At 34.6% G+C, this 59,826-nt stretch overlaps 3 protein-coding genes across 5 annotated transcripts; 1 reads left to right on the forward strand and 2 right to left on the reverse strand.

The window, feature by feature from the left end:
- Positions 1-2,548: 2,548 nt before the first annotated feature.
- Positions 2,549-4,786, reverse strand: LOC133303624 (uncharacterized). Its single transcript, XM_061503552.1, has 2 exons — positions 4,393-4,786; positions 2,549-4,032 (listed from the first exon to the last, which is right to left on the reverse strand). Exons 1-2 carry the CDS (start codon positions 4,784-4,786, stop codon positions 2,549-2,551), a joined length of 1,878 nt encoding a protein of 625 aa, XP_061359536.1.
- Positions 4,787-26,708: 21,922 nt separating this feature from the next.
- On the forward strand, positions 26,709-31,982 carry LOC133303635 (E3 ubiquitin-protein ligase At1g63170-like). Of its 2 annotated transcripts, none has more exons than XM_061503569.1 (5): positions 26,709-26,816; positions 28,112-28,979; positions 30,514-30,639; positions 30,728-31,019; positions 31,488-31,982. In XM_061503569.1, the coding sequence occupies exons 2-5, from the start codon at positions 28,306-28,308 to the stop codon at positions 31,674-31,676; spliced, it is 1,281 nt and encodes a 426-aa protein (XP_061359553.1). In that variant the 5' UTR covers positions 26,709-26,816; positions 28,112-28,305; the 3' UTR covers positions 31,677-31,982. The 2 variants fall into 2 exon arrangements, with proteins under 2 accessions (XP_061359553.1, XP_061359552.1); XM_061503568.1 differs by lacking the exon at positions 26,709-26,816 and adding an exon at positions 27,662-27,905.
- A 1,141-nt stretch (positions 31,983-33,123) lies between these two features.
- LOC133303630 (N-terminal acetyltransferase A complex auxiliary subunit NAA15-like) lies at positions 33,124-50,581 on the reverse strand. Of its 2 annotated transcripts, XM_061503559.1 has the most exons (26): positions 50,331-50,581; positions 49,441-49,519; positions 49,120-49,202; positions 48,885-49,034; positions 47,887-48,002; positions 46,763-46,868; positions 45,734-45,805; positions 45,532-45,647; positions 43,570-43,702; positions 42,820-42,897; positions 42,684-42,737; positions 42,464-42,534; positions 42,151-42,205; positions 41,984-42,079; positions 41,125-41,253; positions 38,953-39,035; positions 38,629-38,859; positions 38,009-38,141; positions 37,822-37,929; positions 36,954-37,085; positions 36,580-36,636; positions 35,912-36,009; positions 35,725-35,783; positions 35,349-35,460; positions 34,385-34,485; positions 33,124-33,865 (listed from the first exon to the last, which is right to left on the reverse strand). In XM_061503559.1, exons 1-26 carry the CDS (start codon positions 50,379-50,381, stop codon positions 33,681-33,683), a joined length of 2,688 nt encoding a protein of 895 aa, XP_061359543.1. In that variant the 5' UTR covers positions 50,382-50,581; the 3' UTR covers positions 33,124-33,680. The 2 variants fall into 2 exon arrangements, with proteins under 2 accessions (XP_061359543.1, XP_061359544.1); XM_061503560.1 differs by lacking the exons at positions 49,441-49,519; positions 50,331-50,581 and having other exon boundaries at positions 48,885-48,979; positions 49,120-49,174.
- Positions 50,582-59,826: the final 9,245 nt, after the last annotated feature.

Here is a 59,826-nt window from a genome sequence, read left to right on the forward strand (position 1 = left end):
AACTTACCGTTCTTCTGACAGCTGTCACACTTCTTGACATGTTCTTGGGAATCTGCCCCCATGGTTGGCCAGTAATAACCAGCTCCGAGGGCTTTTCTGGCCAAGGCTTTTCCACCCATGTGGTGCCCATTTATCCCTTCATGGTTCTCGGCAAGAACATACTCGGCTCCCTCCGAGTCCAAGCATTTTAGCATGGGATTATGCAGGCCCTGTCTAAATAGCTGGTCATTCACAATCGCATATTGGGTCGCATCTCGGACCAGCTTCCTGGCTTCCAGGCGATCCTCTGGCAGTATGCCTTTCTCCAAATAATCAACCAGAGGTTTTCTCCAGTCATTTACAGAGGTTACCATCATCACACAACTCGACGTTGTTATGCTTTGCTGCACCACAGTTATGTGATTCCCTGGATTTTTGGTGCTGGCTAACTTCGACAAAATATCAGCTCGGCTATTCTCCGCTCGCACGATGTGATAAACCCGGACCTCATCAAAGTCGGCCATAATTTCCTGGACCCGGCTCAGGTATTTCATCAGTAGAAGACCTTTGGCTTGGTACTTTCCTTCTATTTGCGAGGTTACCAGCTGTGAATCGCTGAACATGTCCACTTTCCTAACGTTGTGTTCTTTGGCCTGAATTAAACCAGCTATCAGGGCCTCATATTCAGCTTGATTATTGGAAGTTGGGAATCCCAGGTTCAGAGAATGCTCTATGGTCACTGCTTCTGGGCTTTCTAATATGATTCCAGCCCCACTTCCTTTAATGTTGGACGATCCATCAACGTAGACCTTCCAAGCATCCCCGTGTTCCTCATTCTCTGAGTTTTGTGGTGTTAATTCCATTATGAAGTCGGGTAAAGCTTGTGCCTTGATTGCTTTCCAACTTTCATAAAAATGTCGTATTCACTGAGTTCTATTGCCCAGGTAGCCATTCTTCCTGTCAGGTTTGGTTTGTGCAACACCTGTCGAATAGGCTGGTTAGTCCTCACAATGATTTGATGGCCCTGGAAATACGGCCACAACCTTATAGCCGTGATTAATAGGGCAAAAGCCACTTTTTTCTAGCATTTGATACCTAACATCTGCACCTTGTAATGCTCTACTGACAAAGTAAATCGGCTCCTGGCCTTCGTTTGTTTCCTTGATCAGCACAACACTTATTGCTTCCTCCCCTACTGCCAAATAAAGAATTAAAACATCTCCTGGGTTTGGCTTTGAGAGGATCGGTGGAGTTGATAAACACTTTTTTATTTTTTCAAATGCGGCTTCGCACGCCGGGTTCCATCTGTCAGTTGCTTCTTTCTTTAAAAGTTTAAAAAAAGGGAGGGCATGTTCTGCCGATTTCAGAAGGAACCGTGTTAGCGCCGCTATACGTCCGGTTAGCTGTTGCACCTCCTTTTTATTTCGAGGCACAATCATGTCAAGAACTGCCTTGCATTTATCTGGGTTTGCCTCAATTCCTCTGTGGGTTAACATGAAACCGAGAAATTTTCCAGCTGCCACCCCAAATGCGCATTTGACTGGGTTGAGACGGATGCGATACTTTCTGAGCTTTTGAAAAGTTTGCTCAAGGTCCCGGACATGATTCATCATGTCAAATGACTTCACGATCATATCATCTATATACACTTCAACATTTTTCCCCAGCTGATCTTTAAAGACCTTATTCATCATTCTCTAGTAAGTTGCCCCTGAGTTTTTAAGCCCAAATGGCATCACATTGTAGCAATAGTTGGCATTTTCAGCAATGAAGGACGTTTTTTCTTGATCAGCTGGGTACATCAGGATCTGGTTGTATCCTGAATAGGCATCCATGAAAGATAACAGACGAAATCCAGCCGAATTATCCACTAGCTGATCTATTTTGGGCATAGGATAAGAGTCCTTTGGGCAAACTTTGTTTAAATTCGTGTAATCAGTACAGATTCTCCATTTCCCATTCGGTTTTTTCACCATGACCACATTAGCTAGCCACGTTGTGTACTGTATCTCTCGAATGAAACCGGCATCCAAGAGTTCTTTAACGTGTTCCTGTAGAATTTGTTGTCTTTCAGGTCCCAGTTTCCTTTTCTTCTGCGAAACTGGCTTGGACCCCTGATGAGCTGCCAATTTGTGACAACAGAACGCGGGGTCGACGCCAGGGATTTCTGACGACTTCCATGCAAATACATTCGTGTTGCTTTTAAGAAAGTCGACCAAAATTTGCTTAATCTGGGGGTCCATGGCCTTACCAATGCGAATAAACTGACCAGGCTCTACCCCCAGCATTACATCCTCGAGCTCTCCATCAGGTTCAGGTCTCGGCATTACTTCTTCTCTCATGTCGAGTTCAACCATTTGGACCGGTTTCTTAGATTGTTGAGGAGTTAGATTTCTACTACTTTTATCCCCTGGTGAATTCGGGGTGGGCTTGAACGTCCCCCTCCATTATCTTTGATAGTACCGAAGTAACAACCTCTGGATTCCTTCTGATCTCCACAAACAGTGATTACTTCATTCTTATTGCTCACCATTTTTAACTTCTGGTGTTTTGTAGAAACCAGCATGTCTCATTGATGTATGGTTGGCCTTCCCAGGATGATGTTGTATTCTGATGGGAAGTCAGCCACTATGAACCTAACTCGTTCTGATCTGAACGCTTCTTTTGTTCCCAGGGTTAATCTGAGATCAATGTAACCTTTAGGAGGCGTATGTTCTCCGTTAAAGGCTACCAACGTCGTTCTGCAAGGTTTGAGGTCCTCTTCATCCAGGTTCATCTTCTTAAAAGTGTCCCAGAGCATGATGTCGGCGCAACTTCCTGCGTCTACGAAAATCTTCCTGACCCGGCAGTTTACCAGGGTCCCTGCGATTACCAGTCCGTCAACATGACCGGGAAGCACCCCGCGCATGTCTTCCTTCGTAAAGTATAACAGAGGTGGATCTGGCTTGGTTGAGTCTTCCTTGAATTTGGGATGATCACGAATGGAGAGTACCTCTTTCAAGTACTTTCTTCTAGCACTTACAGTATCTCCTCCACCTCCCAATGCTCCACTAATCACATTACAATCAAATTCCACTTCAGGGAATTCATCATAGTTGGGATCATTTTTCTGATTCTTATCCTGCCTGTTCTTCTTTTCAGTAGCGGGGCTTTTGCTTCGGTTCCTGTTCCCCAGCTTCCTTTTATTCTTCTTGGAACCTTGAGTTTTTATCACATACTGACGTAATCTACCGTCTCTCACAAACTTTTCCACCGCGTCTCGGAGATCCCAGCACTGATCAGTGGTGTGACCTGGCCCATCGTGAAAGGCACAGTATTTGGATTTATCTAATCCTCCTCTGTCGAATATGGGACAAGGTCTCTCCACCTTTTTCATCTCCGTCGTGGCTACTTCTCTCCAAATTTGAGAGCGCAACGCATTCAAAGGCGTATACTTATCGTACCTTCCAATGCGTTCTCTCATGTCCGAGATCCGTTGGCGCTGGTCTTTCTTCTTACTGTCAACTCGTTCTTTTCCCTTCGGGGGTGGACTCTTCCTTCTCGGGCTTGTTCTGTTGACTTCATCAGATTGCGCATTTGCAATCTCCATTTGTTCTAGTTCAAGGTATTTCTTCGAGCGAGTTCTAAACTCCTCCAATGTCTTTACTGGGTCCTTGTAGACCGACTTGGAAAGTCTGGATCCGCCGTCCAGACCTGCAACAATGAGATGAACATGGACATTCTCCTGTAATCCTGGAACCTGCAGCGCAGCATCCTTGAACCGGTTAAGTTGTTGTCGTATCTTTCCAAGAGCGAACTCGGACTTGGGATGCTTCTTGCTGGTTGCGAAATTCAGCAAGAACTTCTGTCCGAACTCCTCGAAGGATCCGATAGAATTAGCAGGCAAGGTTGAAAACCATGCCTGCGCTGCCCCTGTCAATATTACAGCGAATATTCGGGATATGAGAGGTTCATCAATTCCCCGAATATACATATCTGTGTCAAAGGCATCTATGTGCACCTGCGGATCTTGGCTTCCATCATATTTCGGTAAACGTGCCGAGTCAAAGTCCTCTGGGAAGACAGCACTTAGTATTTCAGTAGTGAATGGGTTGTTATTATACTGCCCCCTGCTGTATTTCCTCCTATATCCGCCAGGTTCTACTCGTCCTCAGATGTTTTGAATATCCTATTGATACTGAGCTCTGACCCGATCCACCTGACCGTCAGTATGTGCTTGATGAGTTCGTGCATCCTGGTCATCAGTGACCTGATGCCCCTAGTTTAGCAGGTTGCCAGGGTTTTCTGCATGAGGGACTTGGTATGATTGAGCCGGTTTTCTAGGTCCTTCTCGGCTATGGGCAGGCTGGCCTTCGATATTGGTCATTCCTGGCGCATTCCGCCGTGTTAGTCGCTGCTCCAGGTCTTGCATACCTCTGTTATTCTCTTCTCGGATAGCCCTGAAATCTTGTTGCCGTTGCAAGTTTGTGCGGGTTTCCAACGCTGCTATTTGTTCCATAATTGTGTTTAATGCGTTGTTGGCCAGCCAAGTATCCGGATCGGCCGATTGAGCGATGCGTGCAGCCAGATCGCCAGGATGCTGGGGTGGGTTGCTCCTTAATGGAGCTACATTTGCTGCATTTCCCCTATTTCGGGGTGCTGGTGTGGAAGCGGTGTCCGAAACATCGTCTTCGACCTGGACGTGATCGTAATCCACGTTGTTTCCAATCTGAGTATGAGGCTGATTTATCTCCTCAATGACTGGATCCAACGGCTGATTTTGATTTTGGGGTGCCTGCTGGCTACTGCTCCTTGTCTGGATTGCCATCCTTTGTCAGATTTGGTGGGAACTTCAGATTCAAATTCAGAAAAGAATCCCCACAGACGGCGCCAATGTTCTGTCCTTGGGACAGAGATGTCTAGCCCAGTTAGGCTAGTACTATAATGACCCTAACTGGTAAATCTTAGTTAGAGATTTAATTTAAGGATTTAAATGCCATAATTAGATTCAGTGAGCGATTTCGATTATTTTGACTGTAATTATGACTATGTTATGAATAGTGCGTTCTGCCGGAGAATTTACAGTTTTGTGAATTAACCGGTAGAGCTTAAAATGAGCAAAATAATTTTAGGAACATAATTTGAAAATTCTGATGACAAATATGAGTTCAGAACGAAAAATTGTATAGTCTGGCACTTTCCGTGAAAATCTCATGAATAGTGTTTCTACCGGGTATTTTGTACTGCTGTTTAAGCAACCGGTAGAGTCCAGAAATAAATAATTGATGAAATAAGAATAAGAAAGTCCAATATATGCCAAGCAAGTCAATATAGGCCCAAGAAAATGATAAGTTTATAAGTGTTAAGTTTCAAAAGTAAATAAAGTACAGTTAGTGATTCACAGTGCATTTCATCAAAAACGGTGCAGAAACCATACTGTGAATTATGAATATTGTTTTGTAACAGATAAAAATTTATGTAAATGATTTTAGAAAAATAAAAATATATTTGTAGCCTTGAGTTAGTTCCGGGTTAGTTTAAGTGAAAATACGCGAAAGAAAAATACCCGGGTAAAAGGCCACATGTGCTCACTTTTTAAGTCACCTTAGTCTCACTTTCAAAACAATTTCTCTCTCTTCTCTTCTTCTAAAACCCGATCTGCACTTGGGAGAGAAAGGGATAGGGTTTGTTGATTTTTTTGCTTGATTTCCTTTGAATCTTCCACCAAAATACATGACCCACTACATGAAAATGCATGGAAACCACACAATGAAGCCATTCCAACCCTCCATGTGAGCTATTGTTGAGTGTAGGAGGAGTTATTTTCCTTCCCAAAACCGTGGCACTATTCACCACTTGAAGAAGATGAAGTTTTCCATGAAGTTCTACTTGATGGAAGGCTCCTAGGTCTTGATTTGTGATATTGAGGTAACAAATCTTCACTTCCATGTTAATGTGAGGTTATATGAGTTATAAAATATATATATGCCATGGATGTGAAGGTTTGGTGGGTTAAAAATGTAATGAAGAGGAATAAGTGATAATTTGTATGTGTAAATGGAAGGATAAGCATGATTATGTATTTAATAAATTGAAGGAAAATTTTATGCCTCCTCCCCTTGATGGCTCGGCCTTGTAGAGTTTAGGGGGTTAGTGTGTAAATTCTTATTGCATTTATTGACAAGGAAAAACATGTTGTAATTTAGTGTAAAGTGATAAAGTGATATGAATGATTAATTGGAAAGAAATCTTTTGGAAACCTACCCCCCTTGAGGCTCGGCCTTGATGGTTTATAAGGCTTGAGTTCCAAAAGTTTTGTTGGAATTTAGGAGAGGTATGTTTATGTATGTAGAGTATTAAATTAAGTGAAGGAAAACAAATGGACAAGAAAGAAAACCCTTAGCCTTCCTTCTAGGATTTTTGGCCTAATAGGGTAAAAATAAATAGAGATAGAGCATGTATTAATTGGTTAAAGTGTTGAGTACAATACATGAAATTATAAGAATGATTGGTTAAAATGGGCTAGACTTGTGTATTGGCATAGTATTGACATAGTATTGGCAAAAATATAAAGAAAGTAAAGTAAACAATAAAGTGTGTGCTTATGAAATAATCATGGCATAATATCATTTTATTGATGCATTGGAAATTATTCTCTAGGTGTGCCTAGGGATTGAGAAGGATCGGATATCTCTTGAAGCGATAAAAGTAACTTGTTCCACAAGTAAGCGTATTGGTAAAGCTTCAAGAGGTAAGCTCTATATTTAAGGAGTCTTTTCCTGCTTGAGTGCTCCACCATGGTTAGTGAACTATGGTTGGACTGTATGACTGTTATTAGATGCTTTGTATAGATGCATTCATATAGAGTTATTTGATAACATGATTTGTTTTGCTCTGATATGACTTCTGTAATATGATTTCTGTAGCAATCTCTGGCCATTGATTGTATAGTACCCGAATGTCCGCTTTGGGGTCCTCCCTCGGGACTGATGGTGTACACCTCTGATATGTCTGGTTCCGCTTTGGGGTCCTCCCTCGGGAACATGTGCGTTGATTTCCGCTTGGGGTCCTCCCTTGGGAATGACGACGCACACCTCTGATATGATATGGATAAATGCTCTGTTCTGTTATGATATCTGTTATATGTTGTATTCGTATACTCTGTATCTGACTTTCGTGCAGGAGTGAGCCAGGGGTATGGAGAATTCTCTATAAACCTGGAGCTTATGGAGATTTGTAATCTCACCCCTCTTTGGGGACATATTTTCAGGTGCCCTGATTCCCGGTGAGTCCTCACTAGGCAGGGACACGACACGTGGCTAAGGCAGTTGACAGATCGGATTTTGAGTGGCTGTAGGCTACTACCTTTTGGAGTGTTTGATGTCTTTTAGTATTTCCGCATTTGATGGATCACGATATTGATCCTTTATTTTGTATATGGCCTGTATATGTTTTGTACATGTCTGTCACTTTGATGCATGTACATTTGGGTATTCAGGCACGTTATGTGATGAGGTAGTATTCAGATATGTTTACCTATTGGATTGCATGCTGTTAGATATAGTGGCACTGAGCCAAGTTATGCATGCGCCCATGGATGGGCATTTGAGTATATTTGTATAAACTGTTTATCAGGAAATGCTTCTGTGTGGGATTGGAAAATCCCCAGTTGTCCGATTTATAGAGGAAACTCTGCCCGATTTTCGTTTACGACGAATGAGAATTTAAAAATAAAAAGAAAAAAAGTTAGCTCGTATTTTCAGAAGTTAAGTCTTCCGCTGTTTTCTGTTTTATCATATGTATGTTAATTGAACCGGCTCGAGACGGGGATGTTACAAGTACGTTGGTATCGGATCTGATGTCCTCTCCAAGGTATCTATGAGAGAGATACCCTTGAGTCGGGAAGATCACTGTGCACAGAATACAATGATGGCGTTAGCCAATGGGGTGTGTGTGTGCACAGTGACAGCATAACAATTAGAGAGAGAATGTGTGTACCTTTTAGGGTTTGCCCTGGTATTTATAGAGGTTACCTGTAGATAGCTTGGATAGCTATGCTGACACATCAAGTGGGTAGCTATGCTGACACATCAAGTGGATAGTTGTGCTGACTCATCAACTTTTGGATTGCCCCTTGTTGGGCTTGTTACTTAATGGGCCCATCGTATGGGTCCATAACAGTATAGGAAGCTAATGTGAGGTTTATAAGGTCTTGAGTACGTACTCTCATCCTTTGAACTAGCTTTTGGTGTAGTGATATCAAGGTTCATAACAAAGAATAGACTAAGTAGACTATCCTGAGCTTATGGCTTTCAAAATAATGGTTTATATCAGATGCTTAGGGAAATGATGTTACGTTAATCATAATTTTATTAACAAAATCATGGTTTAGCACCATCATTATTCAATGATATGCTTACGATATCATTAAATAAACTTGGCTATGATAATTAATAACTACTTCAAAACTCAAACAATATATGTTAATAGCACGTCAACACATGATTTAATAAAAAAAAAAGTCACTCCCAATTAAATATGAGTGTGAGGTGAGGACAATCTTTATACGCAATCTTATCCTTGCAAATAATTGCAAATACGTTGTTTTCCCAATTCGAACTCATAATCTCTTAGTCAAAAAAGAATAACTTTATCACTGTTCTGGTTCGCACTCAACACATGATTTAATGATAATAAAAAGAAATTACACCTGGATCAAATTGAATTCTTCATGAAGTAAAAAGTAATTTCATATCATTAATATGAGATTTTATAACTTTGATTTACATGAAAGAACATTTAACCGAAGAGTGAGATTTATGAGAAAATATTCAAATAAATCTGTTTAATATTTCAAGAGTATAAGAATGATTTTAATTTGGTAAAAATATACTTTTTGTTCCTGAAATTTATTCTGGGTTATAATTTTATTCCAACACTATGTTTTGTTTCATTTTTATCCGAAATCTTTTCAGAACCCTTCAAATTCATCCCAATCTTTAAAATGTTAACAAGTTAAGTAAACTTGACGAAATGACAACGTGAAAACAATCTTTTCAAGTGATTAATGAAACTTCTCCTCCCTACTGATGTAGTTGGAAAATCAAATTCTAGATTATTGCTAATGGATTAGCAAAGATAGGGTTCAGTTGAATTTTATTTTTATTTTTTCATTATTTGGAGGCTAGACACATTTTAGATGCGCATATGCCTTGGTGTAATTAATAGTTTTTTTTTTTTTTTTTGAAGAAGGTGTAATTAATAGTTATATACAATGAAATGTGATTACAGCGATATGATATTTTTTTTTGGAAAAAAGGTGTGTCATTTTAAATGACACACCTTATATTCTTTTACTCTCACAAAGAGATGGAATTCACACATTTAAAACTTTTTCTACCCGTTCTCTTCCTCTTGATTTATCTCTTTCTCCCACTTAAAATGACACAATTTTGTGTCCTTCAAAATGATATACAATTTTCCCAATTTTTTTAATTAAGATTGTTATGAGACTTTGTCCTTGTAATTTTTTAATTGGGAAAAATGTAGTGATACTCTTTAAACTTTATCACCTTTTGAAGTAGCCACAATGAGTTTTCATACCAGACAACGCTCAAGCTTTTCAAAACATGTAAACGAAAGCTTCCATACATAACCTAACAAACTATTCATTGTGTGACTTATATATATACATGTGGTTTGCTAATATTTTTATTTATAAAAAAAATTCCTTCTAATTTAATTCTGTGGGATCCTAGAGAGTTGTGGTTCGTGCAGGAGTGAGCCAGGGGTATGGAGAATTCTCTATAAACCTGGAGCTTATGGAGATTTGTAATCTCACCCCTCTTTGGGGACATATTTTCAGGTGCCCAGATTCCCGGTGAGTCCTCACTAGGCAGGGACACGACACGTGGCTGAGGCAGTTGACAGATCGGATTTTGAGTGGCTGTAGGCTACTACCTTTTGGAGTGTTTGATGTCTTTTAGTATTTCCGCATTTGATGGATCACGATATTGATCCTTTATCTTGTATATGGCCTGTATATGTTTTGTACATGTCTGTCACTTTGATGCATGTACATTTGGGTATTCAGGCACGTTATGTGATGAGGTAGTATTCAGATATGTTTACCTGTTGGATTGCATGCTGTTAGATATAGTGGCACTGAGCCAAGTTATGCATGCGCCCATGGATGGGCATTTGAGTATATTTTTACAAACTGTTTATCAGGAAATGCTTCTGTGTGGGATTGGAAAATCCCCAGTTGTCCGATTTATAGAGGAAACTCTGCCTGATTTTCGTTTACGACGAATGAGAATTTAAAAATAAAAAGAAAAAAAGTTAGCTCGTATTTTCAGAAGTTAAGTCTTCCGCTGTTTTCTGTTTTATCATATGTATGTTAATTGAACCGGCTCGAGACGGGGATGTTACATTTATGGTATCAGAGCAGTTTCTCTAGGAGAGCCTGTGAAATATTGCATGAACTGTTCGGGTTGTTATATTCTTGATTTTTCTTGGAATACTATGATATGCATGTCTGATCACCGAGTGTGAGCGTAGCTAACTCATTCCTTTGTGTGAAATATGCAGAATTATGGTTCGCCCAAGAAGGACTTCTGATCCTCCTATTGACCCGACCGATCCAATATTAGCAGAATTGGCAAGACCCCGACTAAACCAGCGGGGAAATACTTCACAGCCAGATCCAATGATAATAGCCTTAACTGAGATGCAACAAAATATGGCTGCAGCTAGGCAGCGAGAGCTTGAAGTGATGATGAAAGCAAATCAAGATATGTTAGAGGCTAATAGGTTGGCCAATCAAGAAATGATGGCAGCAAGCAGAATGGCGAATATTGAAATGATGAGATTACTCTTGGTTGAGGTGAGGGCGGGTGGGCAAGGTCCACAGCCACAGCCTTTGCAACAGCCACAACCACAGCCACAGCCTGAGCCACAACCACAACAGCTTGTTCCTCCTCCTCAAAATCCCATTGTTGTGGAGGGTGAAGGAAATAATGATGTGAATGAAGAATCTAGTCACAGGGGTGGTGTGGCACAGCCAGCCACTAATAGAGAGCAAAGAGAAAGAATGCTTAATGCCTTCCGAAAACATGCACCACCAAATTATAAAGGAGGCATTGATCCTATTGCTGCAATTCAGTGGTTAGAAGAATTGGATCGCATTTTTACTGTCATGGAGTGTGATGATCAGCAAAAATTGTTGTATGCTTCTTATATGTTGCAGAATGATGCAGCTGATTGGTGGAGAAATACCCGTCTGCCCTTGGAATGTCAGGGTTATGCTATTACCTGGCCTTTATTTGAAAGGCAATTCTTGCTGAAATACTTTCCGGCTGAAGCCCGGATAAGGAAGAAGGGTGAATTTGAAGAACTAAAGCAGGGTCAGATGTCTATTGATGAATACTTGAATAAGTTCAATAAGCTGGCCAAATACTCTCATTTCCAGAGAGCTCCACCTACAGAGGATGACTTGATTTTTAAATTTCATAGAGGATTACATGATAACTTCTCTGAAAAACTTGCAGATGACTCATTTGATACTTTTGCTGCACTTGTTAAAAAGTGTAAAAATATTCAAGAATATTACAGAAGGAAGCATATGGACCAATCTGCTCCTAATTCTGGTCCTAAAAACACTTCTGGGAATTCTAAAGGAAAAGGGTTGCAGGTTAGACAGTCTGATGGTAAGTTCAAAAAGGCGGGAAATTCTAAGCCTGGAAATATTAAGCCTGCTTCTCTATGTGCTACATGTGGTAAAGTTCATGCTGGGGTTTGCAGAAAAGAGCAAAGATTGTGTTACAAATGTGGCCAACCTGGGCATTTTATTAGGGACTGCCCCTTTAATGGGGGACAGGTTTCTACTATTCAGGCCACTCCGGCTCCTATTGTGGTTGAGGAACCATCTCTACCTCTCCCACCTCCAGTTGCCCGAGTATATGCAGTGACTCAGCAAGAGGCTGAGAGGTCAGCTAGTTTGGTGCGAGGTATGATTTCTATTCGTGATGAAATGCTTAGTGTTTTGTTTGATTCTGGTGCCACGCATTCTTTTATTGCTGATTATGTAGATGAAGCATTTGGCCTGCATGTGATAAAAATGAAAACTCCTATGCGTATTGTTACGGCTGTGGGAAGAGTTTTTAATGAAGACTATGTTTGTGAAAATGTGAAATTCAAGTATGAAGGCAGGGAATATTCTGCCGACTTTATTGTCTTGCACCTTGCTTCTGTGAATTTAATTCTGGGGATGGATTGGTTGTCCAAGTACTGTGTGAAGATTGACTGCTGCAGTAAAACCATTTCTGTCTTATCTCATGATGAAGAAAGGGAGTCTCCTTATTTGTCTGTACTTCAGGTGGTAAAGGCCTTGAAGGAAGGAGATTCCGGGTATGTTTTATTGGGAGGTCTGGTTGGCGTCAACAAGGAGCCAATTTCTGTTATTCCGATTGTCTCTGAATTTGAGGATGTCTTTCCGGATGAAATTCCGCACTTTCCTCCAGAGAGGGAAATTGAATTTGCAATTGACTTATTGCCTGGTGTGGGACCTATCTCTCTTGCCCTATACCGGATGTCACCTCTGGAATTATCTGAATTGAAGAAGCAGATTGAAGACTTATCCAGAAAAATTTTTATTAGGCCGAGTGTGTCTCCTTGGGGAGCCCCGGTGATCTTTGTTAAGAAGAAGGATGGGTCTATGAGATTATGTACAGACTACCGGCAGTTGAATAAGGTTACTGTTAAGAATAAGTATCCTTTGCCGCGTATAGATGATTTGTTGGATCAGTTGCGTGGTGCGACTGTATTTTCTAAGATTGATCTTCGGTCCGGGTATCATCAGATCCGGGTAAAGCCGGATGACGTTCCGAAGACAGCTTTCAGGTCCCGATATGGGCACTATGAGTATCTGGTTATTCCTTTTGGGCTTACAAATGCACCAGTCGTTTTCATGAGTTATATGAATCGGATCTTTAAAGCCTATCTGGATCAGTTTGTGGTTGTCTTTATTGATGACATACTGATATATTCAAAGAGTAAAGAAGAGCATTCTGAGCATCTAAAGGTTGTTTTGCAGATTCTGAGAGAGCATCAGTTGTATGCTAAACCGTCAAAGTGTGAATTCTGGCTTTCTGAGATACAATTTCTGGGCCATGTCATCTCATCTGAAGGAGTGGCAGTGGACCCGAGTAAGATTGAAGCAGTATTAGAATGGGAACGTCCTAAAAATATTACAGAGATCAGGAGTTTTCTTGGTTTGGCTGGGTATTATAGGCGTTTTATTGAGGGATTCTCACGGATGGTACTACCTTTGACACGGTTAACCCGTAAGGGGAACCCATTTGTGTGGACCCAAGAATGTGAAGTGAGTTTTCAGGAGTTAAAAAGGAAGTTGACTACAGCTCCGGTATTGATATTGCCGGATCCTACCAGTAAATTTGTGGTGTATTGTGATGCTTCTAAGTTTGGGTTAGGCTGTGTTTTAATGCAGTTCCGTCAGGTGGTTGCTTATGCTTCTCGGCAGTTAAAACCGCATGAGGAGAACTATCCGACACACGATCTTGAGTTGGCAGCCGTAGTGTTCGCATTGAAAATCTGGCGACACTTTCTATACGGGGCCGATTTCATTGTCTACAGTGACCACAAAAGTTTGAAATATCTGTTTGATCAGAAAGAGATGAATATGAGGCAACGCCGATGGGTGGAATTCCTGAAGGATTATGATTTTGAATTGCAATATCACCCCGGTAAGGCCAATGTAGTAGCAGATGCTTTAAGCAGAAAGGCGCTTGGCATGGCCAATTTGATGATTTCTGAGTATAATTTGATTGAGAAATTCAGGGATCTCCGCATTCCTGTGAATACAGAGGATGGTCCGCATTTATTGACTACTACGGTAGTCCTGAACTCATTAGTTGAGCGGATTAAAGAAGCTCAATTGCTTGATGAAGAGATTCAGTCTATGAAAGAGCAGGACTTTGTGTCCACAGATAGGTTCGGTCTTAAGTTTTACAAAGATCGGATCATTGTTCCGAAGGGTCAAATGGTAGATGAGGTATTGGCTGAGGGCCATATGGGTAAGTACACTATCCATCCTGGTGCTACCAAGATGTACCAAGACTTGAAACGAAATTTCTGGTGGTCGGGAATGAAGAAAGACATTGCTCTGTTTGTGAGTAAGTGTTTGACATGTCAGAAGGTTAAGATTGAGCATCAGAGACCTTCTAGATTACTACAGCACTTGGATATTCCGGAATGGAAATGGGTCAGTATTTCTATGGATTTTGTGGTGGCATTACCGAGAACTTAGGCTGGTTTTGATTCTATCTGGGTAGTTGTTGACAGATTGACAAAGTCTGCACATTTCATACCAGTTAAAACGAGTTTCTCCACAGAGCAGTTGGCTCGGATATATGTAAGAGAGATTGTGAAACTTCATGGTGTTCCTGAAAGTATCATTAGTGATCGGGACCCTAAATTTACTTCTAGACTTTGGGATGCAGTGCAACAGGCCTTCGGTACACAGTTGAGGCTGAGCACGGCTTATCATCCCCAGACTGATGGTCAGACTGAGAGGACTATTCAGACCCTGGAGGACATGTTTAGGGCTTGTGCCTTAGAGCAGGGAAATGCATGGGATAAGTATCTTCCTTTGGTGGAATTTTCCTACAATAATAGTTATCATGCCAGTTTGGGCATGGCTCCCTATGAAGCTTTGTATGGCCGTAGGTGCAGGGCGCCTACGTGTTGGTCAGAAATTGGTGAGAGGCAGTTATTTGGGCCTGATATGGTCCAAGAGACTACCGATCAAATTATGATGATTAAGGATCGATTGAAGAAAGCACAGAGCTGCCAAAAGAGTTATTATGATGCAAAACACCGACCCCTTGAATTTTCTGAAGGGGATCATGTATTTATCCGTTTGTCTCCGACTACGGGTGTTGGGCGTGCTCTAGGAGTAAGGAAGTTGAGTCCTAGGTTCATTGGGCCTTACCAGATTATAAAGAGGGTCGGACCTGTGGTATATCAGCTTGCCTTACCTCCACATTTGTCAAATCTGCATAGTGTTTTTCACATCAGTCAGCTTCGCAAATATGTACCTGATGCATCCCACATTGTACAGCAGGACAATATCGAAGTAAGAAAGGACTTGAAATTTGTTGTGGGACCGTTGAAGGTCCTAGCACGGGATGAAAAAGTATTGAGAAACAAGACTATTCCCATGATCAAGGTGCAATGGGAAGGATTGACTCCTGAGGACGCCACTTGGGAGCGGGAGAATGAAATTCTCCAGCAGTATCCTGAGTTTGATGTCAGGTATATGTTATATTTGATATTTGATTTTGTGGGCAAAATCCTTAAAAGGTGGGGTGAATATAATGACCCTAACTGGTAAATCTTAGTTAGAGATTTAATTTAAGGATTTAAATGCCATAATTAGATTCAATGAGCGATTTCGAGTATTTTTTACTGTAATCATGACTATGTTATGAACAGTGCGTTCTGCCGAAGAATTTACAGTTTTGTGAATTAACCGGTAGAGCTTAAATGAGCAAAATAATTTTAGGAACATAATTTGATAATTCTGACGACAAATATGAGTTCAGAACGAAAAATTGTATAGTTTGGCACTTTCCGTGAAAATCTCGTGAATAGTGTTTCTACCGGGTATTTTGTACTGCTGTTTAAGCAACCGGTAGAGCCCAGAAACAAATAATTGATGAAATAAGAATAAGAAAGTCCAATATATGCCAAGCAAGTCAATATAGGCCCAAGAAAATGATAAGTTTATAAGTTTAAGTTTCATAAGTAAATGAAGTACAATTAGTGATTCACAGTGCATTTCGTCAAAAACGGTGCAAAAATCATACTGTGAATTATGAATATTGTTTTGTAAGAATTAAAAATTAATATAAATGATTTTAGAAAAATAAAAATATGTTTGTAGCATTGAGTTAGTTCCGGGTCAGTTTAAGTGAAAATACGTGAAAGAAAAACATCTGTTAAAAAGTCACATGTGGCTATAAAGCTTTGTCATTCAAGTGAATCACTATTCACACAACTAAAACTCCTTTCTCTCTCTTGCAAGCCGTGGAGTTCATCATGGAAGGGGGGGTTTAGGGCTTTATTTCTTTTCTTGATTTCTTCTTGAATATGCCACCAAATCCAATGACCCACCACATGAAATTGATTGGAAACCACTCAATGAATCCATTCCTCCTATCCATTTGAGCTATAGTTGAGTGTGTGAAGAGTTATTCCTCCTCTCATTTTCGAGTTACTATTCATTGGAGGAGAAAAAGTGAGTTTTTGATGGAGGTTGCTTTCTAGGCTTTGGGAAGTTGATTAGTGGTAAGAAACCTTTGTTTCCATGATGTTATTTTGATGGTTTGTGTCATAGAAATTGTGAGCATGTGTTGGTGTGAAATAAATTAGTTTAAAATTTGAATTGATGATGGATTGATGATGTGTTGGATATAGGAATGTGGAATAAGCATGATTATGTATTTAATAAATTGAAGGAAAATTTTATGCCTCCTCCCCTTGATGGCTCGGCCTTGTAGAGTTTAGGGGGTTAGTGTGTAAATTCTTATTGCATTTATTGACAAGGAAAAACATGTTGTAATTTAGTGTAAAGTGATAAAGTGATATGAATGATTAATTGGAAAGAAATCTTTTGGAAACCTACCCCCCTTGAGGCTCGGCCTTGATGGTTATAAGGCTTGAGTTCCAAAAGTTTTGTTGGAATTTAGGAGAGGTACGTTTATGTATGTAGAGTATTAAATTAAGTGAAGGAAAACAAATGGACAAGAAAGAAAACCCTTAGCCTTCCTTCTAGGATTTTTGGCCTAATAGGGTAAAAATAAATAGAGATAGAGCATGTATTAATTGGTTAAAGTGTTGAGTACAATACATGAAATTATAAGAATGATTGGTTAAAATGGACTAGACTTGTGTATTGGCATAGTATTGGCAAAAATATAAAGAAAGTAAAGTAAACAATAAAGTGTGTGCTTATGAAATAATCATGGCATAATATCATTTTATTGATGCATTGGAAATTATTCTCTAGGTGTGCCTAGGGATTGAGAAGGATCGGAAATCTCTTGAAGCGATAAAAGTAACTTGTTCCACAAGTAAGCGTATTGGTAAAGCTTCAAGAGGTAAGCTCTATGTTTAAGGAGTCTTTTCCTGCTTGAGTGCTCCACCATGGTTAGTGAACTATGGTTGGACTGTATGACTGTGATTTAGATGCTTTGTATAGATGCATTCATATAGAGTTATTTGATAACATGATATGTTTTGCTCTGATATGACTTCTGTAATATGATTTCTGTAACAATCTCTGGCCATTGATTGTATAGTACCCGGACGTCCGCTTTGGGGTCCTCCCTCGGGGCTGATGGTGTACGCCTCTGATATGTCTGGTTCCGCTTTGGGGTCCTCCCTCGGGAACACGTGCGTTGATTTCCGCTTGGGGTCCTCCCTTGGGAATGACGGCGCACATCTCTGATATGATATGGATATATGCTCTGTTCTGTTATGATATCTGTTATATGTTGTATTCGTATGTTTTGTATCTGACTTTCATGCAGGAGTGAGCCAGGGGTATGGAGAATTCTCTATAAACCTGGAGCTTATTGAGATTTGTAATCTCAACCCTCTTTGGGGACACATTTTCAGGTGCCCAGATTCCCGGTGAGTCCTCACTAGGCAGGGACACGACACGTGGCTGAGGCAGTTGACAGACCGGATTTTGAGTGGCTGTAGGCTACTACCTTTTTGGAGTGTTTGATGTATTTTAGTATTTTCGCATTTGATGGATCATGATATTGATCCTTTATTTTGTATATGGCATGTATATGTTTTGTACACGTCTGTCGCTTTGATGCATGTACATTTGGGTATTCAGGCACGTTATGTGATGAGGTAGTATTCAGATATGTTTACCTGTTGGATTGCATGTTGTTAGATATAGTGGCACTGAGCCAAGTTATGCATGCGCCCATGGATGGGCATTTGAGTATATTTGTATAAACTGTTTATCAGGAAATGCTTCTGTGTGGGATTGGAAAATCCCCAGTTGTCCGATTTATAGAGGAAACTCTGCCCGATTTTCGTTTACGACGAATGAGAATTTAAAAATAAAAAGAAAAAAGTTAGCTCGTATTTTCAGAAGTTAAGTCTTCCGCTGTTTTCTGTTTTATCATATGTATGTTAATTGAACCGGCTCGAGACGGGGATGTTACAGAAGTATTGGGTCAGCGGTTCAATCGGTAAATCAAAAATAATATATAATAAATATTAAATTATAAACAATATATCTAGCAAATAAAAGTGATCCAGTGAAAAGTTTTTCGATCCTCAAATAAAGAGACTCAAATTCAAATCTCGTTGCTGATAAAATATATATATTTTACACAATTTAACATAAAAACGATTCGACTACATGATCGATCTAATGCCCAGCTCCGTTTCACCATATATCATATGAGAAGATATTAATTATATATTAGCAAATAAATCAATGGCTATTATTTTGTCATGTCCTATCTCATTGTTTTTCTCTCATCTTTCATTATTATTGATTTGTTGATGAATAGTTAAGATTATCTCATATGACCCGATCGTGTTAAATTACATATGAGAGGATTCATTTCCAATTTTCTTATTTTATCAATAAATTATATATACTATCCTTAAAAAATTTAATGATCTATCATACTTTTAAGTTTTTACAAGATTACTATATTTTCTATGTTTTGTAGATATATACATATACATATATAAATCATTTTTGTATAAATTTCCTGTACAACTCTCTCTCTCTCTATATATATGATAGAGCAACATAACTTGTAAAATTGAAAAGGAAATTAATTTGATAGTAAGAAATTAACTTTATTTATTCATTTTCTTCATGTACATATAGTAACAGATAGCTCGGTTTTTTCAGTGAATAATAAAGATGAAATTCTAGCTACACGGATGTGCATGGGTCGAACCGAACTAATTTTTTTTAAAAACCGAATTGAATTGGTTTAAATGGTTCGGTTCGAAAATAGTTCGGTTCGGTTCAAAACTGATTCGGTTTGGAAGTGGTTCGGTTCAAAACTGGTTCGGGTCGACCCTATTTTGGAAAGAAAAAAAATTTAAAATTTAAAAAATAAAGTTATAAAAATCAATTTGATTCGGTTTGAAACGGTTCGGTTTGGTTCGGAAACGGTTCGGTTTGGTTCAAAATAGTTCGGTTCTTAAGCTGGTTCTAAAAACCGATTCGATTCATGAACTAGTTCTTTAAAAACCGGTTCGGTTCATGAAATGGTTTTTAAAAACCGGTTATTTTAAGGACGATTTGGTTTGGTTCATGGTTCGATTCAGTTTTTTGATTATTTTGGACACTCTTAAAATTCTATATCGTTCGTCTTTAATTTGTTACGGAACATTTGTATGTATGATTTCATTTGCGTGTTTATACATAAGTAGTGTGTGAGTATGGACTATGGACATTATATTATAAGATGATGACCAATGTAGTTGCACAATGCATGTTGATCGATCGACGATGCTGTAAGGGAGTAAGGAACTGGAACGGCCAAGTAGGTATAGGACCCAAATGCAATTCTCTCTCTGGACTTTGAAGGATCACAGCAAATCATATCAGTCAAATTAAACAATCCCTGGGGTCCACGAAACACTTGGGGCCGGGACTCATCAAAGTCACAAACGCGAAATATCACAATTCAGAATTCAGAGTTACCACTTCATGCACGACCCGTAATAAGCATATATAGCTGATTAATGTTAAATATTATCTCACTTTTGAGTACACAAAGATAACCAAACAAAACCAAAATTAATTTGATGGGTGATATATGTGCATATATACATACACACACATACATGTAAGATTAAATTTATGTGACACTTAAAAGAGCTAGCACCCGTGAGTCACCACGAGCATAATTGATAGACTTAACCTACCAGAAATAAATACTATGTTGAATCATATATGGAGTCTTTTGGAGCTTTTCACAGTTATAGAAAACTTTATAAGACGGGAAAAATAAATTTTGAAGCTAAAGTATATACTGAAAAGGTATAAGATTGAATTTAACCAAGTCATCCGGACATAACTGTTGTCTACTTTGATACATCAATCTTTTTGTTTTGCCTAATTACTACAATTTTTGACACCTACCGACATGCTTGAACTAGAAGGCAGTAGGTATTTCCTATTAAAGACAGTGGCTTAGTTTGAGAAAGATGTGGATTTGAACAGAATAAAAGGTTGTTATGTTGAGTTGCATTTGAGCAAAAATGGCATCAAACTAAGAGGCTCTAGAATTTCTCATAAGCTTAAAGATTTTCTCAAAAGCAAGATATTTTTATAGAATTTTGTATTAAGCTAATAAAAATTTTGACATATTATATTATTATTTTATATTAAATAAATAAATACATAATTTTACAAGAAACTTATGTGCCAAGGAACTATTTTATATTTAAAATTAAAAAATTTCCTCATGAACATACTATATATCAACTTCAATCTATCTTTTGCTTCAATTGCCTAGCTTAATTTATAATTAAGGTCAGATTTACCGAAAGCCAACAAGTTTTGCCTTAGAAACTAAAGTCCGTGACACCAATTCAAAAACTTATGAGTTTATGTAAGAGTTAACGGGTGATAAGGTTCGAACTCATGACTATTTGATCAAAAATTCTAATACTATTGTTTCCAAAAAAAAAAAATTAATACTATGTAAACAATTATTTCAATCCAAAAATTTAAGCTAATAAATAATGTTTACATTAATAATTTTATATTAATATCTCTAAAATCTTCGCCAGATAATTCTTTTTAAGCACATATAGATGTAATGATGCATTGTAAAATAAAATCCCTCCATAATATATTTTTTTTATCCAAACTGGGAACACTATCAGACTCATTTTGGGAATGACTCTTTCAACATTATTTTCTCCATTTTTAAGAATTCTCCATAATATTTTTAAATTAATATTATGCAGATCATGTCATTGTATGGCATGTAATATTCATGTCATTGTATGGCATGTAATATTCATGTCAACCACTTGGGATACCATGTAGTAGAAGTAGTCGACAGAAAGCCATAAAAGAAGATATATATATATATATTTGAAAATATTTCAATTGATTCATTGCTTCGTGACTAGTTCGATTCGGGGCAGGTCCATGATTAAGGCTTTAAATCTCTCCTAAAAGTAGTACTAGGGAAGATATAACACACGTTCCCACCCTCACCTGCTCAGCTTCTATGCGTCAATTGAGCTATTACCGTTTGGTAAAGTTTCAAAATGTATGCTTAGATAAAAGTATGGGTCCGTCGCTTCTCATGTGACTGCTGATGAGAAAAGTTGCAGCAAATTTTTAACACTAGGATACACGTGCGGATCCTAGGATACACGTGCGGATTCTATCAAAAACAAAAAAAAAAACCAGGATTCGGACGCGTATCCTGTGTTGCTGTAAGTTTTCCCTTCTGCAGTCACATAAGAAGTACTTTCCCCTAAAAGAATACATGCATTTTGAAACTTTAATCACTCAAATATAATGTTCGTGCTTCAAAGTTGAAACTGCTATCCCTAATAATGGTTTCAAACAGAGAAGCCAAAGATCTTTAGTGATTAGCATGAATCATAAACTTTACGATTGAGCTTAATTGGGGAATATATATGCACAATTATGGATACACTGCCAATTATATATAACGAAAAGAATTATATTAAATTATGTATTCACATAAAGTAGTACTGGTTGTTTTAAACATATGTATAAATGCTTGCTAACAGCTCCATAATGACTTAAATTCTATTGAAGACAAATCTAACTTGTTTTTTGGATTGTAACAATCGATATATTCCTTGAATTACAAAGGACAATTTAATTAATATTAATTTCATTTCAAGTCTAATATTATGGATGTTGTTACATGATTGATGTTTCACCAAGTACAAGCAATGAATCAAGCGTATACAAATTTCAATACGCCCACATGACATAATTCCTTTGTGAGTGCAAGTGGATATCGATCTTAATTAATTACAATTTAATAATATAGCCGATACTTAACTGAACAATATATGTCAGAGAGAAAGAGACTTAAACAAACCAAGTTGGTTGATGGAAGATACATTGTCTTAATAAGAACAGAGATTAATTTATTAGTTTAAATAATTTATCAAGGAGACTATGTCTTGTGGTTAGCCAATTAGGGCTAGAACAAATGTATTTTTAAACTTTTGCACATGTTTCATTTTATTTATTATTTGAGGTCAATAAAACTATTTTTTTGGGGGTCAACAGCACTTGTTTCATTGGGAGTGTTTTGAAAGTTTTGTTGTGGTTGGTAAATCGTTAGGGAATACTCACTGACGAAAACGTCAGTTTAATATATAGTCACTAGTCACTTAATTACATGTAATTAGCTCGTGATTTTGAAGCAAATTATTCGCATCATCTAATCAACAATGGGAATTGGATTATTATAGCTTCTTCTTTCGGCAAGTTCACATGGCAATTTGATTATGTCTTTATTTTTTTTTTATGTTTTTCCTGAATTTCATGACCAAATTACTGATTTTGGGTTTTATGGTTCCAGATTTTAAAACTATCTCAGTAACGGGAGGAAGGGAAATGATCCGTTTATAATTTTTTTTTACAAATTATACTAAATATGACCGGTCATACATTCTTGATTGAAGTATGACCGGTCAGACGCAATGTAATTAGTAAGAGTTTGTAAACAAAAAATTTATAAATATAACTTTCTCCGAAAGAAAAAATGAAATAGCTTTTAGCTAGGTTGCATGTGTTGAAGAGTATACTGTTATTCAAGTGTTTGAACTTTGCTGTATCCAAAGAAAAAAAAGTGTTTGAACTTTGAATCTTTTTAGTTTTTAAACTTTGTTTTATTTTTTATCTCATCTTCATAACAATTTGCAACAAATCATGTACTTTCTAGCTATATATTAATATATACATATGAGCCATAGAAAACTCCTGCTGTATCTTGGCTACAATATGTGGAGAAGGGCTTAGACGAAGATGTGAACAGTATTTCATCAACATATATAATTAAAAGTTGAACTGCTATCATTGTTTTAGTGAAAATATAAGGTCTACTTTCGATGAAACCAATGCGAAGAAGAAATTATTGGAAACAATGGAACCAAACATGCTTGAAACCAAATAGAGCTTTTGAAGCTGGAACAGTGATCAAAATGTCACGTTTTATCAAAAAATTTACCCAAATGCCACGCGAATAGTATCTTTTACCATATTGCCACGTGTCATAATTCGCTACCACTGGTAGCGAATTTCGTGGTCAATAATTTCGTGACACGTTGTCATATTGCAGACCAAATTCGCTACCAGTGGTAACGAATTATGACACGTCAGCCTTTTCCTACGAAAGTGTGCCACGTGTCAAAAAATCATTCGCGAACATAATATGTTACACAGGGTAGTGAATTACTACCTGCTTGACACATGTCATTTTTACTGACTGTGCATTCTGACGTGGCATAATTCGCTACACAGCGTAGCGAATTATCCCACGTGGCATATTCTGAAAAAATTTACTGTTGACGTGACACTCTGATAATTTTTTTGACCAGTCGTGGCAAAATGGTCACTGTTCCTTTGAAGCTTGCACACGTGATATGGATACATACTTACATTTATAATAATTATGATTCTTTTCATACATGTATATGTATATATATATATATATACCAAAGATTAAATTCATTTGCTTCAATACCTGTTATATGGGAGGAGGGCTTCGCTATATATCCTTACAGTTCAAAAAGGGGTCTTAGCTAAGTAAATTACCAAATTCGCTGGTTAAGTTGTAGACTTTGAAATGAGGTTATAATTTATATCTAATAAAAATAATCAATGATAAGATTTAAATCCATTTCGACCCAATTAATAACGTTAATGCCTAGACAGTTTACAATGATCAATGTAATAACTCATTTTTAAAGAATAGATAGGGGCCACTCTGAGATATGGTTGCTATGTTGCTACAACTACAAGTCCTGGTTAATACAAGATATGTAGCAGAAGCATCTTTGCTAGGTGAACATCACAACATATATATAAAACCAACTACTCGCAGCTAACCTATATTCAAACAGTGTTAATTAAAGCAAAATGTCCCTCTCCAACCGAGCATGTGTTTCCCATGGCTTCGACATGTGCATGACATTCACAGCATTACCCCACTGAGTCACACGTGATCCTACTTGTCCCCTTCCACATCACTGGATCGCATTGTTCTTACACCTTCACACTTGGAAATATATATATATAGGGGCAGGATATTCTTACACCGGTGTAAGAGTTAGAAGTCTTACACTCAATCTTGACCATTGATCAACTTGTATCCAATGGCTTAGTTTACTAAAAAATTAGAGCCCTTAGATATAAGTGAGATAAACGGACAAGATTGAGAGTGTAACTTATACTGGTGCAAAAATGATTCTGTCCCATATATATATATATATATATATATATATATATATATATATATATATATATATATATACTAAGTTATTTAAAAAATAATTAAATTATTTATACTAAGTTATAATAGCGTTTATTTGTTTTAATCAGTTAAAATATTTTTGGGCTGTGTGCGTTTTTAAGTTCATTGGATACCATAGTTTATAAGCTTGGAAATGTGTATTAAACTAAAATGCCGAAATGGTCCGTTTCTTCAACTATCCACTAACAGAAATGGTCTACATGGGCCTCGTTTCAGACTAGCCCGTTCGATTCATTTGAGGGATTTTCGTTTTTGGGCTTTGGCCTATCGCCCAAAATACATTATTCTTTACATTAATTTTTGTCCCTTAAATTGTAATAGTTTTCTGTTGTCATAAATTTGTAGATAAAAAGAAAACGTTATCCACAAATTGTAAATATGTTGTCTTATCAGGAACATATACTAATACCACGAGGTGTTTTCATTCGAAATGGTAATATGATACGTAAAACCTTGGTTTCGAACAAGAATGATTTGGCAGGGACATAATATATTAATTCTAGACTTGCCCGAGATTAATTTTATAATCGGTTCAAATAATTAAAGTTTGTGAAAATATCTGGAGACACTGACCTCAAAGAGGTGGCAAGGATTGGTATAAAAAAAACAATAATTTTTTTTGGAAACAAATAACCATTTCCAATAAAACAACAATAAAATTTCCAAAAAAAAATACAATAAAATTTCCAAAAAAAAAAACAATAACTTTATTTTAAAAGTGTAATTGTTTGATAAAAATATTTATAAAAAATTAACACCGAATGGTTATAAAATAACTCATTCTCCTTAAATCAAATAGAATTTATTTGACCAGATACTCGAAAAAAAAAACCTTACTTATAAGATGAAAATATATAAAAAGAAAAAACTATCGCAACACTTTTTTTATCAGTTGAAGTACCATTATTTTTTTATTTTTTGGTAATCAAGTACCATTATTTTATATTTGAAAAACTGAGGCTTCTTTTAAAATACGTGGGTGACTGAAACAATTGTCCTCTAAACCTTCAATTTAGATGATTTAGTTGGTGGATGACAGTGAGGAGGAGGTGTCAAATTTGGCTCCAATGATAATTTAAACAATAACTCTCATTGTATAAGAAAAAGTAAATAAATAGACAAAAATATAAATCTCACAAAATGAATAATAAAATTGTGAGTAGGGTTTGACAAATTTATTTTTTTTACAAACTATACTATGTCTGACCGGTGATACTCTACTCAAAAATATATTACTGATCAGACATAATGTAGTCTGTAAATATAATTTTTTTCTAAAATTATTATGAACAAATTTCAAAATTTAGAAGATCCAAAAAAAGTTAATAACAAATAGAGAAATTAAAGAAATATTTCTTAATTATATTAATCATAATGCTATAATAATAAATCAAGAATTGAGCTTCCAATATTTTTAAGAGGATAAAAAATTCATTACTATCAAATAATTTATCTATAAAAAAAGGACTACATATATTCTAAAGGAAAAATATTTATCCTTTTAAATAACACAACTTACATTCTTTCACTCTCACAAAGAGGTAGCACCATACTTTTATTTTTTTTTGTCAACTCTCTCCTCCTTTATTTATCTCTTTCTCTCTCTTAAAATGATACTATTTTATATCTTTTAAAATGACAGACACTTTTATTTCTTAGTACCAATATTCATTCCTATTACTAATATAAAAAATTCTCTTTCATATAAACAATCTAGATATTGACATCTAGATATTGATGGTGGATTCAAATCTAATAATAGGATTCGGATTTCTTATGATGTTTTAAACTTTCTCTCCTAGTTATCATATTATGCACATACCACATATTACGGTGAACAGTGATTTGTCACTCACAAGTATCTTCTTCGTAGATATCTTCAAGGATCGAACAAAAAATAAAATAAAACAACAGTGATAACTTATCAGCCGTTTGATCAAAATCTAGGAAAGGGACCCAAATCCCAATACAATGAGGTAAACACAAAGCTTCAATACCCATTAGCATCAGGTGCATTCCTACCGTAGATCAAATATTATTTCCATCAGACGGCGTGGAAGCCCCCAAGGTCAACACTACAACTCACATCTGATTTCAATATTTCATCTCTCTCTCTCTCTCTCTCTGTGGAACATTGCTGGTTTTTCTTCATTTTATTGAGGAAAAATGGAAAATTTGAAGGAAAACAAACGGCACTGAGCTTCGAACCCTTCTTTCACATCAGTTATTCAACTCAATCAGGTGCAGATTTTCTTCTTCACGCCCCTCAATTTCAAAATATCTGAAAATATCATCAGCCCTTGATTTTTCAATTGGGGTTTCATGGTATTTGTGAATTTGGGTCTTTTTTTTTTTCTTTTAATAATTTGAGGAATCCTAAGTTGTTTTAAGATTTCGTATGTGAAAAGATTTGATAATTTTTTTTTCCGGGTAAGTGGTTGCCTAAGTGAGATAGATGAAATAACTTTTTGTCTTTAATTAGGTATTTCAAATTGAGATGGTGTGTTTGAACTTAGAATTTGGAATGTCTGGGTTTCTCTTTCTCGGGGACCCTTTTTATTTTTGTCATTGTTACTTAACTGTAAGCATAGATTTAGTTCCTATCCTATTGTCATGTTCATGGGTGATGCTATTGCTAGGTTCTTTCCAGCTTATATAATTAATGTATGCTGAACTCTCGCTCTTAATTCACTGCTTCAGACATTACATTTGAGAATTTTGGTAAAATTTCACCATAATATTGTATTATGAATTATGTTGTTAATAATAGCCTCATAGGCAGCGGCGGAACCAGGAATTGACATGAGGGGGGGCAGCGAACCCAGAAAATATTATTTATGTCCGTATATGCTGCCCCCGAAAAAAAAATTTAAAGAAAGTTTTAATACATTAAAAAACAAAAGGTGTTATAGCGAACATATATACTTCGTAAATTCTTTTGGACCATGCAGCCACTCTCCCAAGAAGATTGCCAACGTTATCTCCACATGTCAGATAATGAATGGTTGTTGGGATATTCTCATCAATCCTAAGTATCCTAGTTGACTCCTCTACCTTTGAAATTGTACCTCAACCTCTACCTTCACCTTCAACTGCGAGAGAGTTGAGATATTCGGGATCAACATTTGTTCCAAGCCAAATATGAAGAACACCAACCCTGAATCTACCTTCACTCTCTTCAAAAAAAAAATTTCCTTCAAATTTTTTTTTTTGGGGGGGGGGGGGGGGGGGGGGGAAGCCGCCACCCCCAGCCCCCCTAAATCCTCCTCTGCTCATAGGAACATTATCTTCTTTCTGTAATTATTGTAAAACGATCGCAGCAGCACTCTTGTAACTGCCTCACTATCTTATTATACCATTTGTTGTGCTTTCATTAGCTGGTTTTAATGATGATGAATCTTACCAATTGTGTGACCTCATAGGAATCATAGAGAAAGTTACTTTTATTTTCTTATTTCTTTCTACTTTCAAGATATTGCTTGTGTTGAAAACAGGCTATGCACAATAATAAGACTAATGTATAAAAGTAACTGCAGGTTGTTCCTTAAACAGGAAAAAAACTTGGTCCTTTACAATATGTGGTGCAACGTGCTGTAAGGATTTTGTTGCACGTCATTCAGCATATTAGAACAGATTAATGATCAGGAAGCAAACTAGAAGTTGTAGCTTGGAAACCTTGTTTCTACCAATCTATGTATTATTGTCTTCTTGCTTTGGTTGACTAATATAGATGGATGTTAGTAATCCGGAACGAAATAGCAACACCCAAACCGATCAATATCCTTTGCTGATGGAGCAGCTGGAAACCCACAATGTTCATCAGCACATAATTGATATTACAAGGAACACTGAAGCTTTATCCAGCTCATCTCATAATGATCAACATCCTGAAATACATCTACCCCAGAATGAAGATCAACTGACTGGCAGCACAGTAGTCCCCACTCATCAAATATCTTCATTTTCTGCTTCCAGATATAATTCTAGAAATTCCTCGTCGACCAGAAGAGGTGAGGGATATGGTCATCGCAGAAGGAGCCCACTAAATTCTGGACTATGGATTTCTGTTGAGCTTCTTGTCACTTTGAGTCAGATCATAGCTTCTATTGTAGTATTGTCACTATCCAGAAATGAAAATCCCCAAGCACCATTATTTGCGTGGATTGTGGGTTATGCATCTGGTTGTGTTGCCACACTTCCTATTCTTTACTGGAGGTATCGAAACCATAATCAAAGTACTGAACAAGATACTTCTCAACCATCTCAAGGATCCTCTGGAAGCGACCCTGCAGAACCCACTTCATATACTGCCATCTCTGTTGCTCATGTTACAGATGAAGACAATAGTCAAGCTACAGAATCAGCCATGAGAAGTGCCAGAATTCCTGGAGCCTTTAGTTCTAGGTATGCTTCCCCCTCCTATTTTTTTAATAAATTAGTTATGTACTAACCTTTTGTTATGATGGTTATGACTTCTTTTTTCCCTTGCGAGTCCATTTCTAAAATAAGATGCCTGATCTTTCACTGGAATATTATCTAACATGGAAGAAGAAAAATAGAAATTTCTGTTCCATATTTCCATCACAGCATGCTATATCCACATTACAGATGGTTTCTTTCTTGTCACTTTCTTTTTTCTGTCCTTTTTCTACATTCTTAGCTCTTAGTATTTGTATATTTTTGCACAAAGAAGATGAATATTTTGGTTATTTATTGAAATTCTAAAAATTTCTAGTCTTGAAATTCTTTATATTTTTAGCATATTTTTAGTTGTTACTTTTCTTCTGAGTTAGTATAAATATTAATATTCAAAATCACAATTATGAGTTTGAGCCATATGACAGGACCAGATTTTAGAATGGATTTGGATCTTGTACACTTAGTTCATTGGGTGAAACCTTTCCTGGAGTTATTTGGTTATATATATATCATCATCATTCGGATGATAGGCGGGGCTGCTGGGTTTACAAGTAGTTGTTTTGGGGGTGGGGAGAGAAAGGGGGGAGGGGGACAGCTGTTCGGAAAAATGATGTATTGTTCTCGACTAGAGCTAGACAGAACAAATCAAAAGGTCCTTGCAGGCAGAAACAATTAATAGGGTCAGATTCTTATCCCCCTATCCAAATAGAGGGATGAAGCCATCCCATGTTCTCACTTGTTTGTTACTAGTGTATATCATTTTGGTGAATATAGTTGTAGAATTTAGGTGACAAAGTCTTTCTTAATATTGTTTACCATGAAAATATTAGTGCTTTTTTTAATCTTTTCATTTGACAGCATTGTTAATCTCATATATCTGCCAAGCTATAACTTAGAATTTTATATTTATGATGACTTGTATAACGAGCTCAAATCAGATGAACCAAACCAAGTCAAACAATTTTGGGTTGATTCTAAGATATTCACTGAATGAATTCCATTCATTAAATCTATGCACTATCCGGGGTCACTCAGTTCAGTTCAAATTTGAGCCAAAACCATATTAATAGATGAACTGCTCTACTACACCTTCTGAGCTGCTTTCAATATATGGGACCTGTGGAGAAGGGGAAATCTGTCACAATTTGCAACACCTTGTTTCCTCCGAAGTTATTGTGGGTCAAATTCAAGATAATACAAAGCCCTTAGCTCCCTACACCCCACCCCTTTTTCTGATTTCATCCACGTTTAATCAATGTATTGCCCTAAGCAGTGAAAGAAAGTTGTTACTAAGGAGAACCATTGTGTGTGCTTATTTTAAATTTTTAATATTTCAGGACTGGGGAGAAGGGGAAAGTTGTCATATATGTCAAATTGATGCACCTTATTTCCTGCGTTATTGAATGTCATATTCAAGTTTATGTAAAACTCAAAACCTTTACCCCCTGTTTGCCTGATTCTATCCATATTTAATCAATGACTAGTGCTCTAAGCTGAGAAATTTGTTCATAAATATCAGGTTTAATGGATTAGTAGACCATTTCAAGATGGCCTTGGATTGCTTCTTTGCAGTTTGGTTTGTTGTAGGCAACGTATGGATCTTTGGAGGTCACACTTCTCCTTCTGATGCTCCGAAATTGTATAGGTACTGTCACTCAAAATATGTTGCACTACTAGTATTTCACTTTCCCATGTCTTCAGACTTCCAATATTATAGGCTTCCATATCTGCAGGCTATGTATAGTGTTTCTTACCTTTAGCTGCATTGGATATGCCATGCCATTTATACTCTGTGCAACAATTTGTTGCTGCCTACCTTGCATAATTTCTGTTTTGGGCATACGGGAGGATTTTTCTCAAAACAGGGGAGCCTCAGTAGAATCTATTAATGCTCTACCAATCTACAAGTTCAGATTGAAGGAAAATGAAAATGGTGGTGTTCAGGATGTCAACACAGCTGTAGATGAAGGTGGAGTCCTGGCTGCCGGGACAGAGAAGGAACGCGTGATATCAGGAGAAGATGCTGTAAGTTTTTAGTTGGCTATATGTTTGATAGAAAAAATACTTGAGGCAATGTTAGGTTAGGGTTCAATTTGTATTGACTTATCTTTTAATATTTAGTGAATTTGCAATCATAAGGTGGCAAACCATGCAAAATGTCTGGACCTCCATACCTTTCTTTGTAGCTTTTCGTATTATGACATGGCAAACCATGCAAAATCCTTTTCTGTAACGGTGGGAAAGATGTTAAAAATAATAATTACCTAGCCAATAAAAGTGTAAATGAAAACAATTTTACATTTAAGAATCTAAAATAAGTTTTCAAAGGGATTTGATTCTAAAGCTATTTCTATAATTGATGTGCCTTCACAGCGTGGAACTTGCCTTATCTTTAAACATAGGTTTGAGTAATGCACCCCAAAAGAAAATGGTTTGAGCATATTTGAATGTAATAGCCAATTTATTTCAATAGCTTTCTTAAATTCATTGCAGGTTTGTTGCATTTGCTTGGCAAAATATGTAGATGATGATGAGCTTCGGGAGTTACCCTGCTTTCATGTCTTTCACGTAGAGTGTATTGACAAATGGTTGAAGATAAATGCTTCCTGTCCTCTTTGTAAAAATGAAGTTGGTACAAGTGGTGGAGTGTCACCTTCAGCCACTGGCTCCACTCAGCCTTAGATGAAGAATGGGTGCCAAGTCAGCCAGTCATTGATGGTATGCAAGGTGCTAGTAATTGTTTTCCCCCAAGGTTTTTGCAGTTTTCATCTGTACATCAAATGTTTGGAGTCTGCTTTCAAGAGTGATTTATGTATATCATCTGAGACACAAGAGACATGCAATATTGGCACCTTTCAAGAATGTTCTGTAAAAATAGGCTGCATGTCCCATTTTAAAATCATTCTACAGTTAGCAGTTCTCCATGTGTATATATATTACATATATAACAAAATATAATGAAAATGTTGATTTGCGTTGAATTTAAAGTTTAAAATAAGTTGTTCGGAAATATTCCCCAGATTCTTCTTGAGAAAGTTATGCCATACAATTTTTTGCTGTGATTGAAGCCATATATTGCTATTATTATTGCTTGCAATTTATATAAGAAGTAATCAGTGTGACTAATCCTAGTACCTAAATTTTCTAGTCTTTCATAGCTTTTAGGAGCTATATAACATGGATGCTAACACTCTACACGTTCCTTTCCAAACATAAGATACACTGTTGACCACATTTTAACTTTTTTGAATGATCCAAAATTTTCAATTACCTTATTTCTAATTATTTTCTGCCCTCAAATATATCGGACGGCCTTGAAACCACATTATTTTATTCAACCTAGAAAACAATTAGCCATATTTCCTTTTTCTTGATAGTTCTGCTTTTTAAAATCAAATCCCATTTTTATAACCAAATTAAAGATGAGAAGCTGAACAAGCTTCAGAACTAGATCCCATTAAACAAGTACGATCATCTTAAACTTGGAATCATATCATCTCATGTTTCTCACTAATATGAAAGTCTTGTTATAAAAGACAAAAACATAATACCAAATGAGAATGTGCACAAAATATTTTTTTCTTTTAATAAAACCTCTAGGCCTACCCATGCTGAGCTTCGGGATAGAGAACCTAGAATATAAGGACAAACTCCGGCATAGCAGGCTCCTCCCGACTTTTTTAGAATAGGGATGAGAATAAAATCGATTATACACTGTCTAATTCTTACAATTTTACAAAAATAGTGTTTCCAGACTTAAACCCATGTTAAAGTTTTTTTTTTTTTTAATTATCTCAGCTCTGAAGTTCGCCATGGAACTAAGAATACGAAAAAGAAAAAAGAAAAAAACTGTCTAAGATCAACGTGTTTAAGTTCCACTGTCATTTCTACATGTCTAGCACTTACCAAGTGAGTTAACACCGAAATAAGAAATTGCTACAAGCCTACAAAGGATAAGAGAACGTTTGAACATCAAAACGCATTTCCCATACTAAGCATTTCTAATTTTCCCTGTTTATATGGTTTTATCAATTCTCCATTTCAACATGGTCTTTATCAACTATTTTTCTTTCGAGCTGGGCCCTTATCAACTATTAGAAGGCTATAATACAACAGTACTAAACTCCAATTTCACTTTATTTTTTTATTTTTTTACTAACTTCATCCAATAAGAAAGCTGTAATTTTGGTATCCAGTATCAAAATTTTCACATAATCTAATATGTATACACGATAAATAAGCCAATAAAAATAGGAAAGGTACAACATGCTCTCCCCATATTATGTTGGCTGGATGCAGGACCAGAAACCTAAAAAATGCTGTAGCTCTCCCAACGACCAAAATGATAATCTGAGACAAAGGTGCGAATCCCTGGAGCCCCGTCCACCATCTCTCGGGAAAAAAGGGCGAACAAATAAACAAAGTCAATCCTAAAACATAAGTGAAGTAAACTTATACACATTTGCAAACTGAATACATTTCACAGTTGGGAGAGGGAGAACTCTTGCAAAGAGAATACATCGGGGTGACGAGTGTAATTTGCCACAACCCGCACCAAAACTGTGACCCTTGTTGCTGCAAACTGCAACGAGTCGTTTCTGGGGGTATCAAATGCAGTTTGATTTACCAAGCATCCAAACTGCGTAACTTGCATGTCCGTTAGCCTCATGGATATATTCAACCTAGTCAGATACTGAGATCTTTCAATGACGACTCTAGTTTGCCATTTTGACTACCCACTGCATGGTTAGGACTCTCATTTTCTGTGTTCTTACATAACTGGTTGAAGACCGAGTTGAGAGAGGCAGAGCTGCGGCTTCCCTCAAAGTAAGTAGAATAAGGGAAGTACTCTGCACAACGTACTTTCCATCCTGCAAGAGTATAGAATTAATCTTGTGATGCACCGTTGCCAAAAGTGAAATAGAAATTAGAAAAGGTAATGACAAATGAAAAGAGAACTGCACAAATTAGGTAAAGATTTTAAAAAAAATTGGCACCAAAATTTCCTGATTTGGAATAACAAAACCCTGGAGAGTTAAATGCTATTTCAAACCTAAAACCTTGAAACTCTTTTCAAAATTTGAAGAATGGTTTTAAAGGCCATTGACCCCACCCCAGAACAGAGGCAAAGATTAAAAATAACTAGAACAACGTTTTAGCAAAAAAAATTCATCTCCTTTGTCCTTGTTCACTTCAGAGCAATCAGACATTTTTTAATCTCCAAGAGGCAGAAAACTTTGGCATAGGAAAATGAACCTAAATACACACTATTCTTGGAAACCATAAGCACCACCCATGGCAAATATCACACTAGAATTACAACATGCACTCCATAAGGCCAACCAACAGAAAAATTAATCAGGCAACCCAAAAGTCTCAGTTTTACTTACTCAATGCAGCATCCTGGTCAACGAGTACCGTTCCGAGAAGCTTGTGAACTGCAATACAGTCTTTAAGTTTCCAATCCCTGATTGGTCCGAGTGCTCCATTTCTAGCAGAACAAATTATTGGAAGATTCAATATTGCCATTAGATTTGAAAGCCAGAAATGAATCTAGAAGTGAAACATAGGGATTAAGGTTTTGAAGCACATGCACTGACACAACAAACTCCAAAATTAATAGGACAATATACATACACAGACAGCTAGGTGGCACACACTTTTTTTATTTTTTGTAATTCATCACACTTATTTTAATAAAAGATTTTTAAACATAATTTTGTTTGTATTTTGTAATGTTTTTCGCTAGTCAGGGTTTAATGGGTAATACATCTTTCATTTTTGCCTCTTGCCCCTAACTTCCATTTTGGTTTTACCTCCTCGGGGATAAAGAAAAACAGTCAGCAACCTTTTTAAAAGAATTAAAATTAGAAATAAGATAAGGGACTGATCATTATAGAAACCCACTTAGCACTCTGGGGAGAAACTGCTCTTCGAATTTACGTTCGTCCCCCCAAACAGGGTGGTTATATATCATACACTCACGATCTCAACTCTATCTGAGCAAAGGGATCGCTTGTCATTGATCCCTTTGTATTCTTTCCTATTTTCTCTCTATACTGTTAATTTCTCTCTATGAAACAATCAACCTAAGCCTTCTCTATATTAATGAGGTGAGCTAACCACGGCACACCCCACCAGTAGGGTGGGATGATGAATTCCTGCAAGCTTTCTCAAGTTAGATTATGTCAAGCTGTGTCTGAGCAGTAAAGAAAATGTTTTGTTAATCCAATAGTTAACAGACATGAGTCCCGACAGCATGCACATAAAGTGTAAGAAACACATTTGAGTAATACGCAGTAATGTGCTGTGCATGCTTAATAGCATAAGGCTTAAGATGTCATAAAGCATTACGTTGGCACAACTTTATTTGCTGACCCTTCAATCAACTTGACAGCCTCAGACTTTGTGTTTGAATCCAAAATGTACAAGATTTCTGCAAAAGCCGCTCTATGCATCAAAGAATCTGCAAACACAGAAACAACAACAACAACATCAACAACACCTTTATCCCAAATTAATTGGGGTCGGTGGTAGATGAACCCACATGAAAGATACAAAACGGTTGAAAAAAAAGTTAAAAAAAAATAAAAATAAAAAAAAGTAAAAAAAGTAAAAAAGTAAAAAAAGCCAAAAATAAATAAATTCATATACCAAAATAAAAAATAAGAAATTTCATAAAGATTTTTGAAATATGAGTTGCAATGTTGATGATAACGTTCACTGTGACCTTTATGTTTTTCAAGGAAAGAGCTGTTTGCCTCGTACAAAGATTTCTCATGCAGCTGACTGCAAAAAAAAGGAATAAACAGATAAAGTTAAAATTAAATCATAATCACAAAATGAATGCAAGAATTGTAGATACCAGCCTCCGAAAAACCAGAAAGGGAAAAAGTGAAAACAACTGCATCAAGAACCTAATAGTTGGGCGCTCGGCTTCTAAGACCCTCCAAATAAGTTTCTCGTTGTCAGTGTCAGGAGCATTCATGGATCCCACTTTATGAAAGAATTTAATCTGCAACATATGGACCAAAATAAATGCCAGCATAAAGAGGTTTTCCTTTCTTCTTTCTTTTTTGTGTGTGTTTGGTGGAGGGTGAGCTTGGAGCAGTGATAAGATAACTCCTTTGTGACTAGAAGGTCATGAATTCAAGTATCGGAAATAGCCTCTTTGCAAAAATGCAAGGGTATGACTGAATACAATCAACCCTCACCCCTATTCTCGCAAAGTTGGGGAGTTTTGTGCATCGGGGTCTGCCCTTTGTGTGTTTGATGGAGGAAAGAAGAAATCACAAGAATAAAGAGGACAATAATGAGAACAAAAATTGAATAACAGAACGGGCGCAGCTGGTACCAAATCCATAGGTATAATTTCTTTTGATTACCTAATCTTCCCTATGCTTTCCAAGTAATTCATGCTATGTACAAACACATTTAAAGTTTATTATTATTGCTTAAAAAGATGGCTTGTAGGAAATGGTGGAATTGATTTGTATTATAATTTTGATATGAAAAATATTATAAAAGTAAACTTACTAATCCCTATAACATGGAATTAATTTGTTCTTCAGAAGAGTCACCATACCAAGCAACGATGAGAATCAGGGTGTTCAGCATCCAACCTCAGTAACTGCTTTACAGCCTACAACTCAAGATACAGAAAGAAAAAAAAACACATTCAACCGGCGTCACAGTCTAAAATGTTTAAGAAGAAAGAAGTGCATTACACCTCACATGATATGCAAATAAAATTATTCAAATAATCAGAGCTACAACTGGCATTAACCATTGAGTCATAAAATAGAGCTCCCCCAAACACTTGTAATGTGCTTAAAAAAGCAAGGAAGGCATCCTCTCAACTGTTTACCTAAGTACAGGACTAACCAGACAACAACACTAAAAAATGAACAAAATGATGCCAGATAAATTTACTGGGCTCCTCATTTAACATAGAAATACCTGAAAGGCAAGCAAAATCTTCTCTTTCCTTGTATATAATTCAAAAGAGAGCAAGTGTGTCTCCAATGAATCAGGTGAATTCTTCTGCAGTAACTTCAAGTATTTAGTAGCTTCCAACAGTGGATCTTCAACCTAAGTAGGGAAAAACACACAAGAAACAGGACTAAATCAGTCCTAACAATTATAATCAGTATAGTATAACAAAAAAATCACAGATGAATGTTTAAAATGAATTTGTGCAGACACATTCTGACACTAAAATTGTTATGTTTGATAAACCTGACACTTTCAAGTATAATACTGATTTTAACAGTTTGTTAAATATGACATGCAGATAATTAAACAGTGAAAGTTGGTGTTTGTTCGATATAGCATGTAAACTAGTCAATTCTATATAATTTTTATTTGAAAGAAAAATGCTAAACCATAAATAAACCACAAAGAAAAATGCTATTTTAAAAAAAAACAAAAAAAAAATTACAGAGGAACACTGAGAATATTGTTATTCAAATTTACATAATGAATCTAAACCATATCAACCCATATATACCAAAAACTATGCAAGAGGGCTTGCAACACCATCCTCCTTAATCATATTGAGCTGGGAAAAAATATGTTTTCCCTGTATTGTGTATTTCTAAAACCTTTCACTTTTGATACCTATACTCTCATCAATCTCTCACTTGTACATAAGGTTTTCAGCCAAAATCCAAAATGCCAATATGCATGGTCACAACCAGCAGAATCGCAACCTCGTTACTCATCTACTACATGAACTCAAGGAAAAAAGCATATTTTGTTCACTAAATGAATATTTAAAATACAACCAAATTAGAGTCCCAAGGGAGCTAGATGCATTAAATTTAACCTGCAACAATTTCTCCCCGTGTGGATCAGGATCGACAGGTTTTACATTCCGTTTCCCAGACTTCGATACCCCGCTGGCACTTAACTCTTCATTCTTTTCTTCTGCCTCCTAAAAGCAAAATAAAACAATTGGATGAATACCTTTCCCGCATGAAGTTCCACAGAAGATATAGAAAAGACAACAATACTTTTTTAGCTCTTGCTTCTGCCTTTCTCTGTTTTTGTCTCATTTTCTTTTTCTGAGAAGGAAGCAACTTTGACATTTCATCATCTTCCTCCGCTGTAGACTTTGGGGGAGAATCATGCAACTTAATATAACATCTGAAGCTCAAAGTGTTACAAACATGAGACATAAATACAAAATCAGAAGTAAATTGCTTTACTTGTATTACTAATATTAATTATGGCTCGGCAATTATACTGTTATACCAGTCCTTAAGGAATGCTATTTAGGTCATAAAACTATAAACCCATGCCAAACTTCAAGCATATGTCAGAAAACTCTTGGCCTCACAAGAACTGTGAGGCAGAGAAACATCAATGAAATAAAATTAAAAACAATCACAAGTTCAGTTTCCGAATACAATACCTCGTGTAAAAAATCATTTCAACACAAATTCTTAAGCTGATAGGTGAAGATCATAGTAATGATTTTATATTATATTTCTCTAACATCATGTATGAGTGAAGGGTTTTTCACTCCCATACATGTGCAGAACCCAGCTAACCAAAGCATTGCACAACACTGACAAGCATAACAACTCGTGTAGTATAGCAGTATACCAACAAAAGAAAACATGATATTCACCTAATAGCTCCAGCAGCTGCTTTATGAAAATATGCATGTGAGTGCAATTGGTCTTGAAATTTAAGCATTTCCACGTAAGTACACAAAGTCATTTTTCTTAGGCAGTATGAATGAAAATCAAATTGGTCCTCCGTAATGTCAGCATAATGTTTCTCCACTGCTAAAAATTTCTTTAGTGCCCGTCCAAGATCACCCTCGCGGAAATAGCTTTCACCAGAGGCAAGCTCATACCTTCCAAAGATAGATGATACAACATGTGTTAAGAAATTAAACCACAATATCCATAGGATAGTGCAGAATATTAAAAAATCATTATATACCGACCACATGCACTGCATGTCGTGAAGGTTGTTGTGTTGATCCCCATCTTTTGTGAACAATACAGCAGTTTTTTCAGCTAAAGCCACCTTGGTATCAAGGGAATAGATAATTAAAGCAGGGTCAGAAAAGGCAAACAAGAAAACCATAGTTGTTAGAATCATAGATGAAAATAGTGCCGCAATAGCACGCAATATCGCTATTGTAGCGGGTAACGGCCATATGCCGCAACAGAACGCACGCAACGCTACTGTTTAATGTAGCGGCAGTAGCGGTCAACAATTTGCAATAGCGGATAGCGTGGTTAGCGGGGCAATTGCACGCTACAGTGAGAAAACAATGGAAAAGGAGGAATGGAGGGTATTATGGTCTACAACTTTAATTATAAGGGTAAAATAGATTTTTAAATCTGAACCTACTTGGGCTTTATCCATTCAGCCGCTAGGTTAATTATTTAACATGCCTTTCTTCTCTATTTCATTCATATTTTACCTTTGTTCTCTCTCTTCTACATTTTCTGCCTTCAATCTCTTTTCTACGGACAAGCCTTTCTATTTTCTGCCTTCAAGCTCTCTTCGGATTGATATTTAGCAACACTGATTTCCTCACCAACGATACTTAACGGGTACTGCTATCTTTTTAATGTTTTTAATATTTTATTTATATATTACAATTTTATTTTACATGAACAATCTGAATATGATATAATCAGTATATTACAGAATATATTATTCATTATATATAATTTTATGTTTTCTGATTTCTTTATGTTTTTAATATTTTTATTATTTTATTTATAATGGGCACAGCTATGTTTTAATGTTTTTAATATTTTGTTTATATATTATAATTTTATTTTACATGAACACTCTGAATATGATATAATTAGTATATTACAGAATATATTATTCATTATATATAACTTTAAAAGGACATGGCCAGAGTATTAAGAATTGGGGTATAATATAATAGCTTTAATGTTTCTAAAGTGAATGTAGATAAGTTATCTACATTCACTGCTAAAACGACGTCGTTTTGGGTTGAAAAATTAAAAAATTATAATGAAAAAAACTATTATAACCCTGAAATAACTTATAATTACAAAAATACTTTGATTTCCGCCTCAAAACGACGTCGTTTTGGACTCAATGTAGATAAGTTATCTACATTGAATGTAGAAAAAGCGAACCCATAAAATATGAAAACTCCATATAACATTACACGTATTTGATTTATTCAGCCCAAGGCCTCCACGTTTTTCCTTTGAGTATAATATAAATTTTTTAATTTTAATTAATTTTTTTATGGACTTCGTTATAGCGGTTATACCGCTACCCGCTATACCGCTATAGCATTTTTTAGCTTGGCCGCTATCGGCCGCTACCCGCTATTTAATAACTATGGTTAGAATCATAAATTTGCAATTCAAATCTCATGATTGATACGATTCTTCAAGTCAGCAATCCGTATCATGTTATGAATCAGAGATGGCTTTGAATGGTGCGTTATATGCATAAATCGGTGGGATTCCAAATAACTGATTGCACAATTTAATGTTTCATCAATTTTTTTCTTTTCTTTTTTGGTTTGCTTTCATCAATTCTCATAAAAGAAATTGAAAAGTCAAATAAGCTTAAATTGTTAAATGAAATGGAACTAAAGAAGCGCTACTGAATGCACCATATTTGATAATTCCACTGCCTGGTTTTTATTCTTGGAAATAGGAGATTCATATAGTCACTCACTCACGTATGCATGCTATATGGTTATTCAATTACTCATTTTTATTCTTTTGAGAAAGAGGTTTCACAAAGTCACTTGCTCACTCTATATGCACCATATAAGACTATATCATTGTTCTATTTTCATTCTTCTGAAACATATAGGCTTCACAGAGTCATTTTACATGACTCATTATTACTTGTGACTTATAATTTGTTTTGTGAGAATTATGATCAAGTTCTTTTGCTAAATCCTAGTTTAAAATTATTACATTGAGCATATATCTGAAGCTATTTTTCATTGTGTCTTTGAATCTTATGATTCACGATTCAAAAATTAGATTGGTAATTCACAATTTGATTGCGATTTGATAACCTTGGAGAAAACCCCTCAAATTACAATGCACATGTGGCTCACATTCAAATATAATTATATAACAGAAAGATAAACAAAAACCTGATCAGCCTGCAGCATGCGCTTAACACATTCACTATTAACATAACGATCAGCAAGATCCATACACCTAGCTTCATCTGCAAATGCAGCAGCAGCAGCCAAATCACCACCATGCTTCAGTATCCGACTCTGTTTTACAAAGACAAAGCAACAACATTCAATTTTGCAATTGATTGAAAGCAACAGTAATTCCAAATTCAGTTTCCACTTATTTTACCCATCCGTAGTCTCCCACACACACTTGGTCCACAAGTCACTTAATCATCTAACTTGCTTTAATATTTAATAGTAACATGTTTTTACCCTTGCATAGCAAAGCTTCTTTTGGAACACTGGATAAATTTCCCCAAATTCTGACATCCTCACATTGATATGATATGTAGTTAAACATGGCTTAAACCATGGCTATCAGAAGCATACCATTCAATCAGATTTTCAAGGATGAAAGTTCAGAATGAGTTAAGCAATGTGTTCTAAACGGCAAGGCCAAAAGGCAAAAAACTAATAGAAAAATGCTATTTAGCACAAAGGTTTCACACAGAAACACAAGAAATTGGACATGCCAGTAACTTATGAGAATAGGCTCGCCAGATGTGAAATTCTCACAATAACCAATGGTTTTACATATACTCTCCGCTTGGATTTCTGCGCAAATTATTTTTGCCATAGAAATTCTTGAAGTTAATCAACCCAAACCATAGAGTTAAGTGTCACTTAATTTGTAGTGACATCCTGTTAAGTGTCACTTAATTTGTAGTGACATTCTGTTAACTAGAATGCAATGCTTTATTATATAACAGGACTACAAAGAAATGAACCAATAACGGAACAAGAAGAGAAGTATTTACACAAAGCAAACCTTGACAGAATATAAATCAATGACAGTAGGTGTGTGTTCTATAGCCTCGTCGATTTTAGAAAGAGCAATTTCATATTGGCCGCGCCTGTCATAATGCTGCAACAGTACAAAGTCTTAGTGAAAGAAAAAGGGAGCGAATATAAAAATCATTAAGTATAGCCACCAACCTGAGCCAATAAAAACAAAGTCCACAAAAGAGTTGAAGGGGGTTCTTTTTCTACCCTGCAAAAAAGGCAAACAACAGTTAGTTATATAGTACAAGAAAATAATTCTTAAGTACCATGTTAATGGCTTCTCTTTGGTGCTCTGCTCATGGTTATACCAAGGGAATCTCAATTACTGATCTGAAAAGATATTGGAAAGGTTTGTTTGGCTTGCATTTTTCTTCTCTTTCTTCATTCAAGAGTTAACCAAGAGAGTTCCAAGATGACATTTACTCAATTCATGTGCTACAACACAAAAGTTAACAAGTAATTTTACCTCCCAGGATATTGACCTGACATCCTAATTGAATGCTCTAACCCAAGAATAAGATGTTCCAAAATGTCTGCCTGGACAAAGTTTAAGAAAAAGAAAAGGAAACAATCAGAACCCACAGAATCAGTAATTCTTGCCACCATATATACATAATGGCAGACAAAGCCAATCATAAGAAATTTGAAACTCTTCCAATAGTAGAAATGTAATTGATAAAACTGACCTTCCCAGGGTGATTGTACAAAGAAGAAAGATCAGAGAACAGAGATGGAACTCCCTAGACACAACAAAAGAAATCTCAGTTAATTTCGAAACAGTTAAACTAGGCATAATACAATATGAAAAGGAATTATTTACACCTTAGTGAGAAGAGGCCTAATATAATTATCAGCTGCTTCTCGAAATTTGTCACCTTGTAGAAAATCTAGCGGTATTCTCTGGCAAAAAAAAAAAGATTCAATGAAGAATGAATTTCATTCAAAAAAAGTTGTTCACTCCAGCATTACTACTCATTTGATAAGAAATATACCAGTGGAACACCAAGATTTTGTCTATACTGTATAATATTCTAAAAATGCATTCACATTGATCTAAGAACAAGTCACCAAAACCAGGATTATTTCTTTAGCAAGCATTTTATAAAGTAGCTATAGGGAAGAAAACTCCAAAAACACTATGATCACACTTACTATACTAATGGATGTTCGATCCAAGTTTTGCCAACATATAACTCAGTGAAATCTGAATATTAGTTCAGATTGATGAAAAATTTCTACACATCATCACAATATATAGACTAAGCTAAATAATAACTTTCTAAATAAAGCTCAATCTGCAGTAACTAATAATCTACTCTAGTAAAAAATAATTTACAATAATTACAAATGCAACCAATACGGGACTGTTACAACAATTTACTATTAAGCAAGAAACAATAAAATTCCTGCCTCCTAAGAAAATGAATGGCAACAAAGGAATCTTCATACTGCAAAACCCATTTCCAGAGAAAGCAAGTACAGATAATATCACTAGTGAATCAGTGATACAAAGACAAAGGCATATACCTTTAAACTAAAAGTATGAATAACTAAAACAATAAACTGCATTACCTTAGCAGCAGAAGACCACTTATATTGCTGCCCAAGTGTTTTGTATAAGGAATCTAACCGATCTATTTGATCAGGAGAGAACTGGCCATTTTCTGAATATAACCCAACACATTTCTGGAGACCTTCATAGTATCTGAATGGTAACATGAATCATGAACTATTATTTAGCTTCCACAAAATATAGTAGAAAAAATCAGCAACATCACAGAAAAAATCAAATTCAACCAAGATAGTTTATCAAACATAAGAGAGCCAAATAAAATAGAAATCAAGGCAATTGAACCAAAATTATCCCCTCATCCATTTACATTGGTGGCTAATGAAAATAAGTCAAATAACTTCTCTAGAGAATTAGGACAGGATGCGTTTATCCTAATCTAACTTGGAGTCGAACCCACCCTTCCATCTGGAAGATATTAGTTAAACAACAAATACACAAAATGCATAGGTACTCAATAAAATTTCCAGTATCAAGCTGAGACAAATCAACATCAAAAGTAAGTGCCAATATAAATGTACTAAAACTAGAGGGCCATTTATGAAGCTCCAGAAAACAGATAACTTTGAATATAACTACTTCCGAATTAAGAGGTATAGGATATCTTGAAACAAAATATGGAGTTCCGTTTTTCAACTATTTGGGTGTCCAAATTGGTTAACTGTAGCCCCAAGAAATACTTGGTTTCAGATATCAAGCTTCAGCATGAACTAGTCAATGGACTCTAAGATAGATAAAAGTATAGCCAAACATGGACCGGAAGAAAGTATCTAATGAGCAGTATAGAACTCAAATGATCTGATATGATCTGATGCACTTATACTTGACCCATTGTCCAACCAATTAATGGCTTCATTCAAGAAGTTTTGAGTCAAACAGAATTATAGCCCATTAAACACTGCTCGCATGTTCAAAGAAGCGGCAATCTGCAATCTAACAGATTACAGCAAAATCCAAGTCCAAATGAAGTAGAAGATTTGATTGTAATTTGTTTTTGAAAAAAAAAAAAGCAACAAATTTGAAATAATTTGAGATCTAAGATTTGGGATATGTTTTGAATGATTTAATTGTAGTTAATTATCTGTATTTTCAGAAACTTACTTTATTTTTAGGAGATAATTATCATTATATTTATCTTTTGAAATTTTCCTTATTTTTAGGATTTGAGATTTTGAATTGATTTGTAATTTTCTATAAAAGGCTGCTTAAGACCCCTATTGAAGAGTTTTTGATATTTTGATAATAGAAATTCAGAACGCAGAGTTTCTCTTTTATCAAATCCACTTTCTGTAGTCAAGCCAATTTTCTAGAGAAAAGAAGAAGCCTGAATTTTATGTTTTGGAGGATATCTTGTCCACCCATAGTTGTACTTACCCCTTCTCTGTAATAAAATTTCTTTATCGATCCAAAACAAATTTAAGTAAAGAAGTCTTTCAACAAGACTATCCCAAGAAACTTTTGAATAAATTATTCCTGTAACTTTTTAAACCCAAAAGAAAAATTGACGTCGAGAAAACCTGCCATAATAAGAGAATAAATATAATTTTCAAAATAATTATAAAAGAATGTTCAATTGATTCCACAGCATAGCATAAGAACAAAAATCAATAAAGATAAAAAGTTATGACAAAACAAAAATACCTATATGTAGGTAACATGTCATCAGAAAATGGTGGTGGGGGAGTAAAAGCAACAGTAATGATAAAAGTATAAATAAGAGCAACCTTAGACAACATGCATTCATCTCACCATTTGAAACACAATGATTCATTAAAAAGAATCTTTATATATTGAACAATTTTAATGAGAACCTAGAAGTTTGCGAAAAAAACCATTTAAGGATAAAAATAAATAAATAAAAATCAACAACAAAAACGGGGGAAAAACATAAAAAAGAACAACACCTAAAAAGACTAAGCAATTGAGACAATCCAACATAAAATATAAGTGGTCATTAAGATCACCTATAATTATCAGGATTCATAGAAAGTAATGCCCGGTACAATGTTTCGCCTTCTTCTAAACGACTAAGATTCACTAAAAGTGAAACCTCTTGTTCTTTATATGCAAGCTTATCAACCTAAAAAGACATAATCAGAAACAAGTTATATTATCATGCATAATAAGTTACATTATCAAATTACCCACGTAAATAAAAATACATACAATTTTCGATTCTTTTTTGTGCAACTCCTCTAGAGCTCTCTCAAGGAATCCACATTCCTCTAACAAAGAGATCTGGACAAAAATATTTAAACCATCGCAGGGGATAATAATATCAGCATTTAAAACATCAGAAAGATTTCATATTCTTGAACATCTATAAGTAGAACTGACAGCAAAAAGATTCACATTCAACAAACTGAAACTTGACTAGAGTCATATATTTACCTAAATCTTTTAATTTTTTATTCAAATTAATGAAAAAAATTCCATTTGCTTTATAAAGACATAGTGTATACCGGCTATCATCATTTAAAAAAGCATCACATAATTACCAAAGAGAATTTCAATAACAATAACCCTACAAAGGGTCTGATCATATTCTAATTCACAGAAGTTTCAAATTTAAAATGAACTCCGCTTAGGGATCAACCTGAGAATTAATAATGAGCATTATCATTTACTCCACCCGCTGTTTGGGCTTATACAATTATCAGATGCACAAGTAAGCCATTTTCCAGGTACATAATGCCTCAAAGAAGTCACCAATAGCAAGACTCTTCCTAGACCATGACGCTTCTCAGACTTATTTTGGAACAGGCCAATTTTTGGACCATGGATTGACCCAATCAGGCAGCCAGTTCAAAAAATTCCCAGTTCAGCCATCCCATAAAACAATCACCCAGAAAAAATCACAGACCAGCTGATTGGGTTTGACAGAAAAATGGTCAACATGTCCATACGGACCAGCCAGGGAATCAAGTCACTGGATTTCCAGTCCAGGTTTTACATTATTGGATTCATGCATAGACTTCAAAGTTACAAGACCCTCTCATACAGTTTTAAAGTAAACATAAACCTGTTATACACAAAATTTTGATATATGTAAAATTAAAAAGCAAGTAGACATCACATTTTTTACTTTGTATACAAAAAGCTAATTAAGGTTAATGTTACATCAAGCACTAAAGATGTGAATAAGCATTATGCATAAAACAATAAACAGCTGCAGACACACTGGCAGAGGAAAACCTTGAATAAAAGCATTTCCCCATGCTCACACCGTTCATTTTCTGGAGGATGATCATCTTCTAAAGTCCCCTCATATGCTTCCAAAATTTCAACTGCCTTGGACGTACTGTTACACATTCTAAAGATCAGTATTACAGTATACAAAAAAAAAGATCAGTATTACAAACTACCAAAAGAACAAAATTATGGTATTAGACTTCAGTAACTAAAGGAAGTCGAGGACCTTTTGGGTAAACATACCATGCAAATTATTCCTAAAAAACAAGTATTCTCCCACCAATTCCCCAAACTAAACACAACAACTTCATTTTTATCACTTTCTTTTTGAAAGAAAATTCTCTGATCCATTAACATTTTTTATACAAAACCATATTATAGAGTATCAAAATCAATTTTTGGACTGTGGCATCGTAACAAAAATGATCATTGAGTTCCAATACCAGATTCAGAAAATAAAATAAAAAAAAATGCAAACTCATATGACACTAGTGACTAATGAGAATACCACAATTAATGTTTGTCGACAATAAAAGCTTCAATGCTTATGCATTAACTTAGCAACAAGTAACGAGCTCAAGATCATATCTCAATGGAACCCATTAGGAGAAAAAAAGAAAGAGAGATAGTATCTGTCAACGAGCTAATAGCTGACATGGCACTAGTGAGTAGTCATAGTCTCTAAGATCAGGATTTACTTGATGCTGTGGGTTTAATTTTCTCCCTCCCCTTCCCTCCCACTATCTCAGGTCCTTAGGGCCACCAATATAACCTAAAAATAAGGAAACTCTTGCAAGGAACTGCACAACTGCCAATTACATTATTTTTATAGGAAAAAAAGAATGATATTAAAATGGGGGGAAGAAAGTACAATAGGGATGAGCTGCCAATTACACTTTTTCTATAGGAAAAATAATAATAATATTAAAAAGGGGAGAAGAAAGGACAATAAGGACGAACTACCAATTACATATATTGTATCAAGGGCATCAACAATACAGAAGAAACATTGGCAAACAAAAAAATTACAGTTCTAAAACCAAAATGTAACCAATAATTCAAATAAAGGCAGTTCAAGCTGTCACCAATTGGAAAAAAGTTTAATTCAATGTAAATCGAAATCATACTTAGAGTTCAAATGATGGGCAACAGAAAAGCCAATCCAATTCATGCGATGATTTGGCTTCAGAGTCAAAAGTCGCTGTCTTGTCTCAACAAAGCCAGTTAAATCTCGCATTTGAGCCTGTGAGTGAAGAGTAAAAAGCACCATAGCATGAGTAAAACAAATTGCATCATAAAAAAATTCACTGGAGTGTATATACATATGCATGCATATTTCATGAAAATGAAAGATACACAATACAGTAGAACAGCAGAACCTTTATTAGCTCCAGTTCATGGTGAGGACAAGATGATTTTGTATGAAAATAATAGCTATACTAATCTTTACAATAACGTAGGATGTTCCTAGTAAAAGTATTGGGATGTTAGAACACCTTCAAAGTCATCTTTTCAACTTATAAAAGTACCATTTTGTTTACTCAAACTTTGATCAGGGTATTAGCAGAAATCAAATAGAAGATTATTGAACATGTGCTCAAGCTTTCTCAAACATTTTCCTAACTGGCAAGACACAAGCACACACCTAGTGAATTTTGAACTCAAGATTCAACTATCCACATGGCTCTTACATGAGGAGAAGACACATTAGACCAAGAGGATGATAGGTCCCCTAAACATCTGTGAAAGGAAACAATATCATTTGATTACATTGTTAAATAGCTCAGCCAAGGCTCTCAAATTTATCCTTTATTTTAGAGTTAGACATCAGTCATAGCAAGCATGGGATACTTGGACAACTTTCACCTCTTTGGAAGACCAAACCTACATCAAAATCTTCCTTTTCGGTCCAAAGGAAGAAAGTGCAACTGACACATGAATGATCAGTCTGATAAGCTAGAACATTAATTAAATTTTTGGGTGCAAGTATATTTAAGTACTTTTATGCACATGCCAGCATAAAAGACTAACATCTAAGTCAAATCCATACATATATTGAAAGGCTTTCTGAGTTTATATCTACTATAGAGAAGCAAATAGAGGCAAAATGCATTTAAGACGCTACCTGTAAGAGTGATAGGTCACGCAGAATTTCAATATTATCAGGATCTATTTTCAGTGCATTTCGATAGCACTTGATTGCCTCCCTGTATTCTCTGTCTGACCGATAAAGGAGACCATATACATGCCAGCAAACATGACTTTTAAGGTCATTCTGCACCAGACCAAAGATAAACGTTGGATCATCTAAATGATTGTATGATTGAAAAATGATGTAAAATCAAAGACAACACATAAACCTTTAATCCTTGACGAACAAGTTCGTATGCTTCAGACTTACGATCCATGCAATTTAATGTCAAACCCTTCATCGATAAAGTTTCTATCATCCAGAAAAGGGAACAGACACATAATTACATAAATAATAAATATGACCAAAGAAGCAAAATATGCTGCGAATGAGAATGAATAGATAGAAAAGGGAGAAGTTGTATTAAAATAATAATAATAATAATAATATTGCATTTCTTGAATGACTCACTTAAACAACTAAGAAAGGTAATGAATGTTCCCTGGCCATAAGTAAAAGCTTAAAAACGAATTACCAAAAAAAAGTATACCTCCATGGTCTGGAAATTTTTTCAAAATGGCATCAGCTGCTTTGAGGCCCTTTTTATATTGTTTGGTTTCATATGATTTCTGCAGCAATAAGAACAAGGACAAATAACCTCAGTATAAAATTTAACCCCACCTCGAAAAGAAAAAATTATTTCACTGACATAAATATCCAAAAGACAAGATAATCAAAATTAATTACATAAGCTTGTAAGCAATAAATGAACTTTTTCAACCAGAGAAAACCAAATCTCGATATCAGGGCCAAATGATTAAGTCAGGCAACCTGCGGACACACATGTTGACAAACAAACAACCATATCCACGGATAAATTTTCAGTACTCATGTAGCACTAGGGACTCAGTGCTACGCCTACAAAAAATAGAACCATATGATTTACCTAACTCCATTTATTCCACCTACTTATTTATCTTTAATGCCACATGAGTCAAAATATTTCTAATTCTAATGAGGGAGTATATACTACAATAGTTCTGAAAATTTATTCCACATCCACAGTCATTTCGATATCAGTTCAAACTTCCTCTATCCTACAGTTGCAGGGAAAAACAAAGAATCCACAGAAGCCAATAAACTAAAACTCTAAAGTACCGAATTTCCCTTCCTTTCAACTTTCTCCCAGATTTTCAGCACCGTAACTAACATCACAAAATTACAACTACAATATTTAACCGAAGATCCTTGATTTATCTTTCCACATAATCTCAGTGTAACCAAACAAACATTGAGAAGCTGCTTACATAAGAACAGAGAACAGAATCTAGGGTTTTAAGATGGGGAAGCAATCGAGAGAGCATGAAACAGTGATTAAAGTTGGATCAAGGCGGCGATAAGCAAACAGAAAACTAAATAGAAAGAGAATCGAAAGCTTACAACAATAAGCTTGAAGAGATTGGCCTCCTTAGGTGGCAAGGAAGCACCCATTGTTGTTGGTGTTGCAGAGAGAGAGAGAGAGAGAGAGAGAAACTGAGTTGAGGGTTTATGGGAATGGTAGTGAAGTGAAAGAGATTAAGAGAGCGAGAGAGAGAGGTAAGAGAATGAATGATAGGGTAGCGAAGCGAGACAAGTGTGGCGTTTTGTGAGCTGCAATTGAAAAGCAACCCTACTTACTACTGCAAAACAAAGGAAAGTAAAGTGTGTGCGCGCTTACGTGTGTCAGTTTAGTGTGTGAGTTTTCTTCTCAGCTCTGTGAACCAAACCATGAAATTACCGTTTACTTTCATTAATACCCGACTGAAAATCCAATGAAAACAACATCCACTCAATTATGATACTTGTTTTAGATTTATTTATTTATTTAATTTAATTTGAATTCATGTTATCATTTATGATATGATACAAAGTTGAAAATTTCTACGAGACTGTGGAGGAAAATATGATCAGTGGTTATGAACTTTTTTTTTTTTGGGTACTAAATCAGTTGTTATGAGCTACTGAAAACTCAGTGTGAAATTAGAAATATAGAACTCATTTAATTGCATCTATTTTTCACCTGTTTTTTTATTTTTTAATGTCACATAAATTTTATGTATTTTTAAATTTTAGTAAGAAAATATTATTTCATTGAAGAGATGGTAAAGGGAAAATTGCCTAAACCAAACATAGTACCTGAAATTTAAATTTATAATACACTTTGTTGAATACTAATGTAGATGAATACTAATGTAGATACTATTCTATGTTTAGTTATTATATATATATATAAAGTTTAGTGAGTGTACAGTGACTGGATATAAAATTTGGTCCAGTGTACTATGTTCTCCCGGGAGAACACAGTTATAGTAAATATTATAACTATATTTTTTCGAGAGAACACCATTATAATATTTAGTGCACTATGTCCTCGCGGAGAACATAATACATGGGACGGTTCAGTCACTTAATTTTTATTTTTCCATATATATATATATATATATATATATATATATATATATATATATATATATATATATATATATATTGGGGGATAAGATTAACTTACGCCGGTATAAGAATAATAATTCTTACTCCAAATTTTAACCGTTAATTTTCGCGTATTTAACCGTTAAGATATATGTATATATATATACAAAGAGTTTAATTTCTCTCATTTATATATCCTTAATATTTTTTCCTTAATTTCAAAATTAATATGTGTTTCTAATTAACACAAATTTAAGCAAAGCAACATTTATATTAATACACATTTTAAATTATTTTTTATCAAACTAAATTTGATCTTAAACATATTTATCTTTGTATAGGCTAATTGATTCCGCGGCGAATCACTTTTTAAATGATTTTTTTTTCAAAATATTCCTTAATAAAAAATGAAATAAAGTTGTGACTTTATCTTAATTTATAAGATACCTTTGATTTATTTATTAGTTTTATACTTTTATTTGAATGCCATTTATTTTCAATTTTTTATACTTGTTCTTTTTTAAAACAAATTTAAGCAAGGCAACAATTATATTATAACTCATTTTAAATTTTTTAATCAAATTAAAATTAACCTTAAACATAATCATATTTATACAAGTTAACTGGTTTCATTGCGTATTACTCTTTAAATTTTTTTTGTATAATCCTTAATTCTTATTATTTTGACTGCCTAAATATAAGTAAAAATTAAATACACACTCTACCAAAAAAAATATTAAATACACAAATACGTTTGATCTTTTACCTTTAACCTTTCTCCCCGGGCAATGGCGGCGGCTTTGCGTCTCTTATTCACAACATCTTCTCCGTTTCACCACACAAAGGTAACTTCACGTATTTTTTTCTTTCTTTCTTTTGTTTTACTGCTTTTTGACATTTGTTTCATTCTACGATTTGCAATTGTGACTTGTTTATTGAGGGGTATATTCCAAACCAAATTGCTTAGAATCTTGAACTAGGAGTCCAAACCAAACACTTCGCTAGTGTTTGGTTGGGGAGTTTTCAAAATTATCTTAGGAAAGTGTATGTGGCATTGTGATTTCTCTAGAAGGAAATCTTTAATTTTATCTATCAAACTAGGTTGCCTAGTTAAATTGGATTGCATGTAAAAAATGAGATAATACACTGTTGATGAATCCATCTAAGAATGTGGTATTTTTGTTCATAAACGGGATAAAAAAAAATTGGAAAGAAAATGGTGACAAGTTCGAACATTCCCATCTAAATCTTATTTTAAACCAAACACACAATAAGATTTTTAACCCAATATTCTCAGTAATATTTTGCGATACCAAACAACTTTTTTTAAATTTTTCTACCAAAATTACTTTCCTACACTTTTTGTTGTAATTACATTTTCCTAATAAACAAAAATATCTCCTAAACCAAACACTACTCGGACATGTTACATATTAATAATAGCACTCTCTTCATGTAACATGTCCCATTGTGTCAGGGATCCAGTAGTTTGTTACTAGATTCAATACTGAATGGAGAGAAGATTAGAGTTTTGGGCCAGAGGTAGGTAAAGGGTCCAACTATTTTGGACCAAGACCTTAGGCATGAGTGTTGTTGTTGTAATCTTCTCAACCAATTAAATTTTCATTTTTATGTATAGCTTTTAGAGTTGAAACTCTACGTTATTATGCTACAGGAAAAGACAGAAGGTTCTAAGGTGTTAATTAATGGACAAAAGAAAGTTAAGTTTCATTTCAGATTTCAGTCATTCACTAGAGACCAAATTTTCGTTGGTCCCGTAATAAATACTTAAGTAAAAAAATAATAATATACATGACATTAATCATAAAAAAATATGATAAATAATATTAAGTGAATTAGTTTTTTTTTATAGTGAGTATACGATATTGCAAGAATATTGATATTAGAGAGATACAATATAAAATCATTGAAGGCTTATCACTTATCAACTTGAGCTCTTTGCCGAAATAATACTATTGAAGGCTCATCATCACTTATCAACTTAGTTTTTAGATAAAATAGTTATTTATCAATTGAAAATATTTATAAAAAAGAACCACATATTTTTAAGATTTTTTTATGTAAAATAGATAAAAGTGGACTCATGCATCATCAATAATAAAGAAAGTAATAAGATAAATCGCATTAGATGGATTTTTTTATATTTTCAATAAGTGGTCAGTACTTTTTATAAAGGGAATCTATGGATAAAACACTGTCCAGATGACGAGATCATTTTCAGTACATTTATAGTAGGTACATTTGTCATTCAACAAGTGACATCTGAATAAAAAAATATTTTCCTTTTCTTTTCGTACAAGCATCACATATATTCTTCAATTTCTATTAGCCAATTACACTGAGTGAATAATACAGCAGTAATACCATAAATATTTTCTTAGATAGCATCGTAGTTGGAGAAAATCTTCGGTATTACTATCGTACTAAGTAGTGGGTATGAATCTAATTCAAAATAAAATTATAAATTATATATTTCAAAAAATACATGTAAATACTATTAAAATTGTTTTTCTCGGTCTCTTCAAGAAATATGTCAACACAAATGTTATATCCCTATTAGTCGTTGTAAGTACTACAATAATATATTAGATTTTTAGCCATGGCAGAGCTTTGCAGGTTTTGAAATTATGTTATCCATTCGTTTTCAAGATTTTTTTTTTTTTTTGGTTATTATTATTATTGCATTGAAATTCTGTTATATCTTTCCAGCTCTTGGCATGGAATTCTTGGGTAAGAAGAAGCACCAAGACGAGGACAAGACCTTTGGAATACTGGAAAGGTGAAAGACTGGTGTACGGTCGCATTCATGAGAGTAAGTGTCAACATCTGCAATATAACAACATAGATTGTGTCTTGAAGATTAGTGTTTTAACTTCTACTTATTTTTCTGACTGATGTATCCATCCAATAGGGTTAAAAAAAATTATGAGTGAAGGTTTGGCCACTTTCATTACGTTGAAGCCAATGTCTCCAATCTCCAATTCTTTATAGAGTGATTAGAGTTGTTAAAATGGGCTGACCCGGCTCAATGGGTTACAAAATGAGAAATAAAAACAAAATATTTTAGTTTCGATTTTTCTTCACAACAAATTTGTACTAACATCAACAAACAATCAGAATCACTTGCTACCAAGTGAGTAAGATATTTGTACCAAACAATGTCAGCACAGCCTAACAATATAAAAATGGCAGCGATGTGAGAAGATTAGGGACTTAGGCTTAGAGAAAGAAGAAAGACGATGACAACATATGTGAGTTTTGTCTATTTTTGTATATTATATTTTGTATTTTTTTAAAAAAAGAATCAACTCACAAGCTGGTCTGTTTAACTCGTGAGTTGACTCATTTTTGTTCAAACTGCCTCGAATCAAGTTGACAACTCATTTTTATCAACCTAATTCGACTCATTTTTTACGAATTATGACCCAACCCGACTATTTTTGCAACCCTAAAAGTGATGGTAAGCCAAATATGACACGACTATTTTTGCAACCCTAAAAGTGATGGTAAGCCAAATATGAAGGTGTCTTATCAATAAGGCGCATAAAGCACATTCACACTTTAAATTGTCACCACTCACCATCAATGGAATAAAAAATGTTTTTGCATTTTCTCTTTTAAATGGATTGCTTGCATTATTATTTCACTTTTCTAGAAGCTCTATAATTTCTCATCCCAAAAGAATGAAAAAGGGACCACTATGTTCTTTAAAGAGGCTATAACGTGATGATATCTAGTTGTGGTTGTGTTACCGCTTGATCATGTGCAATTTGTCTGGTCATATTCTGTACTCACGTGCTCCCCTCATTTGCATGTAACCAGTTTTATACGCTACATTGTTAAGCTATCTTCAATCTTAATTAGTGATTGATTATTATTAGAATTTGATGGAAAGTTTGCTTCTAGAAAGATTCAAAATGCCAGCGTGTGCGCTGCATAATCACATTTACTCTTCAATTTTTGAATTATTCAACGGAAACTGATATTAAAATAAACCTCTTGAAAAAAAAGAAATTTACAAATGAAATTATCACCTTGTACTTTGTGCTAAATTTTTTCATAGAAGTTTGGATTTTTTTAGATTTCTTGTTTCGGCCAAGCAGACAATTGATCAAAAACAAAATTAAAAAAGAAAAGTCTGCTTGGTGAGAACCGGCGAATTTATATTTAAAAGAAAAATAAATAAAAGAAAAGTATGCAACAACTACGTATTATTTGAATTCAAGAAAAAGTAAAGAAATATTATTGACCAATTTTTCAGTTTAACAGACAATTCCTAATTAGTCAAAACGATTATAAGAATCTCAGCTTTGGACATTCGGTATTGATTGGACACACAATTCGTACAAGAAAAGCATAACTTTGATTTTGATTTGAATTAAATAAATATTCATAGATCAAAGTCAATACAAATATACTTGTAAAAAATCAATTCAACTCAAAAATTTAAATTGTTGAATGAGATTCTTCTTAATGGTTTATATTATTTTCTAACAAAATTATTTGATAGTTAATTACATTATTAAGCATACAATTTTACTTACATAATAAAAAAAATAACTAATTTGTTTCAGCCGCCTTAATTTAATATTAATCAAACTTGATAAATGAGATTGAAAAGTTTTCCATATTCAAAAGGCTTGAACTTCTAAATGATGAATACACAATTCTGAATTTATCAAATCAATGCGAGTTTTGTCCAAAGCTACTAGAAAAAAAACCAAAAACGTCATGTATGATACTAATTAATCTGCGTCGAAATTGGGAGCCAAGAAAGCTAATTTTCAAGGTCCAGAGCACCAGGATTGAACCGTGACTTGACCTTAAAATCAGAAGCTTCTTTAGGATGGTAATGTGTTTTTATTTATATAATAAGAAAAATATTATATTTATAAATTTTTTATTTACAAACTCTTACAAATTACATTATTTCTGATCGGTAATATACTCTTGACTAGAATATTACTGATCAGACATAATGTAATTTATAAGTTTGTAAAAAAAAAAACTATAAATGAATCTTTTCCCATATAATAATTAGTTAGCATATCAAATTTACATATTTATAGCTGGAGAGCTACTCTTCTGTTTCTTTCTTTTTCCAACTTTCTTTGAAGCTGAACAGTTCACCAAGTTACTTTTAATTTTGGGTAGCATCGCAAACGTTGCTACAAGAATTGGGTTACATGTTTATGCACAGCACGTGGTAATTTTCAACAAGACACAAAATATTTGTGTTTGGGTTTATTATTTCCAAATTTATTGTGTTTATGTTGACGAAAAATTAGTCCGAAAAAATTTGTAATATATCACATGTCAACTTGAAAATTTGAAATTGACTCATATTAATTTTTTTTATAAATTATTCATATCATGTTATGTCCTGTCAACTCACAAAATAAGCGGATTGTGTTTGTGTCAAAAAATTTAATCTAATTTTAAATTTGTATAATGTTGACTCGAATTCTCACCCTAACAAATATTATGACAGGATAATCAACAAATTTTTGGTGTAAATTTAAGAATGCAAAAATGAGTATAAATTTTGATTTGTAAAGTTCTGCTTGTATAACAACATTCTAAATAAAATAACGAAGTTATATTTTTTTCGTCTTGATATATTATTGATACATGATTCTTTTCTGGGATAATGTGAAATGCCTTGGAGATATTAAATGAGTTATTTGGATAAACTTGGGAGTATCATAACATGTGGACACAAGAATGGTCCTTTTATAGGAATTCATTCCCGTGATGCAAATCTAGAGTTTTGGGGATGGTGACTGTATACCAGTGTTATAAAACCCTAGCGGAATCCAGTGAACCAGTTTGAACTTATTATATATTGGACCTAATCAAATACAATCAAAACTTGGTTAAAATCGGTTACCCGATCGGGTAATTTATTTTTATATAAAAAAAAACCAAAAACTAAAATTATTTCATCTTCTTAAAAAAAATGTATAACTCATTTTTAAAAAATTTGTATTTGTATTTGCTATTAGTATACTCTTCTACAATAATCTCAAATTTCAGCTTATAATACTGAAGCAAATTGCGGAACAATAAATTAAGCGAATGTGATATATGACATTTCAATGTAGATGAATTTAAAAAATATGAGTTCACAACATCTGGCATTTTAAATGTCATTGAGAGGTATGTTTATGAAAATTTTGAGATGCAATTAAAATTGACACACAAATAACATATATTTTCATTTATTTGTGCTTTGTGAACTTATAAAAATGTGATTGGATAATTTTTGAGCTTATTTAGTGAACCTTATTGAACTCATTTTAAATGTGAAGAATATAATTAAATTTATATGTTTATATATATATATATATATATATATATATATATATATATATATAGGGAGGGTTATATTTACAACCCAAATAGTTTACAAACTCTTACAACCATATCTTAACCGTTGATTTCCGTCAATCAACGGTTGTGATTTATTATGAATTAATAATTATTTAATAAATTTGATTTGCGAAAATCTTAACCGTTGATTGATGGAAATCAACGGTTAAGATATGATTGTAAGAAATTGTAAACGAAAATAAGTTGTAAGTATAACCTTCCCCGAATATATATATATATATATATATATATATATATATATATATATATATATATATATATATAATTATTTCTGCAGCCGTTTTACGTACAGCAATAACAAGAGTATGATAATGGTTCCCCATATTTAACGTTTTCATCTTTTATATGGTTATGATTTTTCACATTTAATATTTTCACGTATATATATGGCAAGTATTTGACTGCTGCACAGCAGCGAAAAAAATGTAAATCCCATATATATATACGATTTAATGTTTCTGCAGTGAATGTAGATAGATTATCTATATTTACTCTCAAAATAACGTCATTTTGGGTTGAAAAATTAACAAATTATAATGAGAAAGACTATTATAACCTTAAAATAAATTATAATTACAAAAATATTTTGATTTTCGCCTTAAAACGATATCGTTTTGGGCTCAATGTAGACAACTTATCTATATTGACCGCATAAAAAATGATATCAGAGTCGTTGATCTTTTTTGATCTAATGGCTCTCAGATGAGATGTCAAATTTCAAATTTGACACTAGTGTCAAAGGATCCCCCCACATATATATACATACATATATATATATATATATAGGAGAAGGTATATTTACAAACTTTTTATTTACAAACTACACTAAGTATGACCAGTTATACTTAATATAATTTGTAAAGAAAATATATAAATAAATCTTTCCTCATATATATATATATATATATATATATATATATATGTGTGTGTGTGTTAATCGCTCCAACCAATTACCTAGTATCTCAATTGTATCGATATTCGGGTCGGATTTAATAACAGTGTTATATACTCACTTAAGGCTTGCTTGGTCCTATTCACCGAAGAGGCTGAGACGATTGTAGCCATGGTAGATCTAGATTATGATTTCCATTCAAATAAAAGAAAATTATCTAAATTAATTCCCTTTCTTATTTACATTTTGATAGATCAGTCATCAGTATATGCATGTTATGCGATATTTTCAGTATAAGTTGCTAATTAATTTATTGGTTACATCAGTTTCATTTTCATTTTCCGAATTAAAGTGTACGAAAGCCATTAAAATTGATATAGTGATATAGAATTTGAATAATTTGCATGAAATTATAAGTTCAAATCCAATACCTCAATCGTGTAATTTTTTTTTTTTTGAAGAGAATGATGTCAAATTTAATGATTCCTAAGCCTACATGTAATTAATTTAAGAATTATTTATTGGAAAAAGAGTTTTCATTAAAAAAAATTCTATCTAGTATACTTATAAATTTCTAAATTTTGCTAACAATTAACGTGATTAGGTATTTGGAACAAAAATTTGACACTATAAGCAAATCTAGGCTCGTCGTTGTTATTTAATTTAGAATTGTTGTTATGGGAGAATCAACAGGGTTTAAGATGGTTATTATGTACTATTGTGATTTAAGTTGTTGGACTTTAATTCTTTAGATATCACTACATATAGGGAGTTATATTTAAATAAGTGGAAAGCTCTACAGCTAAAAGTTCTTCCCAAAATTCTTGAATAATGAGTAGAGATAGGTGAACCACATGAAAACTATTTTCAAAATGTTATAATTGTGTGATGAGTGAGTTACTTCAGCTACGTGATGTATTAGAGTATAAGTATAAAATACTGAAATGGAACCACACCATACACTTTCAGATTCTTCTCCCTTATTATGGATCAGTAACTTACATGCAAATGCAATGCACAAGGTCAATTTATTTTTTATTGGATAAACGTTATGACGTATAACTTGTGGCTTTGCCATGTGGTAGTGGAACTTTGGCATATGTTGACTAAGTTTTTAAATAAAAAAATTTGAATAATTAATTACACTTTAAATAAATATAT

Source organism: Gastrolobium bilobum, unplaced genomic scaffold (assembly GCF_033153095.1).
Source record: "Gastrolobium bilobum isolate Gb01-03AN ecotype WA unplaced genomic scaffold, APGP_CSIRO_Gbil_v1 utg2313, whole genome shotgun sequence".
Lineage (NCBI taxonomy): Eukaryota > Viridiplantae > Streptophyta > Magnoliopsida > Fabales > Fabaceae > Gastrolobium > Gastrolobium bilobum.

Bases quoted from the DNA above. Each gene is read 5' to 3' on its own strand.
- LOC133303624 (XM_061503552.1), bottom strand. From the start codon at position 4,786: ATGGCAATCCAGACAAGGAGCAGTAGCCAGCAGGCACCCCAAAATCAA. The intron at 4,033-4,392 runs GTATGCAAGACC...CTGTCTTCCCAG, and splicing joins CCGAGAAGAGAATAACAGAG to AGGACTTTGACTCGGCACGT.
- LOC133303635 (XM_061503569.1), top strand. From the start codon at position 28,306: ATGGATGTTAGTAATCCGGAACGAAATAGCAACACCCAAACCGATCAA. The intron at 28,980-30,513 runs GTATGCTTCCCC...CATAAATATCAG, and splicing joins CCTGGAGCCTTTAGTTCTAG to GTTTAATGGATTAGTAGACC. The intron at 31,020-31,487 runs GTAAGTTTTTAG...AATTCATTGCAG, and splicing joins TGATATCAGGAGAAGATGCT to GTTTGTTGCATTTGCTTGGC.
- LOC133303630 (XM_061503559.1), bottom strand. From the start codon at position 50,381: ATGGGTGCTTCCTTGCCACCTAAGGAGGCCAATCTCTTCAAGCTTATT. The intron at 42,080-42,150 runs GTTGGTGGCTAT...GTACTGTTGCAG, and splicing joins CTTTGTTTTTATTGGCTCAG to CATTATGACAGGCGCGGCCA. The intron at 41,254-41,983 runs GTTTGCTTTGTG...TTTGTAAAACAG, and splicing joins TTGATTTATATTCTGTCAAG to AGTCGGATACTGAAGCATGG.